This window comes from Ovis canadensis, chromosome 1, assembly GCF_042477335.2.
Source record: "Ovis canadensis isolate MfBH-ARS-UI-01 breed Bighorn chromosome 1, ARS-UI_OviCan_v2, whole genome shotgun sequence".
Lineage (NCBI taxonomy): Eukaryota > Metazoa > Chordata > Mammalia > Artiodactyla > Bovidae > Ovis > Ovis canadensis.
The window spans coordinates 223,705,020-223,777,108 of NC_091245.1; the positions used below are offsets into that span (position 1 = coordinate 223,705,020).

A 72,089-nucleotide genomic window follows, 5' to 3' on the forward strand; every position below is an offset into this window, starting at 1 on the left:
AGGAGAAGCCAAACTGGAATCAATAGGATGCTTTAAAAGCGTGAAATTAGAACAAGAAAATTTAGTTCTATGATTCAACAACTAGAGAGCATAAAGCTAGGATAGTCATACATCACAGCTAAAATAGATTGGTGACTGGCATTTACCAAGGTCTGGTCTCTGGGCGAGGGACTCTCTAATGTAAACAATCCTTAGATGGAGAAATCTAATGTTTGACTTCTGTTCTTTGCACTTTCTGGTTTGTACCTTATTCTCCTCTCTGCCTCCCAAATACAAAGCTTAATGTTTATTCTCCACCATTGATACAGGTAGAGTACCTCCCAGAATACTGAATAATAGTGTGCCTAGATACAGTTATGGAGACTGAGAGGGCGAAATGCTGGAACACACTTATTTCTCCCAAAACAAGAGGCCCATGTTATTACACAGGGTGGAGGCAGCTTCGAATATAGTTTGGATTAGGTTGTTCACATTGACTCCCTTTTCGGTGCTCCTGTTATGTACCAATATTGTGCCAGTTAAAGAAATGGAAATACAAAGCAAGGTGAAGTAGATATGTAGGCCAAATTCAGTACAAAATGTAAGAAGAAAGAAATATAAAATATAAATAAGAGTCAGCATCATGGAGATAGCGATTAACACTGGAAAGAGTGCTTGGTCTTCCAAATGAGGTTTTATTCAGCAGAGACTTGGAAGATAGGGCTTTCGCTGATGGACTGATGGAGAGAGCTTTCCAAAAGATGTGACAGCACATCTACAGACATTATGCATCAGCATAATGTGTTCAGGAACAAGACCTAATTGAGCACTGAGCAAAATTCCATGAACTCGTTTCAAAGATATTGTTTCCAAAGATCAACATCATGAAAGACACATTGTGTTTATGTCTGCTGCCACCCCATAAGCCCTCCAGGCTCCTCTGTCCATGGAATTTTCCAGGCAAGAATACTGGAGTGGGTTTTCATTTCCTTCTCCAGGGGATCTTCCCAATCCAGGGACTGAACCTGGGCCTCCCACAATGCAGGCAGATTCTTTATCATCTGACCACCAGAGAAGCCCATGTTATAATAAGATATATCTAATTTTACCAATAAATCAGTGATATTCTTTTAGAATAGAATGTTATTTTGAAAAATATTATGTAAATTGGTGAAGATGCCATAATATCAAAACTGGATCATCATCCAATCAAATTAAACTAAACAAAGTTCTTGACTTGAGACTATATTATTGACACTGCTGATGATTTAGAAAATTAAAATTCTTCTCTAAGTGAAAAGTAAACTAACTCTTGGGCTCAGTGTTTGGAAATATTGAGGGAATACAGTTGTAATTTTCAGTTCAGTTCAGTTTAGTCACTCAGTCGTGTCCGACTCTTTGTGACCCCATGGACTGCAGCATGCCAGACCTCCCTGTCCATCACCAACTCCTGGAGTCCACTCAAACTCATGTCCATTGAGTCAGTGATGCCATCCACCCATCTCATCCTGGGTCCTCCCCTTCTCCTCCTGCCCCCAATCCCTCCCAGCATCAGAGTCTTTTCCAATGAGTCAACTCTTCGCATGAGGTGGCCAAAGTACTGGAGTTTCAGCTTTAGCATCATTCCTTCAAAAGAAATCCCAGGGCTGATCTCCTTCAGAATGCACTGGTTGGATCTCCTTGCAGTCCAAGGGACTCTCAAGAGTCTTCTCCAACACCACGGTTCAAAAACATCAATTCTTCGGTGCTCAGCTTTCTTCACAGTCTAACTCTCACATGCATACATGACCACTGGAAAAACCATAGCCTTGACTAGATGGACCTTTGTTGGCAAAGTAATGTCTCTGCTTTTTAAAATATGAGTTATAAAACTGGGCTTTTTAAACAATCAAAGAAAACCAATATTTTTTTCTCATCTTACTGGCTTCATAAGTTGTTTGCTCTTGTGCTGATAATAAGTCTTCTTTTATGATCTGTAGATGTTTTGAAACATAATCTAGTCTACTGAATGCCATCCATGTCTACACGACACACGTAACATTATGGTGGGAACCATACTCTGCAAAATCTTTCAAATTAAGTAGAAGACTGCAAATAAGAAGGAACTTTCTTTAAGGCCTATGTCGGCTGTGACCTCTTCTTTTAACTATTTCTGAAGAAAAGTAGTATTGGACTTTCCTATTTAGTCATCCCATATAAAACTAATATGTAACTATTTTCAAGGAAAAGTAGTATTGGACTGTTTCATTCAGTATATATATACACACACATATATATATGTGTGTGTATATATATATAATATGTATGCACATATTTTTACCTATTATATGTACATATTTTTGTACAAAATATGTTTATGTTTTTATTTATGCATAATTTTTCATAACCTAGAGGTACTTAGAGACAGCGAAGAGACTCAACCACTTCTAATATCCCAGCATCTATTGACAGTGCATGCCATGTATGAAAATACTTGGTGATATTTTCATCAAATGTCTAATAGTTTAAATTGAATTGAATTGTATAGGGAAGAGAGAATTTATCTGAAATTCATGAAGTGATGAGAAAAAATTGCAAAGCATATTTTTGGAGTACCTTAACTCATATATAACACTATTGTTTCAATAAACTACTTAAATTAAAGGTCAGTTTTTCATTAGCTTTTTTTTTTTTTTTTTGCAGGTCTAGCTGTATTTATTGATTAGCATTATATAAAACATTTTCACATTCATTGATCCTTCTACACCCAAACAAAGCTTGTAAGTTCTTGAGTCAAGAAAAAATAACAACAAAGTTTGTCTGTAAATATCCAGCTCAGGAAATGTTTTCCAATCATTAGCTTTTCATAATCTACAGTTTATTGCATGTTAGCTATAGAATGGCCAGTCAGACTTTACAAAGATGAAATATAGCAAATAGATGTGGCATAAATTTGAAAAGACAGGAATTAAAACTCAAAATTAATGGAAAAGTACCACTCCACCCCCTCCAAAATTGCCATAGTCCAAAATACCAGTTACCTTGAAATAACAACTATTTTAAACAATGAAAATATTAATGAAAATTAAAATAGCCTAGCTTTTCTTTCCCTTTTTTTTTTTTGCTATCTTAAATGTGAATTAGAATTTGATCACAGGGAAAGAAAAAGCTGAAAAGAAAATGCAGGTGTTAGCTTCAAAGCAGAGTTTATAAAGCAAGAAGTCTTTATAATTTGGTAATGATAAGATAGCATTAGGTTATTATAATGAATTGTTCCATAGAGATAAACACAATAGTCATCATCAGAGAGGGTAATGTAGTAATGTGAGATATTTCAGATGACATAATGGGATGAAATCTGAAGGCTACAGCTAAATTACTTAGAAACTCAATAAGACTAACTTTACTATCTGAGATAAGGGGGTTTAGAAAGCATATAATTTATTATACTAAAGAATGATAAATGCTTGTCCTTTTGTCTTGGAAATTTTAATGTTTAAAATTTTAAGACCCTCATGCATATTATATTTTTGTGTTATAATTTAATTAATAAAATATCAGGCTTTTATTGATGAGCAACTGTAACAGTACAGTATGGGATAAATAGATAGGATCAAGTCCATTTTTTTTTTTTTTACTTTACATTTCTACTAAAAAGACAAACCAAAATCATTGCAAATAGTAATTGTAGCCATAAAATTAAAAGATGCTTGTTCCTTGGGGGAAAAAAAAGCTGTGAAAAACCTAGAGAATATATTAAAAAAAACAGAGACATCACTTTGCAGACAAAGGTTCATATAGTCAAAGCTATCGTTTTTCCAGTAGTCATGTACAGTTGTGAGAGTTGGACCATAAAGAAGGCTTAGCACTGAAGAATTTATGTTTTTGAATTGTGGTGCTGGTGAAGATTTTTGAGTCTTGAGGGTCCCTTGGACTGCAAGGAGATCAAACTAGTCAATCCTGAAGAAAATCAACCCTGAATATTCATTGAATTTACCAATGAATATTGATTGGAATGATGCAGAAGTTCCAATATTTGGCCACCTGATATGAAGAGCGAACTCACTGGAAAAGACCCTGATGCTTAGAAAGATTGAAGGCAGAAAAAGAAGAGAGTGGCAGAGGAGAAGATGGTTAGATAGCATCCCTGACTCAATGGACATTAACTTGAGCAAACTCCGGGAGATAGAGAAGGACAGGGAAGCCTGGTATGCTGCATTCCATGGGGTTTCAAAGACTCACACATGACTTAGTGACTGAACAACAAAAAACAACAAAAAGACAAAACAGGGGTTGTGGGAAGGGATGTAGACAGAGCACAGAGAATTTTAAATGAAATATATAATAGTGAAAATATATGATACCATAATGACAGCTATATACCATTATGCATTTGTCCAAACCCACAAATGTACAAAGCCAAGAGTGAATCATAGTGTAAACTGTGAACTTTGGGTAATTATGAACTGTCAGTGTAGATTCATCAATGTACATTTGTAGTTGTAACAAATGTACAACTGTGGTGGGGAATGTTGATAACTGGAGGTGCTATGCATATACGGAGGCAATGGATACCAGAGGAATCTCTATACTTTCTTCTCAATTCTGCTGTGAACTTTAAACTGTTCTAAAAAAAGTAATAAAGGTGTAACAAAAAGGCATGATGACTTCTGGAAACATTACTATATTTGATAGATTAGGTGTTAAATAAAAATGTGTGGCTTGCATAAGAAAAGCAAGAATTTTGAAGTATATTGTTATACTTCAAAGATACATTAAAAATAAAAACAAAGTTTTACATGCTTATTTTGTTTATAATAACCCCAATCTGGGCTTTGGGATGAAAAGATATTTTCACCTGATACCTCATTTTTTTTTTTTTCCTGATCATGTTGATATCTACTGGGTAGTAGATAGGGAAATACCCATTTAAAAAATAGGAAGAAAAACGGAAAGGAAAGGACAGGATAGAAGAATTAGGCATGTGTGAGTTTTTCCAGCTTGTCATGGTGTTCTTCTTCAGGTTTAATTACTCTATGTGTTGCAAGTTTTTCTTTTCATCAAAAGGAGCCTCCCAGTTTACTAACAGAAAGCAGCATTTCTTAGATTTTTTTTTTAATAGAACATGAGTTTTATGAGATTTTACTTAGAAAACAAAATATTCTAGGGTTAAATAACTTTGAGAAAGGCTGTGTTAAACATAGTTAGGCAAAATTCCCAAAAATATTTCTGTTTAGAGAATTTATGATGCTAATGTGCATTGTAACACTCCACAGGGAGATATTATGTATGTGATGTTTTCACATTTATTTGATGACTAATAGATTTGTCTGAATACCTAAGCACTTTAAACCAAGGATTTGGCTAAGCAAGGGCTCCTGAGATGTGAGACTCAGCTTTGTGAAAACTCATCAGAGAACAACTTAAAGTGTGTTGATCTTTGCTTACAATATAATGATTACAAGAGCATGCCTGGAGAAGGAAATGTCAACCCACTCCAGTATGCTTGCCTGGAGAATTCCATGGACGGAGGAGCCTGGCAGGCTATAGTCCATGGGGTTGCAAAGAGTCCAACATGAGTGAGCGACTATCACTCACTCACAAGGGTATGGGAAAGGGATTCTAGTTTCAGCTGGTATATCATTCAGAGCACAGCAAGCAGTGGGTTGTTAAGAGCAATATTTAACTCCAAGTTTGCCCAAGAAGAACTAAGTACAAACACTACCTCATTCTCAACACCCTATCACCAAAATCTTCTAGTTATTACATCGGAAAAAGGTAGAGTAAGAAGAAATAGCTGCTCACCTTCACAAAGAGGGAATCACAATACCTGAAGGGATGATGTCCCTTAAATGTAAGGCAAATGGGCTAACTTCTATATACAGCCTTTGATGACCTTTCACTAAGCTTATCCTTCCTCAGGCTCCTCAAAATGGAACTGGTGAGGAAAGAAGAATTCAGTATCTTCCCTTAATGTGCCATTGACATGATGAGGCTGGATACTAAAAGAAAACCTTTTGAGTATTGAAGGAAGCTCAGACTCATAATGAGAATAAGGACATTGCTCAACTGGGGCTGCTGCTGCTACTAAGTCGCTTCAGTCATGTCTGACTCTGTGCGACCCCATAGACGGCAGCCCACCAGGCTCCGCAGTCCCTGGGATTCTCCAGGCAAGAACACTGGAGTGGGCTGCCGTTTCCTTCTCCAATACATTAAAGTGAAAAGTGAAAAGTGAAAGTGAAGTCGTTCAGTCGTGCCCGACTCTTAGCGACCCCATGGAACTGCAGCCTACCGGGTTTCTCCGTCAATGGGATTTTTCCAGGCAAGAGTACTGGAGAGGGTGAAGCAATTCCTAAGATACAACTGAGACAAAACTTAACAATCATCCCTTCTCATTAGGTTGGTTAATTAAGAAAAGGGGCATTTCTAACAGACATTGCCCAGATAAAAATCCCACAGAATCTATTCAAAAGCTTAGGCTTGCAATTTGGATTCTGGAAAGGTTTGGAGAGTAGAGAAACCCTAATGCTACAACTAATTAGACACCTCTACCCTCTTGCCCTTGCAAAACGTTTAGTGGGACAAAGGAAGACAGAGAGATAAGTCTGAAAAAGTAGCAAAGTAATGATTGCCGTCAATAAGCAGAGATGTGTAAGTTCACGATGCCACTATTTTAATCTGTTGCCTAACAGGGGAGTGTTGCTAAACACTAATCTAACATTATGGGTTCATTATAGAGACAGAACGAAAGTAAGAAAATAGATACTTGAAACATAATCAAAGGGTCTGATGCCAGTGTATAAGTCCACCTGTGAGCCTAATAGAAAAGTGACCAGAAGACATAGCAAGGACTCCAGGGTCCACTGTACAACAGAAGAAGCAAAAGTAATGTTGATAATACCCATGGGCCAAATACACTTTTTTCTTTTCCTGAGCAAGTCTTAGGATTCTTAGTATTCTTGTCAATCTCAAGTTGAGGAGATCTATATTTTAAGGCAAAAGGGAATATATTTACTTATAAGAAACTGGAGGCCAGCCACTCCTACTAATGTTTTGAAAATGAAGAAAAAAATGATAGTAAAGATTAAAAAGACCTGAGAATTTTTTTTGATCATATTATTTACTCCTTTTAACACATTTTTACCTGGGAATATGTATATCTTAAAGATTTTATTGCTTATGCTGAAATGAAAGAGCGTATGAATAATATTATACTGTTACCTCTAACAAAATAAGCATGAAAGATTTTTTAATCTCTAAACTTCTGAATAGGGCTTTGTGAACTTTAGCTGCCACAAATCGTGGATATTGGAGCTTAAGCACTTCAGTCTCTACAATGATCTTTCTTCTTTTAAATTAAGGTAAAATTTTAAGCTATTATAAGCATGCATTGCCACACTTTCCAAAAAAGCAGCTGCCATTTTTATGTATCAATTATAAATATTTAAATAATAATATTGAAGTTCTTCACAATTGAAACATACAAAATGAATTCAAATCTGTGATCATAGTTTAACAACTTTTGCACAGCTTTGATAGAGTCTATTTTCTTATCTTTTAAATATTAGAAAGGTATCACAGATGTCGACTTGTTCTGAAATGAGAGGGTGATCATGTTGCAACATGTCAACCAACTAATTACCAAATATTGAAAGTGTCTGACTCCCTAGGCAGCTGTCCTCCTCCTCCTGCCTCACAGCTCTCAGTGTGCCTTTCCTGAGTTATAAGAGAGCTATATTTATTTTGACTAAATTTTATAATTAAGTCTATGTCTTCTTTTCTAATTTTATTTCACTTTAACAAACATTGGTTCATGTTTATGATGTGCAAGCATTGCATGGCATATTGAGGGAAAACTACCTGACTTTATGGTTTAGTAGAGGAGAGTCATAAATAATTAAAGTACTATATACATTTAAACAAAAAATACAAATAAATTAAAACACCAATGTGTCTTATAGACTGCTTAAAATTATTTGGTGAAGGCTGAGAAACTCCTTGAATGTCCTCTAGAGGCCAGTTATACTATAAGAGCTAGAGAACTGAAAAGGAAGAGTAAATGTTGCAAGCAGTGGTACAGTGGTAAAACCATGAGAAAAAGGAGTGGAGGTAGGAAAAAAAAAATAGATGGATTGGATAGGGAATGGGTATTTCTAAAATTTTACACATGAACCTGGCAAAATGGGATACAGAAGATATTACATTTGATGTCTCACTAAAGAGTTTTATTTGAGACATTCTAAAGCCTTCTGAGAAAGTTGAAGAGCTCAGTCTTAAACATGATAGACTTGTTGACCCAAACAAATAGACTGCTGATTATTTCTCCAAAAAAAGATGGTTTTATTTGAGATTAGCAGAGAATTGCAATTTGGGGTCTGCAACCATGAAGAGTCATGTGCAAGTCCCCACACAGTAAAGGAAGAAAACATTTATGCAGTGGGGAAAGGAAGTTGGCACATGTACGACTGATTCATGTGAATGTATGGGAAAAACCAGTAAAATATTATAAAGTAATTAGCCTCCAATTAAAATAAATAATTTACAGAAAGAAAAAAAAGAAAGAAAAAAGAAAGACTCCGTGGCTTTTCGAGTTCTTGCTCAGAAAAAAAAAAAAAAAAGACTCCTGTCTTTTTTTGTGTTGTTGGGCTCTGCTAGCCTCAAATGGAGAAGGAAACGGCAACCCACTCCAGTGTTCTTGCCTGGAGAATCCCAGGGACAGGGGAGCCTGGTGGGCTGCCGTCTGTGGGGTCGCACAGAGTCGAACAGGACTGAAGCGACTTAGTAGCAGCAACGGCAACCTCAAAAGGCATCCGAGCGCCCCCTTCTGGTCACCTCAGTCTATTTAAAAATTCCGTTCATTAGTTTTTTTAATCTGGAGAAGTGGAAAACCACCTTAGAACTAAAAGATGGCAAGAATTGATGAAGTCTCTATTCAGGAAGGGGAAGTATTTAAAATTACTGACGATTTCTATTTAGGGAAATTAAAAGGATGACGAGACCTTTAAACTGAAAGCGAATCCAAAGAGAAGACCAGTTTTTGATAGCCAATAAATTTTGATTTTGAATATATTGAGTATGCACTGTCTTCAAGATATCCATGATACATGTCCAATCCAGCCTGAAATAAAGGTTTGAAATACAGTTAGTCAGAGCCAGTCTTCAGAAGTGATTCAGAAACATGCTATCTATAATTGTGGGAATAGATTAACACAATAAGAGAGCATGAGGAGAAAACTGAAAAAGACCTACTGTATAATGTTAAATAATAAAGTTCTTAAAGTCGGCTAGATAATGAAAAGTTTGGGTATGGATTTAGAAGGCATAGTTAGAACTTTAGAATATCAAGAGAGAAAAAATAAAGTTAGGGAAGCCAAAGGAGAGTTTTTCAAATGAAGAACTGAAATGGTAAGTGAGCATGGAATATAGATGAGGTGATAAGTGAAATACAAATTTCAAAGGATAAGAAATCAGAAGGTGATAAGGAAATGTGAATATTTTAACAATTAAAGGAATAGCAATAACAGGACAACTCACATTTTAACATTTTAACAAAGGAATAGCAACAACAGGACAACTCATGAAATCACAAACTAGAAAAAACCGTGAATGAATGAATGGATGAAAAACTATGAATGAATGAGAAAGCCATGAACATACCTCAAAATCAAAATGAAGAAGTTTTTTTGAGAGAAAAAGACAGTAAAATTGTCCTAATTGTCTGAGATCCACTCAGCCAATTTACACATGTAAATCTATCCTCATAATGATCTGTAATGTGGATAATGTTATCCCTGTGGTAAAGCACAGGCAATGGAGGCTCAGAAAGCTTGTGTAGCTTGTTGAAGACCCTATATGATGAGTGACAAAACCAGGAATCACCTCAGTCTCTCTGAATCCAGAAGCAATTTTCCTGATCTCTGATTCACCAAGATTGATATACAGTCAACAAGGAAAAGACATACTCTATGGTCTTACTTATTTGTGAAATATAATTTTTTTTTTAAATAAAGCAAACAAAACTCATAGAGAACAGATTAGTGGTTGCCAGAGGCAGGGTATTATAGGTGGGGAAAATGAGCAAAGGTGATCAAATGGCTTTGTTTTTGTTGTTGTTCAGTTGCTAAATCATGTCTGATGCTTTGTGACCCCATGGACTGTAGCCTGCCAGGCTCCTCTGTCCATGGAATGTCCCAGGGAAGAATACTGAAGTGGGTAGCCATTTTCTTCTCTAAGGGATCTTATGGACCTAGGGATTGAACCCTGTGCCTCCTGCTTGGCAGGAGGATTCTTTAACACTGAGTCACTAGGGGAGCCCTTGGTCAAATAGTACAAACGTCCAATTAAAAGGTGATAAACTTAATCTTAAGAAATTTCCAATTTTAAGTTCTGGGGTTATAATGTATATTATATTACATAATGTAAATATGTAAATAAAGTTAATGATATATTTGAAACTTGCCAATAGACTAGATCTTTAAAGTTCTCATCACAAGAAAATAATTGTGCAACTATGTGAGGAGATGGTTGTTAATGAAACATTGTGGTAGTCATTTTGCAGTATATACTCATATCAAATCATGCTGTATACTTAATATAGTGTTATACTTCAATTATATCTCAATAAAACCGATGTTATAAGGCAATGAGCAAAGTAAATTTGAAAGGACTAGTTCCTCAGGTAAGGTAAACCCTGTTCTTTCTTTCAGTAACTACTTGAAATCATTTCCTCACCATAATTCTTCCATATTTTTGAGTCCTGTTCTTTAGCTGCAATGGAATGCCCTTCTTCTGCCAGTCCAAATATAATTATCAGCCAATTTAGCTCGCATTGTATAATCAGGAGGTAAGGGTCTTTCTAAAACATTGCTTCAGTAGCAGATACTACATCTGAGGAAGCTCTTGTAAAGAAATCCTATCCTCTTGAAGTCCTATAGATGCAGAAGGCACTCTTTTTCTTCTCCACTTATCACATTGGCACCATCTCCCAAAACACAATGAAATTTTCAATATGTAATATGATAAAATTTGATATGTCGAGCACTTGATATAGCAGTTCTATTAAGTATTTTCTTGTTTGGTATTTATAGACCATATTCAGTTCAGTTCGGTTCACTTGCTCAGTCGCGTCTGACTCATTGCAACCCCATGAAATGCAGCACATCAGGCCTCCCTGTCCATCACCAACTCCCAGAGCTTACACAGACTCATGTCCATTGAGTCGGTGATGTTATCCAACCACCTCCTCCTCCATCGTCTCCTTCTCCTCCTGCCCTCAATCTTTCCCAACATCAGGGTCTTTTCAAATGAGTCAGCCCTTTGCTTCAGGTGGAAAAAGTATTGGGGTTTCAGCTTCAACATCAGTCCTTCCAATGAACACCCAGGACTAATTTTCTTTAGGATGGACTGGTTGGATCTCCTTGCAGTCCAAGGCACTCCCATGAGTCTTCTCCAACATGACAGTTCAAAAGCATTAATTATTCAATGCTCAGCTTTCTTTATACTCCAACTCTCACATCCATACATGACTGCTGGAAAAATCATAGCCTTGACTAGATGGACCTTTGTTGACAATGTAATGTCTCTGCTTTTTAACATGCTATCTAGGTCGGTCATAACTTTCCTTCCAAGGAGTAAGCATCTTTTAATTTCATGGCTGCAATCACCATCTGCAGTGATTTTGGAGGCCAAAAAAATAAAGTCAGCCACTGTTTCCAGTATTTCCCCATCTATTTGCCATGAAGTGATGGGACTGGATGCCATGATCTTCAGAGAAGATGATGGCACCCCACTCCAGTACTCTTGCCTGGAAAATCCCATGAATGGAGGAGCCTGGTAGGCTGCAGTCCATGGGGTCACCAAGAATCGGACACGACTGAGCGACTTCACTTTAACTTTTCACTTTCATGCACTGGAGAAGGAAATGGCAACCCACTCCAGTATTCTTGCCTGGAGAATCCCAGGGATGGGGGAGCCTGTTGGGCTGCCACCTATGGGGTCTCACAGAGTCGGACACAACTGAAGCGACTTAGCAGCAGCAGTAGCAGCAGCAGCAGCCACGATCTTAGTTTTCTGAATATTGAGCTTTAAGCCAACTTTTTCAGTCTCTCCTCTTTCACTTTAATCAAGAGTCTCTTCAGTTCTTCTTCACTTTCTGCCATAAGGGTGATGTCATCTGCATATCTGAGGTTATTGATATTTCTCCTGGCAATCTTGATTCCAGCTTGTGCTTCATCCAGTCCAGCATTTATCATGATGCACTCTGCATATAAGTTAAATAAGCAGGGTGACAATATATAGCCTTGACACACTCCTTTTCCTATTTGGAATCAGTCTGTTGATCCATGTCCAGTTCTAACTGTTACTTCCTGACCTGCATATAGGTTTCTCAAGAGGCAGGTCAGGTGGTCTGGTATTCCCATCTCTTTCAGAAGTTTCCAGTTTATTGTGATCCACACAGTCAAAGGCTTTGGCATAGTCAATAAAGTAGAAATGTATGTTTTTCTGGAACTCTCTTGCTTTTTCAATGATCCAGTGGATGTTGGCAATTTGATTCCTGGTTCCTCTGCCTTTTTTTGAACCAGCTTGAACATCTGAAAGTTCATGGTTCACATACTGCTGAAGCCTGGCTTGGGGAATTTTGAGCATTACTTTACTAGCGTGTGAGATGAATGCAATTGTGCGGTAGTTTGAGCATTCTTTGGCATTGCCTTTCCTAGGGATTGGAATGAAGACTGATGTTTTCCAGTCCTGTGGCCAATGCTGCATTTTCCAAATTTGCTGGCATGTTGAATGAAGCATTTTCACAGCATCATCTTTCAGGATTTGAAATAGCTCAACTGGAATTCCATCACCTCCACTAGCTTTGTTCATAGTGATGCTTCCTAAGGCCTACTTAGCTTCACATTCCAAGATGTCTGGCTCTAGGTGAGTGATAGATCATATTATATTTTACTTATCACATTTTGTACCAATCATATATGAGATTTATACTAAAGAGTTAGTAATATAGCAATAACTTGCTTTTTAACATATAATGGAGTGGGTAGCCATTCCCTATTCCAGGGTATCTTCTTAATCCAAGTCTCCTGCTTTGCTACATGGCGGGTGAGGAAGATCTGAAAAAGGGAGAGAGCCTAGTGAAAAAGACAAACACATAATTTGGCAAGCGGGGAGTCAGGAAGACAAAGTGACTCCTTTCAGCCCACACTTTTATTGGCAGAAGACACATGAGATCATTAGGGATAGCGATACTGGGGAGTTTGATTAGCACAGGCTCTGCTGTTTATAAGGAATATCTTATTTTGTTTCCATGTAGACGGATGCAGGGGTAGGCAGTGAAGTGGAGCAGAGAGCTTGCCCCGCCCCCAAAATGTCCCTTCGGCACGCTTACTAGGACAATCCGGAAGGTGCAGTTTGCCGCACCCTCCTGTCATGGGGCAGGTTCTGGTCTCTGTTCCGCCAGGCTGCAACACCACATTGCAAGCAGTTTCTTTACTATCTGAGCCACGGGAGAAGCCCATAGAAATATAAACTTGTTATTAAACGTTAAAATGGATCTGTAAAGTGAGTCCTGCAATGAAATGATAGCTAATAAAGTACCTATCCATCACCAAAACTGTTCCTTCAAAGAAGAATAGGAGGAGGATTAAAATTCTGTGGATAGGATATTTATTCAGAGTCATTATTCAACAACTGACATTTTGTGACCTCATAAAAATGCTAACACCCATTTTCTCATTCACATGTAACCCCGGGAAAAATTAAACTGGCCCCAATCGCAAGTTATATGGTCACACAATACCCTACTTATACCTTAACACTATTTTATCAAAGGATTCTCATATTTGTCACTAAATGACATACTGAAATTCAAAACAATCACATACTGAAGTTTTTTTTCTTGGTTTTAATATTACAGTTTTGATATAGCTGATCCACAAAATACAAATAGCAAAGATAAGGAGGATTCCCTAGGTAATAAGATATGCTGATTTTTGTCACAAATAATGTGTTACCTAGAGTTTGCTTATAAAATAGCCTAAGTTAAATTTGAACCAAATTTTTAATATTTTTTAAAAAGTCAAATAACATAGACCTAATATTCTGATCAGATGTCTTTTCTGTGAGAAAGGGTTAGTATCTTACAATGTCTATCAAATAATAACATAATTCAAATTTTGATATAGTGGGTGGAATAATGCCATGCCCTGTCCCCACCAAGAGGTGGACTAGAATCTCTAAAATCCACAAATATGCTGCCATCCATGGCAAAATTGTCTTTGTTGATGTGATCAAGAATCTTAAAATGAAGATATTTTCCTAGATTATCTGATAAGGTGCAATGAAATCATGAAAGTGAAAGTCGCTCAGTCATATCTGACTCTTTGCTGCCCTATGGACTACACACATTCCATGGAATTCTCCAGGCTGCAATACTGGAGTGAGTAGCCAGTTTGCTTCTCCAGGGGATCTTCCCAACCCAGGGATCGAACCCAGATCACCCACATTGCTAGAAGTTCCTTTACCAGTTGAACCATCAGGGGAAGTCCAGTAAGGGTCCTTAGATGTGGAGGAGCAAAGCAAGAGAGTTAGATTTGGAGGAGATGTGGCAACCCAAACAGAGTTCAGAATGTTGCCATTGCTGGAAGGGGGCCAGGTACCAAGGAATGCAGGGAACCTCTAGAAGATGGAAATGGCAAGGAAACATTTTCTGCACACAAGATACAATTATTTTATATTAATATTCTTCTCTTACCTATTATACATCCTGGTGCGACTCTTGGGAATTAGTGGTGCTGACCATCTCCACCATCATGCAGTCAAAAATCTGCATATGACTTCTGACAAACTCAAAACTACTAATAACCTACTCTTGACCAGAAGTTGTACTGATAATATCAATAGCCAATTAACAGACATTTTGCATGTTATATGTATTACATACTGTATTCTTACAACAAAATCAGTTACATAAAAAGAAATTTATTAAGAAAATCATAATGCAAATACATTTACAATACATATATTTATTTATTGGGGAAAAACAATATAAGTGGATCTATGTCATTCAAATCCATTTCATTCAAGGGTCAGCTGTATATGCTTCAGTATGTGGATTTGTGTAATAAAGAATGAATGTTGATACAACTCATCTTTGTTTATCCAAATAGAACTCCTGGGGTGGGAGAGTTCTGTGAAACTGCAAGAGTAATGCCATGGGGGCTTTGGTTTTTGTATATCAACTCATGCAAGTGGCATTAGATGAATAAAGCTATAGTGCTGAGTAAAGTGTGGTGCTGATAGCCTGCATTTTGTGCTCTGTTGAACAATCTTCACTGAGAATGAAGCATTCTGCTTAATTTTGTTGTTGTTCAACTCTTTATGACCCCACTGACTGCACAATGCCAGGCTTCCTGTCTTTAACTATCATATTTGCGCAAATTCATGTTCATTGAGTTGGTGATACTATCTAACCGTCTCATCCTCTGCTGTCCTCTGCTTCATATGGACACATAAACTTGTGTGTTTCTTGAATACAAGTGTGTTCTCTTGATCATTTTTGACCAAATTGTGTTCCTTCACTAGGACAGAGACAGTTTCAAACTTCTAGGAGATACATGCAGCTCATTTGTTACTTTATTCAAGAAGCTAATGAAGACTCTTGTAGCAAGAGCTATTTGGACATTCTTAGCCTGAAGTTTCTCAGAGGAGGCAATGGCACCCCACTCCGGTACTCTTGCCTGGAAAATCCCATGGACAGAGGAGCCTGGTAGGCTGCAGTCCATGAGGTCGCTAAGAGTCAGACACGACTGAATGACCTCACTTTCACTTTTCACTTTCATGCATTGGAGAATGAAATGGCAACCCACTCCAGTGTTCTAACCTGGAGAATCCCAGGGATGGGGGAGCCTGGTGGGCTGCTGGCTATGGGGTTGCACAGAGTTGGACACGACTGAAGCAACTTAGCAGCAGCAGCAGCAGCAGTCTGAAGTTTCTAGATAATCACATTAACTTTAAACTAGAACCAGGATTAAACTGAAGAGTGATACACATCTGTTGTTGCTTAGTCACTAAGCCATGTCCTACTCTTTCTGACCCCATAGTCTGCAGTGCTCCAGGTTCCTCTGTCCTCCACTATCACCCAGAAATTGCTCAAGCTCATATCCATGGAGTCAGTAATGCTATAAAACCATTTCATACTCTGCTGTCCTCTCCTCCTTTGCCTTCAGCTTTTCCAAGCATCAGGGTCTTTTCCAAGGAGTCTGTGCTTTGCATCAGGTGGCCAAAGTATTGGAACTTCAGCTTCAGTATCAGTCCTTCCAATGAACATTCAATGTTGATTTTCAGGATTGACTGGTTTGATCTCCTTGAAGTCCAAGGGACTCGAGAGTCTTCTCCAAAACCACAATTCAAAAGCATTAGTTCTTAGGTGTTCAGCCTACCTTATGGTCCAACTCTCGCATCCATACATGACTGCTAGAAAAATCATAGTTTTGACTAAGTTGGCAAAGTGATGTCTCTGCTTTTTAATACATTGTCTAGGTTTGTCATAGCTTTCCATCCAAGAGGCAAGTGTCTTTTAATTTCTTGGTTATAGTTACTATCCACAGTGATTTTGGAGCCCAAGAAAATTGAATCTGTCACTACTTCCATTTTTCCCATTCTATTTGCCAAGAAGATGAGACTGGATGCCATGATATTAGTTTTTGTTTTTGTTTTCCTTTCCAGTGATTAGTTTCAAGCCAGCTTTTGACTCTTCTCTTTCACCCTCATCAAGAGGCTCTTTAGTTCCTCTTCACTTTCTGCCATTACAGTGGTATTATCTGCATATCTGAGGTTGTTGATATTTCTCCCAGCAATCTTGATTCCAGCTTGTGCTTTATCCAGCCTGACATATCACATGGTGTACTCTGTATATTAGTTAAATAAATGGGGTGACAATATACAACCTTGTCATACTCCTTCTCAATTTTGAACTAGGCAGTGGTTCCGTGTCCAGTTCTAACTGTTGCTTCTTGACCTGCACACAGATTTCTCAAGACGCAGGTAATGCGGTTTGGCATTCCCATCTTTTGAAGAATTTTCCAGTTTGTTGTGATCCACACAGTCAAAGGCTTTAGCATAGTCAATGAAGCAGAATACTTTCTGGAATCCTGTTGCTTTCTCCATGATCCAACAGATGCTGGCAAGTTGAACTCTGATTCCTCTGCCTCTTCAAAATCCAGCTTGTATACTTTAACATTCCAGGTGCGTATGCAATATTTCTCTGTATAGTATTGACATTTGCTTTCACCACTACATACCTCCACAACTGAGTGTCTTTTTTGCTTTGGCCCAGCGGATTCATTCTTTCTGGAGCTATCAGTAATTGCCCTCCAGTTTTCCTCAGTAGCACACTGGCCACCTTCCCACCGGGGCAGCTCATTTCTTAGTGTCATATATTTTTACCTTTTCATACTGTTCATGGGGTTCTTGCAGCATGTATACTGGAGTGGTTTGCCATTTCCTTCTCTAGTGGACCACATTATGGCACAACTCTTCACTAGACTGTCTTTGGTGGCCCTGCCAGCCATGGCTCATAGCTTCATAGAGTTACGTAGGCCCCTTTGCCACAACAAGGCTGTGATCCATGGGAAATGCCAAATGTTCTAAGGTATCTCAGCCCTGTTTAATGCAACAAGGATTAGACTAAAGTCAAGGATTTTGATTTGACATTTGTACATTCATATTAAAGAAATGAATTCAAAAAAGCTAACTAAAAATGGTTTATCTTGTTTGCTGCTTTTGTTAACTGATCTTAGTTTCATACACGAATACCATGTCATAATGAACATGTCAAGCGGAATTTTTCATCATAAGAGATGTACTTATGCTTTTCTCACCTCTCCCTAAAGTATGGAGCTTTTCAAGCTCCATATCAAATGAATTATTAGATGTTTAAAGGTTTCCAAAATATGATTTTTTGTATTGATTTAGGTATCAGTTTAGTTCAGTACTAAGTTATTACAATCTGGAAAATAAAATAGTAAAGCTTCATAAGTATAAAAACAGAATCCATGTATATACAAATTATTTTGCTGCAAACTACAAGACATTAAAAACAAACATTAAAACAAAAAACAACATTAAAAATAAAAAACAAATACCCAGTGTTTAAAGTTGCCAGTCATAGAAAGCTACTTTTCAAATAAATATATCTGAAGCATTTGGAAATTTCAATTTTACCTCTTATGATTTACTAAGGTTTTATGTATTTATATAATTGACTTACCATAGTAGGACTAATGGCACTTATCTTAACAATATTCAGTATCTTTTAAAAATTGCATAGAATGCTACTTGTTTTTATGTGTTATTTTTTCCACAACATTGTAGACCCTGAGGTCAGGGACTGTGTCATATTTAGCTTTCTATTCTTTTGGTCACCCAATACAATGCTTTGAACACTACAAAGCATCATTTAAGGTGTTTAATTAAAATACGATCCAAAAGACTTACACAGTATATGTCAATATACAAAGCACAAAACAGAATGTTTCCAAGTCTTGAAGTGTTTTTAAAGTTTAACCTTGATTTTAGCAGAAGTCTTGAGCAAAGGAGGAGAAGACAAGGATTTGGAGCTCCTTTCATTAAGGAGCATTCTCTCTCTTAAGGAAAAATAAAATATAAATTTAATATTCTTTATCTTTTTAAAAATCCTAATATTCCTTATCTTACCTAAATCTAGTGAGAAATAGATTTAAGGGACTAGATCTGATAGATAGAGTGCCTGATGAACTATGGACGGAGGTTCATGACATTTTACAGGAGACAGGGATCAAGACCATCCCCATGGAAAAGAAATGCAAAAAACAAAATGGCTGTCTGGGGAGCCCTTACAAATAGCCGTGAAAAGGAGAGTTGCAAAAAGCAAAGGAGAAAAGGAAAGATATAAGCATCTGAATGTAGAGTTCCAAAGAATAGCAAGGAGAGATAAGAAAGTCTTCCTCAGCTATCAATGCAAAGAAATAGAGGAAAACATCAGAATGGGAAAGACTAGAGATCTCTTCAAGAAAATCAGAGATACCAAGGGAACATTTCATGCAAAGATGGGCTCAATAAAGGACAGAAATGGTATGGACTTAATAGAAGCAGAAGATATTAAGAAGAGGTGGCAAGAATACACAGAAGAACTGTACAAAAAAGAGCTTCATGACCCAGATAATCACGATGGCGTGATCACTCACCTAGAGCCAGACATCCTGGATTGTGAAGTCAAGTGGGCCTTAGAAAGCATCACTAGGAACAAAGCTAGTGGAGGTGATGCCATTCCAGTTGAGCTATTTCAAATCCTGAAAGATGATGCCATGAAAGTGCTGCACTCAACATGCCAGCAAATTTGGAAAACTCAGCAGTGGCCACAAGGACTGGAAAAGGTCAGTTTTCACTCCGATCCCAAAGAAATGCAAATGCAAAAGAATGCTCAAACTACCGCACAATTGTACTAATCTCACTTGCTAGTAAAGTAATGCTCAAAATTCTCCAAACCAGGCTTCAGCAATATGTGAACTGGGAACTTCCAAATGTTTAAGCTGGTTTTAGAAAAGGCAGAGGAACCAGAGATCAAATTGCCAGCATCCACTGGATTATGGAAAAAGCAAGAGAGTTCCAGAAAAACATCTATTTCTGCCTTATTGACTATGCCAAAGCCTTTGACTGTGTGGATCCCAATAAACTGTGGAAAATTCTGAAAGAGATGGGAATGCCAGACCACCTGACATGCCTCTTGAGAAATCTGTATGCAGGTCAGGAAGCAACAGTTAGAACTGGACATGGAACAACAGACTGGTTCCAAATAGGAAAAGGAGTACATCAAGGCTGTATATTGTCACCCTGCTTATTTAACTTCTATGCAGAGTACATCATGAGAAATGCTGGACTGGAAGAAGCACATGCTGGAATCAAGATTGCCAGGAGAAATATCAATGACCTCAGATATGCTGATGACAACACCCTTATGGCAGAAAGTGAAGAGAAACTAAAAAGCCTCTTGATGAAAGTGAAAGAGGAGAGACTGAAAAAGTTGGCTTAAAGCTCAACATTCAGAAAACGAAGATCATGGCATCTGGTCCCATCACTTCATGGCAGATAGATGGGGTAACAGTGGAAACAGTGTCACACTTTGCTTTTTTTGGCTCCAAAATCACTGCAGATGATGATTTCAGCCATGAAATTAAAAGACACTTACTCCTTGGAAGGAAAGTTATGACCAACCTAGATAGTATATTCAAAAGCAGAGACATTACTTTGCCGACTAAGGTCCGTCTAGTCAAGGCTATGGTTTTCTCTGTGGTCATGTATGGATGTGAGAGTTGGACTGTGAAGAAAGCTGAGCACCGAAGAATTGATGCTTTTGACCTGTGGTGTTGGAGAAGACTCTTGAGAGTCCCTTGAACTGCAAGGAGATCCAACCAGTGCATTCTAAAGGATATCAGCCCTGGGATTTCTTTGGAAGGAATGATGCTAAAGCTGAAACTCCAGTACTGTGGGCACCTCATGTGAAGAGTTGACTCATTGGAAAAGACTCTGATGCTGGGAGGTATTGGGGGCAGGAGGAGAAGGGGATGACAGAAGATGAGATGGCTGGATGGCATCACCGACTCAATGGACATGATTTTGAGTGAACTCCGGGAGATGGTGGTGGATGGGGAGGCCTGGCGTGCTGCGATTCAGGGGGTCACAAAGAGTCAGACATGACTGAGTGACTGAACTGACTGACTGACCTTTTCCTTATTTTCCTTTATGGTCTTTCATTTCTATTTGTTGTTTACCAGTGAACTGCTAATTCAACAAGTCTGATTTTTTATTGTTTCTCAACACCAGGGTGAAATTCTGTCCAATTCTTTAACCACCTGAGGTGGAACTCACCCAAATTCAAAGAAATCTATCAGTACCTACTGCACAAACATATAAACTGACAATTAGGAAAATTGATTATAGCTATTCACAATATTTTCATAGCAAAGTACAACAGTAAATACTTCTCTCCATGGTTAAAACAGCTAAATAGCATTTTAATATAATCTTCAATTATATCAACAATCAATTTCTTCTGAATATGTGAATTTTCAATTTACATATGATTAAAACTGTGGAAATTTGATCCATAGTTGGTTGAATCCATGCATGCAGAACCTACAGATTTATTAATGGGGGATGCCTGTGCCTTATTTCTACCTGTACATTCTTTGCATTATACTGATTATTAATCAGTGCCTATAGAATACACTCAAAAATAGGTCAGTAAATTTTATGAATGTGATTAAAAAAAACATTTAAAATAGCTCTTTTACTACATCTTAATTTATGGGTTGTTATAGTCCAAGACAGACAAAGTTTAACCTATAAAATGCACACAATTAATGACATATACTAATTGTTAATAAATTTATACCTCTTTAATCAACTTAAAAATGGTTCTTTGGAGGCTACTATAGGCACAGAGAAAGAAACTTTTAGAACCATTATCTGTGGATGAAAACATATACAAGGGCCTGTTGACTCTGAATAAGGTGCTCTGTAGCTTTAGTTCTATCTGTAACTGCAATTTCCTTTTACAGTGAAACCTAGCATATTCAGGTTCTGTTGGTTAGAATGTGGCTGTCTTTGAGGGATCATGATTATGCCTACCACAAGTATTTTTTGAATATTTTTTGACTCTTTACAAAAATAGACAATACACTGCACTGTCAGTTACCTATTTCAGTATTTATTACTATCGATCTAAAGACTGTTATAATTGTCTAACTCTGTGTCTTCTTTCATTAAATAATAATTCATCTTATTTGGCTCATTTTGAATATGTAGATGTGAATATCAGCAGTTCTTGTGGAAATTCCAGTCCAATAAGCTTAAAATTGGCCGTCAAATCAGCTATTAGAGGAATAATACTATTAGGTAATGAATAAATATGTTAAAATGCTGTGATATAGAGTATTATTTCCATTTTTATATCCTCCATTAATTCAGTTAGGAATACTGAAGAAAAGAAAAAAGCACACACTTATGATTTCAAATTGGTATAGTTATTATAGTTGGAAAATGTTTATCAATTTATCATATTTTCCAACTAATATTTTCTTTATTTTTTATAATGACAGTAACTATGTAAAAATATATGTTTTTAAAAGATAGAATGTAATATATCGACAGATGTTGAGTTTTTATCACTCAATATATTCACTGGGATGATCACTTGGCAAAAACAATGTATAGAAGATATAAACACTGTGTTATATCTGTACTGAATGGCTTTAAAAATGGTTTACAATAGAGATATATCATAAACATAATTTTTAAATGCTAATAAGATATGCCTATATTTCAGAAATCTAAAATTCTGCCAATTTTTTTCTATTTTCCTATTGTAGTTTCTTCTCTTATGGAAATAGAAATTGCTATGTTACATGTTTCAAAAGATTATGCTGTTATACAATATGTTGCATCATATTTTCTTGAAGCAACTAATGTCTACGTTTAAAATTTCCATCAACATAATTCTCAGCAATAGTGTGTCTTTATCTCTGAAGAGTTTCTCCATGAAATATCATGAAAAGATAAATGCTGACAGTGGTGAGAAACTTTTATATGCCCCTTGCTGAAATGAAAAAAGTATGACATGTGGCTGTTTCTTCCAATTCTGTCTCTAAATAGTTTCACAGTTTTATTATAATTCACAAAATAAATCTGCAGGGAAATTTATGTGCTGCATTGAACTATAAAATACATGGTCACTTAACTTCTGTAGAGTTGCTTTATTAAGAAATTTCTTTCATACTTCAAGATTCAAATGATATTATGTATTTAAGTAGGTCAGAATATTTTAAAAACATTTTCAAAATGCTAAAATATAATTTCTTTCAAAGAGCATCTAAAAGAAATTCAACACTGAAATATTGATTAAATAAATTCAGCTTTTTTATTGGTATAACGTAGTAATCTAAAAAGAATTTTACTGATTATGTTGATAGGCAAACACAAAACTCCATAAAATGTATTTGGTTTTTAAAAACTGACTGCAATTTTGAAAATAAAAACAGTGTACTTGAAAAAAAATTAATCACAAGGATTCTTTTTCTTGCTTTTATTCACACAGTTTTTGAATTATTAGTATTTAAAACATTAGCAGTATGATACATATTTGTACACTGACATGTATAGGAGACAGGGAGCAAGACCAACCCCAAGAAAAAAGAATGCAAAAAAGCAAAATAGCTATCTGAGGAGGCCTTACAAATAGCTGTGAAAAGAAGATAAGTAAAAAGCAAAGGAGACAAGCAAAGATTTACCCATTTGATGCAGAGTTCCAAAGAATAGCAAGGAGAGATAAGAAAGCCTTCCTCAGGGATCAATGCAAAGAAATAGAGGAAAACAACGTAATGGGGAAGACTAGAGATCTCTTCAAGAAAATTAGAGATACCAAGGGAATATTTCATGCAAAGATGGGTTCAATAAAGGACAAAAAAGATACGGACCTAAGAGAAGCAGAAAATGTTAAGAAGAGGTGGCAAGAATACACAGAAGAACTGCACAGAAAAGATCTTCATGATCCAGATAATCATGATGGTGCGATCACTCACCTAGAGTCAGATATCCCGGAAGGTGAAGTCAAGTGGGCCTTAGGAAGCATCACTATGAACAAAGCTAGTGGAGGTGATGGAATTCCAGTTGAGCTATTTCAAATACTAAAAGATGATGCTGTGAAAGCGCTGCATTCAACATGCCAGCAAATTTGGAAAACTCAGCAGTGGCCACGGAACTGGAAAAGGTCAGTTTTCATTCCAATCCCAAAGAAAGGCAATGCCAAAGAATGATCAAACTACTGCACGATTGCACTCATCTCACACGCTAGTAAAATAATGCTCAAAATTCTCCGAGCCAGGCTTCAGCGATACGTGAACCATGAACTTCTAGACATTCAAACTAGTTTTAGAAAAGGGAGAAGAACCAGAGATCAAATTGCCAACATCCACTGGATCATTGAAAAAGTAAGAGAATTCCAGAAAAACATCTATTTCTCCTTTATTGACTATGCCAAAGCCTTTGACTGTGTGGACTGCAATAGACTGTGGAAAATTCTGAAAGATATGGGAATACCAGACCACCTGACCTGCCTTTTGAGAAACCTGCATGCAGGTCAGGAAGCAACAGTTAGAACTGGACATGGAACAACAGACTGGTTCCAAATAGGAAAAGGACTACATAAAAGCTGTATATTGTTACCATGTTTATTTAACTTATATGCAGAGTACATCATGAAAAACGCTGGGCTGGATGAAGCACAAAGTGGAATTAAGATTGCCGATAGAAATATCAATAACTCCAGATATGGAGATGACACCACCCTTATGGTAGAAAGTGAAGAGGAACTAAAGAGCCTATTGATGAAAGTGGAAGAGGATAGTGAAAAAGTTGGCTTAAAGCTCAACATTCAGAAAACTAAGATCATGACATCTGGTCCCATCACTTCATGGCAAATATATGGGGAAACATTGGAAACAGTAGCAAGCTTTATTTGAGGGGACTCCAAAATCACTGCAGGTGGTGATTGCAGCCATGAAATTAAAAGATGCTTACTCCTTGGAAGAAATGTTATGACCAACCTAGATAGCTATTGAAAAGCAGAGATATTACTTTGCCAACAAAGGTCCGTCTAGTCAAGGCTATGGTTTTTCCAATTGTCATGTATGAATGTGAGAGTTGGAGTATAAAGAAAGCTGAGCACCAAAGAATTAGTGTTTTTGAACTGTGGTGTTGGAGCAGACTCTTGAGTGTTCCTTGGACTGCAAGGAGATCCAACCAGTCCATCCTAAAGGAAATCAGTCCTGAATGTTCATTGGAAGGACTGATGTTGAAGCTGAAACTCCAATACTTTGGCCACCTAATGCAAAGAGCTGAGTCATATGAAAGACCCTGATGCTAGGAAAGATTGAGGGCAGGAAGAGAAGGGGATGACAGAGGATGAGATGGTTGGATGGCATCATTGACTCAATGGAGATGAGTTTGAGTAGCCTCCCTTAGTTGGTGATGGATAGGGAGGCCTGGCTGCTGCAGTCCATTGTTTCACAAAGATCGGACACAACTGGGTGGCTGAACTGAACTGAACATATTTTTTTAACTAAAAGTAAACTGACTATGTTGAGCATGGGTACTGAAGCAGAATACTTTCTGTGCTTTCCTTCCCTGATGGATTGTCTTTCGGAAAAAATCAAGGCTAAATGATCAGTTCATGAAATATTTAACCACATTACTTTTTGCATTTTCTCCTCATCCCAACTTGAAATGTGCTTGTGATAAACAGTGTAGTTTGTGAATTTCTGTGGAGGTTTGAGAAGTGAGGTTAGAATCAAAAAATAAATTTCTGAATAAATACAATTTACCTAATGTAGATAAAAATAAAAATGAAATAAACTTAAAAAATAAGTTAGATTTTTTAAAGCATAGAAATAAAAGGGAATGGGATAGAAAGAATAGAAGAACATTTAAACATTCATTTAACTGGGTGTATTCATTGGGATTATCACTTGACAGAGACAATGCACAGGGATACATTTGGGATCTGACTAGAAATACATCTTTCTATTAACTCAGATTCTAACTCTAATCAATTTTATTGCATATTACCTGCCTTAATTTATACTTATGATACATTTGGAGTCAGAGCATCCATTTAACTTGTAGGAATTTAATTATATAAGATAATATATTCATTTTTCATTATTCTGCTAGTGGTTTAACAATGCAGACTCAATGGTGCTTGCAAAGGAGACAGGAGGAAAATTGCTTGATAAAAACACAATGTTCTTCTGTCTGCTTCCGTACCTGCTTCCTCCCTCTTCCTTTCCTCCCTTCTTTATCGCTCCTTCCCTTTCTTCCTTCCTTACAAATCTCAGTGATAGGTAACAATATAACAGCATTTCAAATGCCATATGTAGCACTTATTTTGTGAAAAGGTGCATTTAAAGATGAAAACAGGAAATCTCATTACAGATTAACGCTAACAGATGAACTTTTGCAGTAGATATTCATGTAGAGAATACTAACCTTAAACACTGATTAAACAAAAGTACCCCTATTCTTGTCATTAGTAGACCTGTATCACAAAGTTTTATTGTTATTACTATTATTGTTATTGCTATACAATGAATTTTGTTCCCCCGAATTCATACGTTGAAGGGCTAAGCCTCAATATGTCTTAAATAGGGCCTTTAAGGAGGTTACCATCTTTTTAAACTGATATTTATTACAATTAATGTTTTCTTGATGATATTCATTTTATCCCCCACTACAGAAAACAGCATCTTCTCCAACTATAGGCTTAAAACTATTTGTAGCAGGTGGTTAAACAGACTGTAATTTGAGGTCTTTTGGAGCTAAGGACAGTCTTTGCTGACAGCCAGTAAGGGAAAAGGACCTCAGTACTACAGCTGCAAGGTACTACTTTCTTTTAAAACCTGAGTGAATATGGGAGCAAATTCTTTCCAGCACCTCCCAGCAAGAACCCAGGCTGGCTGAAGCTTCATTTTGCTGTTTTGAAATCTGTAACAGAAAAACCTGTCGAGTGAACCCAGACTTTTCACAGAACTGTGAAATGTTAAATTTTTGTTGTTTTAAGTTTCTCAACTTATAGTCTTTATTATTGCATAGGTACAAACTATTACAAGTGGATAAAGGTAGTGTAAGCCTGACCCATCTATGATAAAATTGCCTATCAATCATCTCCTTCAGGTAGGGGCCATTATGGTTCTTGCTTACATCTACTTTTGTCATTCAGGTCAGTTGAGTTCAGTCACTCAGTCGTGTCCGACTCTTTGCGACCCCATGAATCGCAGCACACCACGCCTCCCTGTCCATCACCAACTACCGGAGTTCACTCAGATTCACGTCCATCAAGCCAGTGATGCCATCCACCCATCTCATCCTGGGTCCTCCCCTTCTCCTCCTGCCCCCAATCCCTCCCAGCATCAGAGTCTTTTCCAATGAGTCAACTCTTCGCATGAGGTGGCCAAAGTACTGGAGTTTCAGCTTTAGCATCATTCCTTCAAAAGAAATCCCAGGGCTGATCTCCTTCAGAATGCACTGGTTGGATCTCCTTGCAGTCCAAGGGACTCTCAAGAGTCTTCTCCAACACGACAGTTCAAAAGCATCAATTCTTCGGTGCTCAGCCTTCTTCACAGTCCAACTCTCACATCCATACATGAACACAGGAAAAAACCATAGCCTTGACTAGACGGACCTTAGTCGGCAAAGTAATGTCTCTGCTTTTGAATATACTATCTAGGTTGGTCATAACTTTTCTTCCAAGGACTAAGCTTCTTTTAATTTCATGGCTGCAATCATCATCTGCAGTGATTTTGGAGCCCTAAAAAATAAAGTCTGACACTGTTTCTACTGTTTCCCCATCTATTTCCCATGAAGTGATGGTACTGGATGCCATGATCTTCATTTTCTGAATGTTGAGCTTTAAGCCAACTTTTTCACTCTCTTCTTCCACTTTCATCAAGAGGCCTTTTAGTTCCTCTTCACTTTCTGCCATAAGGGCAGTGTCATCTGCATATCTGAGGTTATTGATATTTCTCCCGGCAATCTTGATTCCAGCTTGTGTTTCTTCCAGTCCAGCATTTCTCATGATGTACTCTGCATATAAGTTAAATAAGCAGGGTGACAATATAGCCTTGATGCACTCCTTTTCCTATTTGGAACCAGTCTGTTGTTCCATGTCCAGGGTTTACAAAATGGTGATTCTTCCATTTCAATCATTTCTTTTGCATTTATTGGCTAGAGTTCTTCTCTAAAAATCTTTATTTTATCAAAAATTTAGCTATCCTAAAATAAAGTTTGTACATGAAACAGAGACTAAATGCCTATGTTTTTTTTTTTCTTCTTTATTAGTTTTTCAAAATCAACTGAGATGTTGATTTCACCAATCTAAGGCAACTATGTAGATTTTTTTGTATGATTATAAAGTTAAGGATGGTTATTTATTTCAATCACATTGTTACCAGTTTCTTCATTGTATGTAAACAGTCTCATACAAGGACAATGCAAACCCCTTCAAAATGGATCCTGTGTCTTTTTGTCAAGACTCCATCATTCTATGATAATATTATTATTTTCTGGCACTCCAGATTATCCAAGGTTTATCTCGTGCATTTTATGCCTAGGGCATTGTCCATGCCCGCAAGAATCTCCTGTGTCTTTGAAGGTTTTAGAGGCCAGAGATTGGGCATTTAAGAGTGGCTTTATAACTGCTTCAAGGTCATTTCAGTAGTTGAAATCAGTGATTGTTCATGTTGTTCTTTAGAAATAAAAATAAATGATAAGTTTATAATACATTTACAATTCAAAGGTTAAGCTTGCTATGTTTAAGTACTTTGATTTTTACATTTGTTTCTTTTAATAAATTTTAACATTTCTAAAAACATTACTATAATTTATTACTGGTTTTATTTATATGATAATTTACATTATTATGATGATTGTTAAATTTGCTCTAAGATTTCTTTGCAGGTTTTCTGTTTGGTTTGTTTTTTGGTTCTTAGAATTTATCCCTCAGGAAATATAGTCAAAATGCTGTATCTTAAAATATTAAAGTATTGTATTCTTCACAAATGGTTATCTTATCAAATTCATATAAGGTTAATTCATGATTTCTGTTATTTTTAAATTTAGAGGTCATGGTTTTTATATATGTTTTAATTTTTTTTTTAAATTTACACAATTTCAAAATTAGGAAAAGGTCATTCTGAGAAAACAATAATTGTTTATAAATTAATTATAACAAGGGAGGAAAATCAATGTAAATATTCCCAAAGTGGATTCACCTCCCAAATTATTTATTTGGGACTGTAGATAGAAACTGTATGTAGATGCTAGATAATAATCAGTATCCCAAGCCAGAAATCTAGGAACCAGTTTGCTAATTCCTGCATGAAAAATTTAGCAGTCGTATCAATATTACAGTTTTAATATTAACTGCTGCTAAGTTGCTTCAGTCATGTCCGACTCTGTGCGATCCCATAGACAGCAGCTCGCCAGGCTCCCCCGTCTCTGGGATTCTCCAGGCAAGAACACTGGAGTGGGTTGCCATTTCCTTCTCCAATAGTTAATATTAACTACCCCTCTCCAATCCCAATATCATCACACTACTGCAGATCATCCTGACTTTCCCTGGATGGCTATAATCGTCACTTATCTGGGCTACCTAGTGCTATTTGACTGCATACCCATTAGTGTTAAGAGGACAGGGGAAGGAATTTTAAAAATACAAATGGACAAGCCATTCACCTGCTCCAGAGAATTCAGAGGCTTCTCCATGCTCCTAAATGAAAATGTCAGCAGTTCTTCTTTTGGTAGATGGGTTATCTTATAAATATCTTGCTTGTAATCTTGGAAAATAGACCATAAGCCTCATGAAAAGTGTGCATGATAGGGTAGAGGTGTGTGGAGAATCAAATGTGATTAAAAAGTGAACATATTTTCTACGACTAAAGTTCATAATTTCATCAAACTGTCCTTGGCTTCTTGTAGCTGATTTTGTTTACTAATATTGTCTACTTCTGTATTCAGTTCAGTCGCTCAGTCGTGTTGGACTCTTTGTGACCCCATCACCCGCAGCATGCCAGGTGTCTCTGTCCATCACCAACTCCCGGAGTCGACCCAAACCCATGTCCGTTGAGTCGGTGATGCCGTCCAATCATCTCATCCTCTGTCGTCCCCTTCTCCTCCTGCCCTCAATCTTTCCCAGCATCAGGGTCTTTTCAAATGAGTCAGCTCTTTGCATCAGGTGGCCAAAGTATTGAGGTTTCAGCTTCAACATCACTCCTTCCAATGAATATTAAGGACTTATTGCTTTCAGGATGGACTGGTTGGAGCTCCTTGCAGTCCAAGGGACTCTCAAGAGTCTTCTCCAACACCAAAGTTAAAAAGTATCAATTCTTCTGTGCTCAGCTTTCTCTATAGTCCAACTCTCACATCCATACATGACCACTGAAAAAATCATAGCCTTGACTAGACCGACCTTTGTTGACAAAGTAATGTCTCTGCTTTTTAATATATTGTCTAGGTTGGCTCATAACTTTCCTTCCAAGGAGTAAGTGTCTTTTAATTTCGTGCTGCAATCACCATCTTCAGTGATTTTGGAGCCCAGAAAAAAAAGTCAGCCACTGTTTCCCCCTCTATTTGCCATGAAGTGATGAGACCGGATGCCATGGTCTTAGTTTTCTGAATGTTGAGCTTTAAGCTACTTTTTCACTCTCCTCTTTCACCTTCATCAAGAGTATAAGACCAAATTTAATCAGCTATATAAGTAAATTACTTGTATGGACTTGTGGAGAAGGCAAAACAATTGAGTACCTTTGCTTTTACTGTACATTAAATGGAGCTTCCCAGGTGGCACTAGTGATAAAGGACCCACCTGCCAATCAAGGAGACATAAGAGATGCATTCAAACCCTGGGTTGGAAAGGTCACCTGGAGAAGGGCATAGTAACCCACTCAAGTGTTCTTGCCTGGAGAATCCCATGGACAGAGGAGCCTGGTGGACTACTGTTCATAGGTTTTTAAAGAGTCAGATATGATTAAAGCAACATAGCACATGCATGTACATTAAATTTGTTAACATTCTCACTCTTCTATCTTTATTTAGGACTTATCCCTTGGGTAAACAAGAATTTAGAGATAAAATTTTAAAATCTAAATTACTGCTTAATTTTTAAGATGTAAATATTATATATTAATATAAATAATACTTATGTAAAAATTAATATGTAATTTGTGTCACTGTTCATATTTCTAAAGAATGTGAGAGACTCAACATGCTAAACATGAACAAAGCTCTGATACTGCTAACTGTTGAACAAGATTAAATAGGAAAAATATCAGAATAAAAACTGGCCACTGTCCATATTCCAGGAACATATTTTTTTCTTGTTGTTGTATTCAAATTTATTTATTTTTAATTGAAGGATAATTCCTTTAAAATATTGCTTTGGTTTCTTCCAAACATAAATATTTTTACTTTAGGAATTTTTAAAAAATAAAAAATGAAAAAATGGGAAGGTAAGAAAGAAGGAAGGAAGGAAAGGAAGAGAAAGAATATTAAGAAAAAGATATATTTCAGTTTGAATGATTTCCACTAAGGAAGGAATGGAGACTGCACACACACACACACACACACGTATAATATATATTGTCACATATATGTGGTCTATAATAGGTAGGATTAAAAATTAGGTGGATTAAAAGTAATAAAATCATAATTTTTTGTTTCCCTGGGGTAATGTAAGCTTACTTTCATGGTCCCAACATCTTGTCTAGTTAACATTACTTTTGTCCTGAATGTGTGCATGGCATAAACAATAAATCACATGGTCACATGTCATACAATTACCTAAAAGGCAATAAAATACATGGTAAACTCACTTTCTACTTAGAACAACCACAAAATATATTGCTTGATTCCTACTAATCCATTGTAAAATTTCCTATTACACTGTTCTAAGACTATAATTTTGAAGTGAGAAAATAATATTTTTCTCAGTGAAGTTGGTGATTATAATTTTTCTATAATTATATCTAATTGAAACTCAAGTATCCTAAATATATCTTCAAATTTAAATGATTGCTTACAGTTACTTTTAAAACTTTACAAGTGTTAAAATCCATTAATTTTTTTTTATAAACTTTCTACTTTTTTGTAACCTCAAAATAAAAGTTAAGCCAAATGGGATTAAACACAAGTACTGAGAATGGAAAGAATTTCTCACTTTAGTTATTAGTCATTCTGTCTACTTTGGACTACAGCTGTTTTGAAAATGGATGGTAGAATTAATTTATGTGGAAAAACCATAAGGTGATTAAAACACATTAGTAGGCATAAATGTTATTATGGAATGTGATGAATCACAACTGACATAAAAGAACAGAGAGGGCTTTGGACACTACTCCACTCTTCAGTTCAGTTCAGTTCAGTCACTCACCAGGTCCAGCTCTTTGCTACCCCATGGACTGCAGCACACCAGGCCTCCCTGTCCATCACCAACTCCCAGAGTTTACTCATAGTCACGCCCATTGAGTCGGTGATGCCATCCAACCATCTCATCCTCTGTCGTCCCCTTCTCCTCCTGCCCTCAATCTTTCCCAGCATCAGGGTCTTTACAAATGTGTCAGTTCTTCACATCAGGTGGCCAAAGCATTGGAGTTTCAGCTACAGTATCAGTCCTTCCAATGAATATTCAAGACTGGTCTCCTTTAAGATGGACTGGTTGGATCTCCTTGCTGTCCAAGTGACTCTCAAGAGTCTTTTCCAACACCACAGTTCAAAAGCATCGGTTCTTCAACACTCACTTTTCTTTACAGTCTAACTCTCACATCCTTACCTGACTATTGGAAACATAATAGCCTTGACCAAATGGACCTTTGTTGGCAAAATAATGTCTCTGCTTTTTTTTTTTAAATTTTTTAAATAAATTTATTTATTTTGATTGGAGGTTAGTTACTTTACAATATTGTATTGGTTTTCCCATATATCACCATGCGTGCTGTCTAGGTTGGTCATATCTGGGTTTGTCTCTCCTAGGAGTTAAGAAGATTTCTGGAGTCTATCTCTATAATTCTTTAAAACCGTGGAATAATATAACACAGAAAACAGAATTTAAATTTTCTCTTTGCTTTTCCTCATTTTTTTTCCTGCTTCAAGTACTATCCAAAATATATTGTTTTTCAATTGATTTAAGATACAGACAATGGAAATAAAGAAATAAAACACAAAAATAAATTTGAAAGTTGTTTCAAAGGTAGTCTTACAAGTCATATTTCAGATAAATTTTAACATATTTTTTTATCAGTTCAGAATCTAATTCTGGTTATACAATTCTCAGCAATATATCCTAGCTGAGAATGAAATGGTATGGAGCAAAAGACCATTGCATTCATTGATTTTTAGTTGCTCAGTCATGTGTGACTCTGCAACCCCATGGAATGGCTAGCTTGCCAGGCTCTGCTGTCCACGGGATTTTCCTGGCAAGAAGACTGGTGTGGGTGGCCATTTCCTTTTGTAGGGAGTAAGCCAAAGAAAGACACTAAATTAATAAATGTCCTGAGTGTTGTATTATAGGGATATTGGTTCCTGATAATGATAATGATAATTATAGTAATTTAAGCTACTGCCACTATTAATCATTGCTTTTGTTAATAGAATAACATAGACAGCTTAATAAAGTTATATTATCTTCTGTTTTTTCACACACACACACACACACACACACAAACAGAATTAAGAGGCCAACCTGATTGTTGTATTTTTTCTTTTTTTTAGTTTGTTAAATTGTGGAACTTTATAGTTTTTCATTTATTGTTGTAAAACCATGGGCAATTTGATAACATTTTTTAAAACATGTATTTTTTAATTCAAGGATAATAACTTTACAGAATTGTGTTTGTTTCTGCCAAACATCAACATGAATCAGCCATAGATATACATATGTCTCTTCTCACTTGAACCTACCTCCTTTCTCCCTCTATCCCATCCCTCTCGGTCTTTAGTTAATATGCATTATTTTTTCTTCCTTCAAATTTAAAATGCTTTTAAATTTTTGTCATTATTATCATAGCACAAACATTTCACCAACATATGTCTATCTGTGGATATCTTGTCAATTATGTGGCCTGGAATATTGTGAACTCTTACATTAACACAGAAATTATTTTAATCAAAACTGGGAAATTTTTTTCTATCCCTATTGAAGGTTAAAAAAAATTACTTCCCAAAGATGCTCATGTCCTAATCTCCCAAATTTGTATATATGCTACCTTAACATGGCAAAATGGACTATGAAGATATAATTAAATCAAGGGTCTTAAAATGGGAAGATTATCCTGAATTATCCAGGCTGACATAATATAATTATAATTATCTTTATAAGAGAAAGGCAAAATGGTTAGAATTAAAGAAGACATGATGACAAAAGCAGATTAAAAAAAAAAAAAAAAGTAGAGCTCAGAGAAGAAAGAGGTTGAAAACTTACACTATTTGGCACTGAGGATCTAAGAAGGGCCCCTGAGCCAAGGGATATCAATGGCCTGTAGATGCTGGAATAAAGAGATGACTTCTACTCTAGAGCCTTCAGAAGAAATGTAGCCCTATCAGTTCCTTGATTTTAGCCGCATAAAACCCCATTTGGGATTTCTGAAATCCAGACCACAAGATAATAAATCTGTGTTGTTTTAAGCCACTAAGTTTCTGGTAATTGGTAGCAATAAGAAACTAGTACAAAGAAAGTCTTTGATCACTGCTTCTGGTTTTGCTTTCCTCTATTCATAGTTGCTACTCAAATTAATATTTGGTATAAGAATTTTGAATCTTTATACTTTGCTTTGGTTTTGGCAAAAGGTTTAGAAGTATGTCTCCACAATGATTAATTCATTTACTATGGTACAGATTCTGATTTTTAAAATTATGTGCCTTTCTCAAATTAGGTTCCTATCACTAATACCTTACTGCACCATGTCCTATTTCATCCTACTGCACTGTGTTGGCTTCTGCTTCATAAAGATGAAAATAATGAACCTACTGAGAATATCAACCTTCTGAATTTTTCTTTTGGTCTTTCTTCTTTCTTCTTTCTCTGAGTTTGCTCAGTGAATCAATGTTTTCTGACCTCCAATGTGTTTTCACCATTGGTCCTTAATTGGTTGCTTTTCATTACTCATTGTCACAAAGGATGCCAGAACAATCTTAGTGATTTTTAAATATCATATATATGGACTCTTTTAGTCCCATATTCTGTCTGATGATTGGGTAGCTGACTTTTGTCAATTTCTCTACAGCTGGCTTCTGTCTATGGGGTCGCACAGAGTCGGATACGACTGACGCGACTTAGCAGCAGCAGCAGCCACAGCTGAAGAGCAGTGTGACATATTTTCAGTTTGGTATGCCCCTGTTTTTATTTCTTTTGTAAACCAGAGTAGAACATGAGAATATTAACTACAAATATATATTATATGATCTCATATATAATGCCTGATTTATAAGAATACTGTTTAATTGAAACTTTATGCCATGTTTAGTCAATCAGTCATATCTGACTCTTTATGACCCTATGAACTGTAGCCCACCAGGCTCCTCTGTCCATGGGGATTCTCCAGGCAAGAACACTAGAGTGGGTTGCTATGCCCTCCTCTAGGGGATCTTCCCTACCCAGGTATCAAACTCAGGTCTCTCATATTGCAGGCCGATTCTTTACCATCTGAGTCACCACGGAAGCCCTCTATACCATTTCCTTTTGTACATGGAAACTATGTATCATTCTATAATCTGAATATCCAGACTATTATATTAGTTAGACCATCATTTGATTTAAAATATTAGAGTGGGAATGTAGAAAGCAATTTGCCATGCAATTTTGTCTGACAGCCATTAAAGATTAAACCTAGAATCTAGTAGTAGTTGTCGTTGCTCAGTTGCTAAGTTGTGTCCGACACTTTGTAAGCCCATGAACTGCAGCATGCCAAGTTTCCCTGTCCTTCACTATCTCCCAGAGCTTTCTCAAACTCATGTCCATCAAGGCGGTGATGCTATGCAACCATCTCATCCCCTATCAACCCCTTTTCTTCCTGCCTTCAGTCTTTCCCAGCATCAGGGTCTTTTCTAATGAGTCGGCTGTTCACATCAGTTCAGTTCAGTTCAGTTCAGTTGATCAGTCATGTCCGACTCTTTGCAACCCCATGAATCGCAGCACGCCAGGCCTCCCTGTTCACCATCTCCCAGAGTTCACTCAGACTGACGTCCATCGAGTCCGTGATGCCATCCAGCCATCTCATCCTCTGTCGTCCCCTTCTCCTCCTGCCCCCAATCCCTCCCAGCATCAGAGTCTTTTCCAATGAGTCAACTCTTCACATGAGGTGCCCAAAGTACTGGGGTTTCAGCTTTAGCATCATTCCTTCTAAAGAAATCCCAGGGTTGATCTCCTTCAGAATGCATTGGTTGGATCTCCTTGCAGTCTAAGGGACTCTCAAGAGTCTTCTCCAACACCACAGTTCAAAAGCATCAATTCTTCAGCACTCAGCCTTCTTCACAGTCCAACTCTCACATCCATACATGACCACAGGAAAAACCATAGCCTTGACTAGACGGACCTTAGTCGGCAAAGTAATGTCTCTGCTTTTGAATATGCTATCTAGGTTGGTCATAACTTTTCTTCCAAGGAGTAAGCATCTTTTAATTTCATGGCTGCAATCACCATCTGCAGTGATTTTGGAGCCCAAAAACATAAAGTCTGACTCTGTTTCCCCATCTATTTCCTATGAAGTGATGGGACCGGATGCCATGATCTTCGTTTTCTGAATGTTGAACTTTAAGCCAAATTTTTCGCTCTCATCTTTCACTTTCATCAAGAGGCCTTTTAGTTCCTCTTCACTTTCTGCCATAAGGGTGGTGTCATCTGCATATCTGAGGTTATTGATATTTCTCCTGGCAATCTTGATTCCAGCTTGTGTTTCTTCCAGCCCAGCATTTCTCATGATGTACTCGGCATATAAGTTAAATAAGCAGAGTGACAATATACAGCCTTGATGCACTCCTTTTCCTATTTGGAACCAGTCTGTTGTTCCATGTCCAGTTCTAACTGTTGCTTCCTGACCTGCATACAGATTTCTCAAGAGGCAGGTTAGGTGGTCTGGTATTCCCATGTCTTTCAGAATTTTCCACAGTTTATTGTGATCCACACAGTCAAAAGCTTTGGCATAGTCAATAAAGCAGAAATAGATGTTTTTCTGGAACTCTCTTGTTTCTTCCATGATCCAGCAGATGTTGGCAATTTGATCTCTGGTTCCTCTGCCTTTTCTAAAACCCGCTTGAACATCAGGGAGTTCATGGTTCATGTATTGCTGAAGCCTGGTTTGGAGAATTTTGAGCATTACTTTACTAGCAAGTGAGATGAGTGCAATTGTGAGGTAGTTTGAGCATTCTTTGGCATTGCCTTATCAGGTGGCCAAAATATTGGAGTTTCAGCTTTAGCATCAGTCCTTCCAATGAATATTCAGGATGGATTTTCTTGACAATTGACTGGTTTGATTTCCTCGCAGTCCAAGGGACTCGCAAGAGTCTTCTCCAACACCACAGTTCAAAAACATCATTCTTTAATGCTCAGCTTTCTTTATGGTCCCTCTGTCACATCCATACATGACTACTAGAAAACTTTGACAATGCTTTAAAATTCATTATTAAACAAATTACAGACTTCATAGGCTTCTGTGGAACTGATCTGTGAACTTAAAAATATTTTGCTGTAATGGTGGCTCAGACGGTAAATCGTCTGCCTACAGTGCAGGAGACCTGGGTTCGATACCTGGGTCAGGAAGATCCTCTGGAGAAGGAAATGGCAGCCCACTCCAGTACTCTTGCCTGGAAAATCCCATGGATGGAGGAGTGTAGTATGCTACAGTCCATGGGGTCGCAAAGAGTTGGACATGACTGAGCGACTTCACTTCAATGTTCTTTAGGGAAGATTCATTTTTAAATAAATTTGATTCATAAATTAATCTTTTCAATGCATAGAATTTCAAATGTGATTTCTTGATCATAAATGGTTTATGTAGATTATATGATAATTCTGATTTAATTAAGATATTTTCATCTTAATGAGAACACACACCCAGCCACACACACGAAGAGAAAAAAAAAAAAAAGAAATAAAATGGACATATTTTACCAATACCAGGCATGTGAACTTAATTCAAATATATGCATATCATTAGCTGAGAATTTAATCATTGATAAGTTGCTTATCCTATGTAATCAATAATTACACAAATCACTGAATGGCTATGGAGATACATGTCCTGCAGACATACATACATAATCTCAGACTCAAAATGAATTTTTATTTGAGACATCCAAAAGCTTTGTAGTAATAAACTATTGTAATTTAGTTTCTTTTTCTTTTTAATTATAGTAACTAGTGTCACTTTCACTAATAACACCCATCACTATGACCAATAAGATTTTTATCATTGGAATATGAGGATTAATTTCATCAATTATCATGACAGTTTAACCTGCTTTTGAAAAAATTGAATTTTTAATCATTTACAAATCTGTTGTTATAATATGTAGTTATTTGAGATTTACTTCCTCCAAATTCTATTTTATTTTAATTTTCACATCTATTATATTTTTTCATTTTTTCAAAACTGTGGTTATGTGTATAAAGGTTAAAGCTTGCAATGAATTTATTTCATATGTTTTTGCCATATATTTCTAAAAGGTGATTTCCAATTCTCTCTTTAAACTTTTTGCAAAACTTTCATTTTCATTAGTTTTATAACAATAGTAATCTATAAAACAGAATGCAGGAGACAGTTAAATCTTTAATAATAATTTAAGCACCTTGCAGGAAAAATAGCCAAGAAAGCAAGGTTTCCTTTTGCAAGATGTTTAATTCACAGAGAAAGAGATAAGTTTTACATTCCAAGGAGCTAGGATTCATGCACCTGGACCACTATGTTTATTCCTTGGTCTATAGAATGGAGACAACTATGTGATTATAGAAGTATTTTTCTACCAAAATATAAATGAACTTTAAAAAAAAACCAGAAGGCAGAAGATAATCTAAGTCACCATGACTTGGGTTTTAAACTTGATAGGTTCCTTAAAGGAATCTAGAAACATTACCTACTTTCCTGAATTTATACCCTGTGTCAGAAATTATGACAATAATCTAATACAAGTTCAGAGAAGTTGTAGGAAAACCTAAAACCAGCAACTTTTTTTTTTTTTTACTTTTATGATATGTAGAAAGGATCTTAAATTTCTTAGGAGATATCTACATTTGGTGTGTTTCCTGAAACAGAATAATGATCGCTGAGAGCTTTCTCTAGATGTTAACCTTGGGACAAAATTTCAATGACCAAAATATTACAACAGTAGTAGAAATTCTTAGGAGGTTTGAAAACCTGAAGAAGACTAAAGACATTTTGCAGAGTGAGGCAACTTCATGCATGGAGGTCATATTGGTAACTGTGGACATTATGCCATTTCATAAAACTGAGATTTGGCATAAACCCCGACAAAGAGGTGGAAACCAGGGGAAGGAGTACAGCACTTGGATGAGTGATCCTGTGTTTCTCTCCTGGGACAATACATGTTGCTGCTGCTCAGTCATTAAGTCATGTCCAACTCTTTGTAATCCCATGGATTGCATCACACCTTCATTATCTCCTGGAGTTTGCTGAAACTGATGCCCATTGAGTCAGTGATGCCATTGAACCATCTCATCCTCTGATAATATATAAATTACTGCAAATAATTAGACTGTTAAAAGATAAAGAACTGAACCCTAAATGTGGAAGAATATTTATTCAAAATTAGGTTTTTATTAAAAAGAATGAAATTGGCAAGATTAATTTTTCTACCACAAGTAGAAATAGAAACTTTCTGTTTGTTTCCAATGCAAACTGTTAAATATCATGGTAATCCAAATCTATGCCTTGACCAGTAATCCTGAAAAAGCTGAAGTTGAACGATTCTATGAAGAACTACCAGACCTTTTAGAACTAAGACCCAAAAAAGATGTCCTTTTCATTATAGGGAACTGGAATGCAAAAGTAGGAAATCAGGAAACACCTGGAGTAACAGGCAAATTTGGCCTTGGAATATGGAATGAAGCAGGGCAAAGGCTAATAGAGTTTTGCCATGAGAACTCACTGGTCATAGCAAACACCCTCTTCCAACAACACAAGGGAAAACTCTACACTTGGACATCACCAGATAGCCAAAACTGAAATCAGATTGATTATATTCTTTGCAGCCAAAGATGGAGAAACTCTATACAGTCAGCAAAAACAAGACTGGGAGCTGACTGTGGCTCAGATCATGACTCCTTATTGCCGAATTCAGACTGAAATTGAAGAAAGTAGGGGAAACCACTAGACCATTCAGGTATGGCCTAAATCAAATCCCTTATGATTATACAGTGAAAGTGAGAAATAGATTTAAGGGAGTAGGCCTGATGAACTACAGGCAGAGGTTCATGAATTCTACAGGAGACAGGGATCAAGACCATCTCCAAGAAAAAGAAATGCAAGAAACAAAAATGGCTATCTGAGGAGGCCTTACAAATATCTGTGAAAAGAAGTGAAAAGCAAAGGAGAAAAGCAAAGATACACCCATTTGAATTCAGAGTTCCAAAGAATAGCAAGGAGAGATAAGAAAGCCTTCCTCAGTGATCTGTGCAAAGAAATAGAGGAAAACAATAGAATGGGAAAGACTAGAGATCTCGAAGGAAAATTAGATATACCAAGCAAAGATTTGAGATTAGAGATTTCATACAAAGATGAGCTCCGTAAGGACAGAAATGGTATGGACCTAACAGAAGCAGAAGATATTAAGAAGAGGTAGCAAGAATACACAGAAGAAGTGTACAAAAAAGATATACATGACCCAGATAATCATGATGGTGTGATCACTCACGGCCAGACATCTTAGATTGTGAAGTCAGGTCCACCTTGGGAGGCATCACTACAAACAAAGCTAGTGGAGGTGATGCCATTCCAGTTGAGCTATTTCAGTTCCTAAAAGATGATGCTGTGAAAGTGCTGCACTCAATATGCCAGCAAATTTGGAAAACTCAGCAGTGACCACAGGACTGGAAAAGGTCAGCCCTCATTCCAATCCCAAAGAAAGGCAATGCCAAGAATGCTGAAACTACCGCACAATTGCACTCATCTCTTACACTAGTAAAGTAATGCTCAAAATTCTCCAAGCCAAGTTCAGTAATACATGAACAGTTAACTTCCTGATGTTCAAGTTGGTTTTAGAAAAGGCAGAGGAACCAGAGATCAAATTGCCAACATATGCTGGATCATCAAAAAAGCAAGAAAGTTCTAGGAAAAAAAATCTATTTCTGCTTTATTGACTATGCCAAAGCCTTGACTGTGTGAATCACAATAAACGGAGGAAAATTCTGAAAGAGATGGGAATACCAGACCACCTGATCTGCCTCTTGAGAAACTTGTATGCAGGTCAGGAAGCAGCAATTAGAACTGGACATGGATAGTCAGACTGGTTCCAAATAGGAAAAGGAGTATGTCAAGGCTGTATATAGTCATCCTGCTTATTTAACTTACATGCAGAGTACATCATGAGAAACACTGGGCTGGAAGAAGCAGAAGCTGGCATCAAGATTACTGGGAGAAATATCAAGAACTTCAGATATGCAGATGATACCACTCTTAAGGAAGAAAGTGAAGAAGAACTAAAGGGCGTCTTGATGAAAGTGAAATAGGAGAGTGAAAAAGTTGGCTTAAAGGTCAACATTCTGAAACCTAAGATCATGGCATCTGGTCCCATCACTTCATGGGAAATAGATGGGGAAACAGTGGAAACAGTGACAGACTTTATTTTGGGGGGCTCCAAAATCACTGCAGATGGTGACTGCAGCCATGAAATTAGAAAAACACTTACTCTTTAGAAAGAAAGTTATGATCAACCTAGACAGCATATTAAAAAGCAGAGACATTACTTTGCCAAAAAATGTCCGTCTAGTCAAGGCTATGGTTTTTCTAGTAGTCATGTATGGATGTGAGAGTTGGACTATAAAGAAATCTGAGCACCAAAGAATTGATACTTTTTAACTGTGCTGTTGGAGAAGACTCTTGAGAGTCCCTTTGGATTGCAAGGATATCAAACCTGTCCATCCTAAAGGAGATCAGTCCTGAGTGTTCATTGAAAGGGCTAATGTTGAAGCTGAAACTCTAATACTTTGGCCACGTGATGTGAAGAGCTGACTCATATGAAAAGACCCTGATGCTGGGAAAGATTGAAGGCAGAAGGAGCATGGGATGACAGAGGATGAGATGGTTAGATTGCATCACCAACTCAATGGAGATGAGTTTGAGTAGACTCCCTGAGTCGGTGATGGACAGGGAGGCCCGGTGTGCTGTGGTCCATGGGGTCGTGAAGAGTCAGAAAAGACTGAATGACTGAAGGCAACTGATCATTTACATGTTTTACATAAAAATATAGGTATTTGGACTTTGAATTTTGTTATTTAACATATGTGCACTTATTGTGGTTTTTGTGTTCTAACATTTCTTCCAATTGTTACTGTATGCCTGAGACTCACCATGTAGACTAATTTTATTTTTAAATTTTTGTTGGATTACTTGAATTTTCTCCATTATGTACTGCTTAAAGTTAAAAGTATGTATCCTTGTATTGACTTGAATACTGAAAGAAAATAATAAAAGAGGTTTTAGATATATATTTCTCAGAATACCAAGATAACAATAGTGCTATCCTGGATGTTGTTTGGATTTCATAAAATAAATAAAATAATAATAGACAAATTACTTGAAATAAAGCTAAAGTTTTTGTATTTCAAAAATTAGAAACATGATAAATATCAAATAAATAATAATTTAAATAACAGTTCTGAACATATGTGATTATTTTAATATACTTAGTAGGAAATTAAAGTAATCCAAAATTATACAAAAGATCTTTAAAAATTTATTTATTTTTAATTGGTGGATAATTGTTTTACAATGTTGTTTGGGTTTCTGGCCATACATTAACATAAATCAGTGGTAGGTGTACTTATGTTCCCTCCCTTTTAAACCTCCCTCCCACTGCCACCCATCCCATCCTCTACGTTGTCATAGAGCACCAGGTTGAGCTTCCTGTGTTATTCAGAAACTTCCCACTAGCTATCTATTTTACATATGGTAATGTATATGTTTCAATGCTTCTCTTTCAATTTGTCCCATCCTCTCCTTCCCCTACTGTGCTATGAGTCTGTTCTCTATGTCTGTGTCACTATTCCTATCCTGTAAGTAGATTCATCAGTACTATTTTTCTAGATTCCATATATACGTGTTAATATACAATATTTAATTTTTTCTTTCTGACTTACTTCACTCTATATAAAAGGCTCTAGGGAAAAAAAATCGTAGAGAGATGGAAATGATATAACAGTATTTTTATATTTAAAAATGTTAATAATATAGGAAGAGAGATTCCCAGATAATATTACAAAAACAGACACAAAATCATATATATATATACACATATATATGTATATTTTATAGCAATTACATAAATAGAATCTCTCAAATGGACTAACCCTCTAATAAGCAAAAACTGGTAAAAATGACACTAAAATAGTAATTGAGATTGTTATGTGCTGTAGGATTATGTGCATATTTATTTGTATTTTTTACTCATTTAAAAAGATATTCTCTGTCTTTTAAATATCTGAGATTAAAGCCTATAGCTATAGAATGAGGCAAAAACAGGGTCAAGACAAAGAGGGCATGGTGCATCCTCTTTGATTTTGAAGGTCCAACAACAGAACAGGGCTTATGAGGACTTTATTCCATTCTAGGGAACATGGCATTATACTATCTCTGCACACACAGGGAAACTCCTTGCTGCCAGGGTGCCTTGTCTTCCACTGCCTCACCTCTCAGCTATCTGCAAGGCAAGCTGAGGAAAGGTACTATTCCAAATCCTGCTGGAAGGGCTCTTCAAAAATACCTCTACTTCTTCAGCCTCATTTTCTGAATATACTCCACTTCCCGGACCTTCTGGGAGTGTTCTGCATCCAGTTCAGCTTTGAAGTTTTCAAATTCACTCCTCTTTTTTTTTCTTGTGATTTTCCAATTATTGAGACTGTTTTTGTTTTATTTTTCTATTGCCCACATACATCTTCTAGGTTTATCAGGTGGTTTTCTATCTCTTAAAAACTAGTCTCTACATAGGGGAAGTTATTTATCTCACACTCATCTCACATGCTAGCAAAGTAATGCTCAAAATTCTCCATTAAGACTTCAAAAGTACATGAACTGAGAACTTTCGCATGTTCAAGATGGATTTAGAAAAGGCAGAGGAACCAGAGATAAAATTGCCAACATCTGCTGGATCTTAGAAAAAGCAAGAGAGTTCCAGAAAAACATCCATCTTATTGACTATGCCAAAGCCTTTGACTGTGTGGATCACAAAAAAACTGGGAAATTCTTAAAGATGTAGGAATACCAGATTGTCTCACCTTCCTCGTGAGAAACCTGTATGCAGGTCAAGAAGCAACAGTTAGAACCGGACATGGAGCAATGGACTGGTTCCAAATTGGGAAAGGAGTATTTCAAGGCTGTATATCATCACCTTGCTTATTTAACTTACATACAGAGTACATCATGCGAAATTCTAGGATGGATGAAACACAAGCTGGAATGAAGATTGCCAGGAGAAATATCACTAACCTGATATGCAGATAACATCACCCTTAGGGCAGGAAGCAAAGAGGAACTAAAGAGCCCTTTGATAACAGTGAAAGAGGAGAGTGTAAACACTGGCTTAAAACTCAACATTCAGAAAACTAAGATCGTGGCATGCGGTCCCATCTCATAAAGGCAAGTGGATGCGGAAACAATGGGAACAGTGACAGACTTTATTTTCTTGGGCTCCAAAATTACTGCAGATGGTGACTGCAGCCATGAAATTAAGAGATGCTTGCCCCTTGGAAGAAAAGCTATGACCAACCTAGATAGCATATTGAAAAGCAGAGACATTACATTACCGATAAAGGTCTGTCTAGTCAGAGCTATGATTTTTCCAGTAGTCATGTAAGGATGTGAGAGTTGGACTATAAAGAAAGCTGAGTGCCGAAGAATTGATGCTTTTGAACTGTGGTGTTGGAGAAGATGCTTGAGAGTCCGTTGGGCTGCATGGAGATCCAACCAGTCAATCCTAAAGGAAATAAGTCCTGAATATTCATTGGAAAGACTGATGCTAAAGCTGAAGCTACAATACTTTGGCCGCCTGATGTGAAGAAATGACTCTTTGGAAAAGACCCTGATGCCAGGAAAGATGGAGGCCAGGAGGAGAAGGGGATGACAGAGGATGAGATGGTTGGATGGCATCACCGACTCAATGGACATGAGTTTAAACAAGCTCCGTGAGTTAGTGATGGACAGGGAAGCCTTGTGTGTTGTAGTCTATGAGGTTACAGAATCAGACATGACTGAGCGACTGAACTGAACTCAAATAGAGGAGATCTGCTGTCATAAATTCTAAACCTGGTATTCAATCTGGAAGTTGCTGAAGCTACAGCTCTAACTCTCTTGAGCCTGTCTTTTACTCCCAGAGTGCTGAAAGTATAACCACCTTGCTATCCACTAGCTCTTTAGCACCAGCACATTCTTTGGTTTTGCTGTGAAGTGCAGCTATTGTATCTTCATGTGTATGCTCAGTTCATCAGTCATGTCAGACTCTGCAACCTCACAGAATGTAGCCTGCCAGGCTCCTCCTGTTCATGACATTCTCTGTGCAAGAACACTGAAAAGAATTGTCATTTCCTCCTCCAAGGGATCTTTGACTGAGGGATCAAACCTGTGTTTCCTCCGGCTCCTGCACTGGCAGAAGGATTTTTTACCACTGACCCACCTGGTGGCTCAGACAGTAAAGCATCTGCTTGCAATGCAGACCTGGGTTCGATCCCGGGTTGGGAAGATCCCCTGGAGAAGGAAATAGCAACCCACTCCAGTACTCTTGCTTGGAAAATTCTATGAACAGAGTACCTGGTAGGCTACAGTCCATGGGGTTGCAAAGAGTCGGACACAACTGAGCGACCTCACTTTCACCCAAGAAGACCACATATATCTTCATACCTGCTACTTTGGCAAATGTAGAATATTTTGGGGCTGTTGTTGTTGTTTTGCAGTTGTTGGAAAGCTTTCTGAATTATACTAGTTAAGAAGAATTATAGAAAGATTGTTATAGGCTAATTCAAGACTTTATCCAATTTTTAAAATCCTAATATACTACTATTCTCAATGACATTTTAATATTTTAAACAAATTAGGCAGTTTAACTCATGCAAGTTCTGATATTTGATAAAATAAAGTATTCCCAGTGTTCCTTTATCTTCTTTACTTTCATCATGCTTAGATTCCAGTGCAGTATTGCTTATACCTCTTAGAACACTCTCATTTTGATATTCTGCCTATTCAAAGTTCTCTAAATGAGATAAAGAAATATTCTAACAATAAACACTTTGCTTTATAAAATGCAATTATCTTCCTTTTCTGGAGGACTTCATGATTTGGAATTCTTTCTAAAATCTGGCACCTTTGTTTCATTCATAATATTATTATAGAATTTCCAAGTACCTTAAAGATAATGGAAGCTTTTTGAATTTAAATTTCTGCACACTATCCAAAGGAAAAATTGAAGATAAATAACATTAGATAAGAAAATCTTGCATAGTTAATATTAACAGAAGAGCGGCCACAGAGACTACTATATGCCTTAAATTTACTTAAATGGTACAGAACCACCCAAGCCCACAGAGTGTGTTTAATGCCTGTACTTAAGTGGAGCCCAAACCTGAATGGAGGGTCACAGGCAGTTGTGATCATCATAGGAGAGTACTATAGGGTTTAGTAGAGATGGCCACAGATAATATCTGTGTGATAACATCTGTGCGCATGCACACACACTCAGTCATGACAACTCTTTGTGACTCTACGGACTGCAGCCCACAAGTCTCCTCTGTAACATCTAATAATATTCACATTCAGAAACAGAGGGTCCTAACCATGGTAAGAAAACACAGAACATTTAATAGGGAATTAAACAGAATGGACTTTCAATTATGTGATAACAAAGATGGCACTGTCACACAAGCCATAACTCTGAAGGGAATGAAGGATCTTTGGGAAGGGACTCTTTGGAGGCTTAATGGTGAAGAGATATAAAGAGATGGCTGAAAATCAAACTTCACTGGAATTAGAAAATAGTAAAGTGTCAAAAGTAAAGTATCATGTGTTAGAACAGAAGAGATTCCATCAGTTTCCATTTGTTGAAAAATCACTATAGAAACAGGAAAGGTTGATGTTCCTTCATTAAGAAATGAAAATGAAAATGAAGTTGCTCAGTCAGTCGTGTCTGACTCTGTGACCCCATGGACTGTAGCCTACCTCACTCTTCCATCCATGGGATTTTCCAGGCAAGAGTACTGGTGTGGGTTGCCATTTCTGGGAGCCACCAAATGTCAACTTTACAGAAGTTTTCTTTTGTTAGTTCCAGAAAAATTCAAACAATGATAAAAAATCAATAAACTATGAATGCGGAATCCATCAAATTTACCATAAGAATAAAAGAAAACATAAACATAATATTTTTAAGTAAAAAATTTCTCTAAACTAAGCTAGCAAAAGTGTAAGATAGCATTCTGACATGAATTAAATGTAACTCAACAGCATTTGAAGAATTGAAGTAACACCAAAAATCAGAAATATAAAGAATCTGATCCAAATGGACAAATAAAAGGAGAATATAAAATAAGAACTGAATGAATTAATCAAAGAAATGAGAATAAACAACTATAATCTATGAAATGAAGACTATATGACAAAGATTGCCAAAAGAGAATATATCCAATCTAAAACATAATATTTAGAAAATAAAACTGAAATAAAGCCCCAAAATGTCTAAAAAGGTAAAAGTGATAAGAAAGAACTGTGTGTGTGTGTATTCAAGAAATACAGAAAATTAGATGAATTTTTATAAGAATATTCTATCTATAAATTTAAAAGAATTATAGAATTAAAACATCATTATTTTTCTATACCGAGTACTAATTGATCAACAATGGTTATTATTATGACAAAAGAAAAGACAGTTATGCTTTATGAATTTCTTTGTGGAAGAACCCTGCTGCCTTTTGCTGTAATAGTCCAAAAGGGAAAAGTCTTCTAGAAATAAGTAGAATTTACAAGATCTAAAGAAGGCAGAGAGGTATGTTAAATCATACGATGGGGATGAAATCAGCATTATGCAGACAGCAGGAAACTCTCATGACAGGTATCTGTGTCCTCAACAAATAAATTGTAAGAGGAGGGTGAGGTGAGAGACAGAAGTAGAAGTTACAGATAAAAGAGACTTTAAGAGACAAAGCACCTAATATGAAGATCCTATTTGGATTATGATTCAAAGACAACATCATCCAACTGAAAAGTTGAATACTGAAGGGATATTTGGTGGTAGTAAGTAAGTATTATTAATTTTAAGTATGATCACATTGCTAACTTGATGTTACTTTCTGAAATCTTTTTTTTTTTTTTTATAGAGATTGGACTGCCTACCTATGCTATTCTTTTTCAGTTCATGAAGTTAAAATGGAACCGTAAGGTCTGCCAAAGGTGAAAACAAAAGGCTTCCTGCTAGAATCTTTAGTTAAAGTCTCTCAAGTTCTGTTTTTCTCAAAGTTGTCACACAGTTCTCAGGCCTTTGGAGCCCTTAGGTCTCATCCTTGTGATCCTTCCTCCTTCGTGTTTCATTCCACATTATTCTCTTATGGGCTATCACCAAAGGAAAATTTACAGTCTCAAAATTCACTCCATGTAGAGCCCCAGCACAGCTTAATTATCAAAATCAAATTACAAGTTAGCTAGGGATTTTATGGTTTCCTTTGTGAATTTTAACACTAAACATTTTATCTCTACCTCTATGAGCTTGAAGAGCTTATGGGAAAGATATTATAAAATTAAGGAAAAATGAAAGTTGCATAAGAATAAAAACTTAAACATATATTTCTACAAGTATAGGTTTTATATTGATATTCAAAATATAAAATGAACATTTTAGAAAATATTAGAATACATAATAAGAGAAAAGAAAAAATCAGCAAAGTTCATTATCTTATCATGTATATTATATGATAGTAGCCACTTGGTTAGAACATATTTTAAAATTTCTGCTTCTGTATGCTTTTGTTTTTCTCAAAAAAGCTTGTATTGTACTTTTATAATAAGAACATGGAAACTTGTCAAGACCTTTAATTAAAAAATTTAAAAATCTATGATGCCATATTTGTTAATGTTAATGCTATATTTGTTATAAAATATGAAGTGCAACTCAAAGTAGCAATATATATCTCCTCATAATTAATCTTATAATAAGATATGCCTTGAAGTTTTCATCAATGTTAAAAGTGAACTCAGTTCAGTTCAGTTCAGTTGCTCAGTCATGCCTGACTCTCTGCGACCCGGACTGAAGCAGGCCAGGCCTCCCTGTCCATCACCGACTCACAGAGTTTACCCAAACTCATGTTCATTGAGTCAGTAATGCCATCCAACCATCTTATCCTCTGTCGTCTGCTGCTCCTCTTGCCTTCAATCTTTCCCAGCATCAGGGTCTTTTCAAATGAGTCAGCTCTTCACATCAGGTATCCAAAGTATTGGAGTTTCAGCTTCAACATCAGTCCTTCCAATGAACATTCAGTACTGATCTCCTTTTGGATGGACTGGTTGGATCTCCTTGCATCCAAGGGGCTCTCAAGAGTCTTCTCCAACACCGCAATTCAAAAGCACATTTTCTTCGATGCTCAGCTTTCTTTATAGTCCAACTCTCACATCCATACATGACTACTGGAAAAACCATAGCCTTGACTAGATGGATCTTTGTTGGCAAAGTAATGTCTCTGATTTTTAATATGCTTGTCTAGGTTGGTCATAACTTTCCTTCCAAGGAGTAAGCGTCTTTTAATTTCATGGCTGCAGTCACCGTCTACAATGATTTTGAAGCACCCCAAAATAAAATCTGCCACTGTTTCCACTATTTCCCCATCTATTTGCCATGAAGTGATGGGACCAAATGCCATGACCTTAACTTTCTGAGTGTTGAGCTTTAAGCCAACTTTTTCACTCTCCTCTTTCACTTTCATAAAGAGGCTCTTTAGTTCTTCTTCACTCTCTGCCATAAGGGTGCTGTCATCTGCATATCTAAAGTTATTGCTATTTCTCCTGGGAATCTTGATTCTAGCTTTTGCTTCATCCAGCCCAGCATCTCTCATGATGTACTCTGCATATAAGTTAAATAAGCAGGGTGACAATATACAGCCTTGATGTACTCCTTTTCCTATTTGGAACCAGTCTGTTGTTCCATGCCCAGTTCTAAGTGTTGCTTCCTGACCTTCATACAGATTTCTCAAGAGGCAAGTCAAGTGAATTAGTGGCTTAATAATTCAAAAGATATTATTACCTTCTGCTGCAAGCTAGAACCATCAGTGCAAAAATGACTAGAGAGACAATCCTTAAGGTCTGTTGAATTTTTCTTTTCAGTTGCCCAGTCTATTAATATGTTCAAGAAAAATGGATTCTCCTTATCTTGAGAATGCAAATAGTTACATTATAGAATATGAAGAATTTGGAAAATGCTATACTTCATATAATTTGGAATTACTGTTTTGGTTATTTTATTTGTATGTCCTCTCCAGAAATGCAGAGCTCCTCAATATTATTTCATTATTTACATCTACTGGCTTTTTAAAATGTTGATATAAAGTAGAATATGTGCAAACAGCAAATTTTCATTACATAATTAAGACACACAAAAGGCACACAATTATATATCCCAAAATATTTGTCAATTTTAACATTTCTTTTCTTCAAGAAATAAAATACTAACATTTTTGCTACATGGAAATAGGAAACAACAAGAAAAAAGAAGCTCATATGAATGTTATTTAACCTTTTTGTTTATTTCATATTGTGTCTGCCTAAAAAAAATGTTTAAAAAGCAAGCATTTCCATCTGCTTAGTCAAGCAATAATAAAACAGTCATTTTTTTTCTAAAAAATATCAGAGATAACCCTATTATAATCTTCCATAAATTACAAATAATCTATAGAATAATAAACAGCATGAACACTGGAAGTGAAAATTTCCTGGGTTCAAATATCAGCTTTGTCAGTAAATAGAGCTATGCTTTGGGGCAAGTCAAGCCCAATACTTTTTTTATATCTAAAATAGGATAATAACATAGGGCTATGGTGAAGATAGAAATGACTAATGTTAGACACAAAAAAGCACTATATAAAATCTAGTCATCATTCATGGTTATTGCTATTTGTGTCTAACAGTCATTTCTCTGATGCTGGGAGGGATTGGGGGCAGGAGGAGAAGTGGACGACAGAGGATGAGATGGCTGGATGGCATCTCTGATTTGATGGACGTGAGTCTGAGTGAACTCCGGGAGTTGGTGATGGACTGGGAGGCCTGGCGTGCTGCGATTCATGGGGTCGCAAAGAGTCGGACATGACTGAATGACTGAACTGAACTGAACTGAACTAACTATTATTTTGCTGATAATACTATATTTACTACTAGTAATAATGTTAGAAACACTGAAGGTACTATTTTTTGAATTTTATTTGCAACAAAAACTCAGTAACATCTTCTGACATTCAATGGTAGAATGTTAATTCTAATTTTCTGATCATGAAATCATTTCTACTGTAGAACTGACATCTCTTAATGATTTTAGAAGAGAAGAAAGGTGCTAGGGTGTAGAGGCATTTATTATCTGCAGACTATTATGTGAAAATTTCTAGGCATGTTATTGAATTTTGCAACATTTGAGAGATAATTATTTTTTATTCATATTGATAGATGCTGAAGCCAAACTATACTCTCTACATTATTTGGCAGTGAACACTGCTTTTATGTAGAAAAAGGAAAATTCAATCTTTGACCCACTATATCGTAATTAAACCATTCTTTAGACACATCACAAAGTCGCTCTACATGTTTATGTTTCTGATGTTGAAGTGATGCTAATTGTCAATTATCTATTTGGAGAAAATGTAGGAATACGGATTGAGTGACATAGTTTGCCTTATTCACAGGATTTTTCATGAGGGTCCAAGGAAGTTTTTGGAAATGTGTTTTGAACTGTGAGAGTATAAGCCACTGGAGCACTGCACAGCTTTGAGAATGTTGTGGTCATTATGTTTCTGTGTGTGCCTTTTGTTTGTTATTCTTGTTGTTGTTGTTTTACAAATTGGAGTGGAATTTTTAAAAATTCAAGCTGGGAGTCACATGTACCCAAGAAGATATTTTTTTTCTTTTATCTTTACAATATAATCTATAAAGGATTTTTTATAATGCTGTGTTAAACATTGTTTTGTCCTACATTCCTTTTTATGTTTTAATATACTATAAGCATTCAATAATGGTCCTTGGGAAAAATTTTTTTTAAATCAAACATGTTACTAACTACTTCAATAATATTTATTTTAAAAGAAATGTATGCTCATTTTGATTTTGCGTAATTTTTCAAAGATACTTCTTTTGGGCATCATGAATTTACTATAAATAATGACACTGTCATCAACACAGAATTGGTAGCCACAGTTGCTAACAGTTTCTCAAACTTTATTTCAGTCATCTAGGCACTTGCATTATGCCATTTCACTTTCATGAAAATCTCTTAAGATGACTTGTATTATCTCTGTTTTACAATTATCAAATTGAGATTCAAGAGGTTAGTTAATTTGAACAATATATAAAATTTAAAAATACAAACAAAGGTCTTGAACATGAGCCAAAGTTCAAACATAAATGTTTGACTTCAAGACCCATGCACCACTATGAGAGGTAAAGTCTTGCTGAATTATGATTACCATACAAAATATCCAATAAGTTCAATTTAGCAGGAGTTCTCTTTATTTCTGTTCTATGAGTATCTTTTTCAAAATATACATCAGTGTTCAGTATTCCAAGAATTAAATCTTCAGTTCATGCTCATTTTTCTCCCATTGAAATAAATGACTGTGAATTCTTAACCACTGTATCCTAGTTTCTGGCACATTATCAGTATCATAAACTATCTGAATAATGCTTACTGTATCCTTCTGCTGCTGCTAAGTCTCTTCAGTAGTGTCCGACTCTGTGCAACCCCATAGACGGAAGCCACCAGACTCCCCGGTCCCTGGGAATCTCCAGGCAAGAACACTGGAGTGGGTTTCCATTTCCTTCTTCAATGCGTGAAAGTGAAAAGCGAAAGTGAAGTCGCTCAGTCGTGTCTGACTGTTAGAGACCCCATGCACTGCAGCCCACCAGGCTCCTCCGCCCATGGGATTTTCTAGGCAAGAGTACTGGAGTTGGGTGCCATTGCCTTCTCCATACTGTATCCTAGGCACTGTTAAAAAATTGTATATCTCCTTTTCCCTGAAAATTACACTCACTTTCATTTTATAGGATAAACTGCATTCACCATTACTTGGCCCAATTTCATAGAATTTGATTTTTAGCTCTAAAAATGCACATCAAGACACAGGTACTAACTTTGATTTAACATATTTATTCATAAATTACATTCAAATCGTATATTAGGTGACTATATATTTTACATGTGAGCTGAAACACTTTTGAGTGAAATGGGTACTAATAATATATGCAACAAAAGAAGAAGAATGTGGACTCTCCCAGCAAACAAGTCAACCCATGACTGAGGAATCGAGTTCTCACTAGTAGCAAATGTTAGCTGAACTTCTCTTTTTATTTTGTTGTTATATGAGTATCTTTAAATATATTTGCTAATTTTCAGCATTTCAGAAGTTAAATCATTAATTGGTACCCACTGTTACCTTTTAAGAAAATCACCAAGATCATATTTTCAGCTGTAGGCTTATACATAAAGGAATTACTAGAGCATTAAGTATCAGCCTGTAATAAACTGAAGAAAACATGATATTCAGCAAGTTCATTTTACAGATGAGGAGATCTCAACACAAAGCTGGATGAGATAGACTCTGGAACTTTGCATTACATCCCATATTCTCCTAGGGATTCTGTCAAAACAAAGCACCTAAAAGTAGCTCGACATGCTCACATTTTGATTTAGCAAATCATTCAAGGAAGCTTAAATTTATTAGTAGGTTTTATGAGTTAAATTTCAGAAATATCATAGGTTTTTATTAATAGAATGTTTGCATTATAATGTTAAACTTCTTAAGCCTTTTTATTTCTCTAGGTTTCCTTCTGAAAAAAAAAAAAAAAAAAGATTGTGAATTCCTCACCACTGTACGTGGTGTCTGGCATGTTCCCAACACCATCATCATCACCACCACCACCACCACCATTTGAATAATTCTTAGTATATTTCTTTGGGCATTGGATAGATTATTACATTTTATTTCCACAATCAGGTCAGAACTATTATTATCATACTTATATTAGACACAAAAAATCTGAGGTAGAAAGAGGCTAAGTTCCTTGATGAGCATACACAGGTGAAAAGTAGCAAAATCAGTATTTAAACACAGAATTTAGTTCTTCAGCCTGCATTCTTTACCATTATACCATATTGCTTTCAATATATGTTCCATTAATAATGAATTCATTATCTCATCTGATTTTTAATATCCAAGAGAGGTGTTCAAAACAGATACTCTTCTCAAAATTATAGAAAAGAATAATCAAACTCAAAGCATTCAAGTGCTTTTTCCAAGCTTATTAAAGGTGGCATCCAGAAAGGGGTAAACCTAAAGTTAATTCTAGTCCTTTTTCAATATCATCTTAAATTAACAGGTTGGGATACATTGGAAGAAAAAATGGGCTATACTGAAGACCGATTCTAAATTTAAATTCATATTTTTCTAAGATTAAATAGATATCAAGATATCTTTAATATCAGGTCATAACTTGGAAGACACAAGAAGAAACAGAGACACAAAAGCAAGGCAAATAATAATTTTGCAAATGTCTTGAATAAACTAATTGCACAGAGTATTTCAAAGGCTTAGCAAGAGCTATTCTATTAGGTGAGCATGATTCATGTCCACCCACATATATAACTCCTCCATAGTACTTCTTACAGCATATGTTTTGTGTTTCCTGCTTTAAATGTCCATTTTTAAAGAATCATTAAATTAAAAGGAGCATGTGCTGGGAAATTCATGATAAGATGAATACTTAATATAGTTTTTGCTTTACATTCTTTTTTCTCTTAAACTTGAATAAATTGGGAGTCTATGTGAGTAATGTCTGTAGCCTTATTGTTCTTATATAATCTTTAAGCATTGTGTTGCAGAATAAAAATCTTAATCACCTCCCTGGGGCCCCTGAGATTTCAATTACTTCACCTAAAACTAATTCCCCCCAAAGGGGTATTCTGGTTACCTAATTGCCATTAGGATCAAAAGACATAGTACAAAATAGAGCTTTATAAAATGTAAAAAAAAAAATTGAAATATAAAGCAAATTGTTGCAAATCATATAATACATGATTATCAAATGTAAAAGGCTCTCTATATAGTTATCTTCCTCATTTTATGATGTATATATGGTGTCTGGAATTGTAATATAATTTTGAAAAGGAAAGAAAGGCTAGGATAGTATAATGAGTTAAAGTATGTACACCTATTTTCTGAGACTTGTTTTTAACCTACCTACTCATTTCCAATTCAGTTCTTATTTTAATATCATTCTCAGACATTAAGTCACATCCAACTCTTTTGTTACTCCATGGACTGTAGCTTGCCAGGCTACTCTGTCCCTGCATTTTTCCAGGCAAGAATACTGGATTGGGTTGCCATTTCCTACTCCAGTGGATTTCCTGATCCAGGAATCGAACTTGCATCTTTCTCTTCTCCTGCATTGGCAGGTAGATCCTTTACTACCTCACCACCTGGGAAACTTTCTGATCTCACAGTGTCTTGGACATTATTATCTAGAATCACAGTGTATAGTGTTATGTAAAGTCACATGGCCAGGAATGCCCCATCAAATATCTCTTCCCAACTGCAAACTGGGTACTGTAAAATACAAATTGAATTATTTTATTTCCATGCTTAAAATCATTCAGTGGTCTCTGTTAAGTACAAAAATAGATCTTATATTAGAAATGGAATAAAATATTGCTTATGATTAACTTCTTCTTACCTTTGAAATCTTTACCCCATTGTTTTCTTTCTCATTTCTTAAAATAGAATAGTATTTGGCTCCATCCACTTCCAGAACATACTGCACTGTATAATGCCTTCAGGTTTATAATCTTGTTTTCATCTGTCTGGAATGTACCCTTCCTCAGTATATGCTATACCTCTGTCAGGATTCAGTTAATGACAACAACAAAATGTTCACAGTATAACTAACCCAGAATAACCTTGTACACCCTTTTTGGGGGGAGTCACTCAAATTGTATTTTTTTGTTGTTGTTTTTGCATCAGTACACAGTCAATCACTTAGATGTTCTTATTTGTGTGATTATTCTTTGCTGCTAATTTCACTGAAGTATCACCTTGCTTACCAGTTAGACCTAACTCCACTTTTTCATTCTATTTACACTCATTTGATTCTAGACATTTCTTTCATTCTCCTTTCTCTTGAATAAGCTGGCATTTTTTCAGGGTCTACACTCATCTATTGCCAGGGTACATGATACCTTGAATAACCAGCCTAGGCTCTGAGCTACTTTGAGGAGAAATATTAGAGATCCCCACCTGTGAGTCATGTTTAATTTATGTACAATATACTGTCCATTATCAAATTGTACAATTTTGTGTTTAAAAAATGTATTTATAACATATTGACATTATCATTTTATTCAAAGTCCTAAACAATTCTCTCAAACCCTGCTGCTGCTGCTGCCAAGTAGCATCAGTTGTGTCCAACTCTGTGCGACCCCATAGACAGCAGCACACCGGACTGTTCCTGGGATTCTCCAGACAAGAACACTGGAGTGGGTTGCCATTTCCTTCTCCAATGCATGAAAGTGAAAAGTGAAAGTTGTCAGTTGTGTCCGACTCTTTGCCACCCTATGGACTATACATTCTATGGAATTCTCCAGGCCAGAACTGGCATGGGTAACCTTTCCTTTCTCCTGGGGATCTTCCCAACTAAGGGGTCAAACCCAGGCCTCCCACGTTGCAGGCAGATTCTTTAACATTTGAGCTACTCAAGAAGCCCAATTATAAGTAAAATTTCTGTATATGCGTACCTCACTCTGTTGAATATGTGCTTTCAGTTCTTCATGATAGTGAATTGACAAACATATTTCCAAATTGGTTTACAATGTGTCTTGGTCTATGTTACAGTACAAGATAGTACTATTAAATAGCCAGGACCCAAATGTTGGCTATTCATGTGGTACTTCTATAGCAAAGAGCAAAGCATCTTTTATAGCAAAAAGCAAAGCATCTGTATCCTACTTCTATCATCTTTGAAATGTGGATTAAAAACATAGACCTATTCAAAGGTTGCTATGAGCAAAAATAATAATAAGCACAATGTGTAAAATATAGTTTTTGAAAACGCTAAGTCTTCCAAATTGCATTATCATTATAACAATCAATTTCATGATCTAATAGATTATGGAAAAGAAATCTTTAATTTGCCTTCAAATGACAACATACAACATAGTACAGATAAAGCCACTGTGAACTGATATATACAAATAAGGCAAAATTATCTATAAATGAAAATGTTGGTTTGTCTCATTTATCTTGGTCTCTATAAAGTAATGTGTAATTTGTAAATTCTGTTATTTGGGGTCATATGGATGAGACTGACTGCAACAATAAATTGAAATAATTTCCACTCAATTTGCTGTAGGTTTCTATGTATTTGTGTGATAATTTCCTGTTTTATGGTAAAAATATTTCCTTGAATTTTAATAAGATAATTTAAAAAAATTATTATAGTAATTCTTACCTTGTGTTTTTTTCTGTGCCATCTTATGGAATAACTTGAATGAAAGTTTTAGATAAGTCAATACATAAGTAACAGTGAATGTGATAAGAAGAACTGTACAAAACTGAACTAAACAGACATTTCTCCAAAGAAGACATAGAGATGGTTAACAAACACATGAAAAGATGCTCAATATCACTCATTATCAGAGAAACGCAAATCAAAACCACAATGAGGTACGATCTCATGCCAATCAGAATGGCTGCTATCCAAAAATCTACAAACAGTAAATGCACAGAAAGGTGTGGAGAAAAGGGAAACCTCTTACACTGTTGGTGGGAATGCAAACTAGTACAGCCACTATGGAGAACAATGTGGAAATTCCTTAAAAACAGTAAATAGAACTGCCATATGACCCAGCAATCCCACCGCTGGGCATACACACTGAGGAAACCAGAATTGAAAGAGACATGTATACCACATTGTTCATCACTGCACTGTTTATAATAGCCAGGACATGGAAGCAACATAGATGTCCATCAGCAGATGAATGGAAAAGAAAGCTGTGGTACATGTACACAATGGAATATTACTCAGCCATTAAAAAGAATACATTTGAGTCAGTTCTAATGAGGTGGATGAAACTGGAGCCTATTATACAGCGTGAAGTAGGCCAGAAAGAAAAACACCAATACAGTATACTAACGCACATATATGGAATTTAGGAAGATGTTAACAATAACCCTGTATGCGAGATGGCAAGAGAGACACAGATGTATAGAACAATCTGTTGGACTCTGGGAGAAGGCGAGGGTAGGATGATCAGAGAGAATAGCATTGAAACATGTATACTATCATATGTGAAACAGAACACCAGTCCAGGTTTGATACATGAGACAGGGTGCTCAGGGCTGGTTCACTGGGAGGACCCAGAGAGATGGGATGGGGAGGGAGAGGGGTCCAGGATGGGGAACACATGTACACCCATGACTGATTCATGTTAATGTATGGCAAAAACCACTACAATATTGTAAAATAATTAGCCTACAATTAGAATAAATAAATAAATAAATAAAAAAGATCTTCATGATCCAGGTAATCACAATGGTGTGATCACTCACCTAAAACCAGGTATCCTGGAATGTGAAGTCAAGTGGGCCTTAGGAAGCATCACTAAGAACAAAGCTAGTGGAGGTAATGGAATTCCAGTTGAGTTATTTCAAATCCTAAAAGATGATGCTGTGAAAGTATTGCACTCCATATGTTGGCAAATTTGGAAAACTCAGCAGTGGCCACAGAACTGGAAAAGGTCAGTTTTCATTCCAGTCCCAAAGAAAGCCAATGCCAAAGAATGCTCAAACTACCGCACAATTTCACTCATCTCACACACTAGTAAAGGAATGCTTAAAATTCTCCAAGCCAGGCTTCAGCAATACGTGAACCATGAACCTTCAGATGTTCAAGCTGGTTTTATTTTACTTTATTTTATTTATTTATTTATTTTTTACTGTTTTTATTTTATTTTATTTTTTTTAAAGTTTTTTATTTTTTAAATTTTAAAATCTTTAATTCTTACATGCGTTCCCAACCATGAACCCCCCTCCTACCTCCCTCCCCATAACATCTCTCTGGGTCATCCCCATGCACCAGCCCCAAGCATGCTGTATCCTGCGTCAGACATAGACTGGCGATTCAATTCTTACATGATAGTATACATGTTAGAATGCCATTCTCCCAAATCATCCCACCCTCTCCCTCTCCCTCTGAGTCCAAAAGTCCGTTATACACATCTGTGTCTTTTTTCCTGTCTTGCATACAGGGTCGTCATTGCCATCTTTCTAAATTCCATATATATGTGTTAGTATACTGTATTGGTGTTTTTCTTTCTGGCTTACTTCACTCTGTATAATTGACTCCAGTTTCATCCATCTCATCAGAACTGATTCAAATGAATTCTTTTTAACGGCTGAGTAATACTCCATTGTGTATATGTACCACAGCTTTCTTATCCATTCATCTGCTGATGGACATCTAGGTTGTTTCCATGTCCTGGCTATTATAAACAGTGCTGCAATGAACATTGGGGTACATGTGTCTCTTTCAATTCTGGTTTCCTCGGTGTGTATGCCCAGAAGTGGGATTGCTGGGTCATAAGGTAGTTCTATTTGCAATTTTTTAAGGAATCTCCACACTGTTCTCCATAATGGCTGTACTAGTTTGCAGTGTAGGAGGGTTCCCTTTTCTCCACACCCTCTCCAGCATTTATTGCTTGCAGATTTTTGGATCGCAGCCATTCTGACTGGTGTGAAGTGGTACCTCATTGTGGTCTTGATTTGCATTTCTCTAATAATGAGTGATGTTGAGCATCTTTTCATGTGTTTGTTAGCCATCCATATGTCTTCTTTGGAGAAATGTCTATTGAGTTCTTTGGCCCATTTTTTGATTGGGTCGTTTATTTTTCTGGAATTGAGCTGCATAAGTTGCTTGTATATTTTTGAGATTAGTTGTTTGTCAGTTGCTTCATTTGCTATTATTTTCTCCCATTCAGAAGGCTGTCTTTTCACCTTGCTTATATTTTCCTTTGTTGTGCAGAAGCTTTTAATTTTAATTAGATCCCATTTGTTTATTTTTTGCTTTTATTTCCAGAATTCTGGGAGATGGATCATAGAGGATCCTGCTGTGATTTATGTCTGAGAGTGTTTTGCCTATGTTCTCCTCTAGGAGTTTTATAGTTTCTGATCTTATATTTAGATCTTTAATCCATTTTGAGTTTATTTTTGTGTGCGGTGTTAGAAAGTGATCTAGTTTCATTCTTTTACAAGTGGTTGACCAGTTTTCCCAGCACCACTTGTTAAAGAGATTGTCTTTACTCCATTGTATATTCTTGCCTCCTTTGTCAAAGATAAGGTGTCCATAGGTGTGTGGATTTATCTCTGGGCTTTCTATTTTGTTCCATTGATCTATATGTCTGTCTTTGTGCCAGTACCATCCTGTCTTGATGACTGTGGCTTTGTAGTAGAGCCTGAAGTCAGGCAAGTTGATTCCTCCAGTTCCATTCTTCTTTCTCAAGATTGCTTTGGCTATTCGAGGTTTTTTGTATTTCCATACAAATCTTGAAATTATTTGTTCTAGTTCTGTGAAAAATGTGGCTGGTAGCTTGATAGGGATTGCATTGAATTTGTAAATTGCTTTGGGTAGTATACTCATTTTCACTATATTGATTCTTCTGATCCATGAACATGGTATATTTCTCCATCTATTAGTGTCCTCTTTGATTTCTTTCATCAGTGTTTTATAGTTTTCTATATATAGGTCTTTAGTTTCTTTAGGTAGATATATTCCTAAGCATTTTATTCTTTTCGTTGCAATGATGAATGGAATTGTTTCCTTAATTTCTTTTTCTACTTTCTCATTATTCGTGTATAGGAATGCAAGGGATTTCTGTGTGTTGATTTTATATCCTGCAACTTTACTATATTCATTGATGAGCTCTAGTAATTTTCTGGTGGAGTCTTTAGGGTTTTCCATGTAGAGGATCATGTCATCTGCAAACAGTGAGAGTTTTACTTCTTCTTTTCCAATTTGGATTCCTTTTATTTCTTTTTCTGCTCTGATTGCTGTGGCCAAAACTTCCAGAACTATGTTGAATAGTAGCGGTGAAAGTGGACACCCTTGTCTTGTTCCTGACTTTAGGGGAAATGCTTTCAATTTTTCACCATTGAGGATAATGTTTGCTGTGGGTTTGTCATATATAGCTTTTATTATGTTGAGGTATGTTCCTTCTATTCCCGCTTTCTGGAGAGTTTTTATCATAAATAGATGTTGAATTTTGTCAAAGGCCTTCTCTGCATCTATTGAGATAATCATATGGTTTTTATTTTTCAATTTGTTAATGTGGTGAATTACATTGATTGATTTGTGGATATTGAAGAATCCTTGCATCCCTGGGATAAAGCCCACTTGGTCATGGTGTATGATCTTTTTAATGTGTTGTTGGATTCTGATTGCCAGAATTTTGTTGAGGATTTTTGCATCTATGTTCATCAGTGATATTGGCCTGTAGTTTTCTTTTTTTGTGACATCTTTGTCAGGTTTTGGTATTAGGGTGATGGTGGCCTCATAGAATGAGTTTGGAAGTTTACCTTCCTCTGCAATTTTCTGGAAGAGTTTGAGGAGGATAGGTGTTAGCTCTTCTCGAAATTTTTGGTAGAATTCAGCTGTGAAGCCGTCTGGGCTTTTGTTTGCTGGAAGATTTCTGATTACAGTTTCAATTTCCGTGCTTGTGATGGGTCTGTTAAGATTTTCTATTTCTTCCTGGTTCAGTTTTGGAAAGTTGTCCTTTTCCAAGAATTTGTCCATTTCTTCCACGTTGTCCATTTTATTGGCATACAACTGCTGATAGTAGTCTCTTATGATCCTTTGTATTTCTGTGTTGTCTGTTGTGATCTCTCCATTTTCATTTCTAATTTTATTGATTTGATTTTTCTCTCTTTGCTTCTTGATGAGTCTGGCTAATGGTTTGTCAACTTTATTTATCCTTTCAAAGAACCAGCTTTTGGCTTTGTTGATTTTTGCTATGGTCTCTTTTGTTTCTTTTGCATTTATTTCTGCCCTAATTTTTAAGATTTCCTTCCTTCTACTAACTCTGGGGTTCTCCAATTCTTCCTTTTCTAGTTGCTTTAGGTGTAGAGTTAGGTTATTTATTTGACTTTTTTCTTGTTTCTTGAGGTATGCCTGTATTGCTTTGAACTTTCCTCTTAGCACTGCTTTTATAGTGTCCCACAGGTTTTGGGTTGTTGTGTTTTCATTTTCATTAGTTTCTATGCATATTTTGATTTCTTTTTTGATTTCTTCTGTGATTTGTTGGTTATTCAGAAGTGTGTTGTTCAGCCTCCATATGTTGGAATTTTTAATAGTTTTTCTCCTGTAATTGAGATCTAATCTTAATGCATTATGGTCAGAAAAGATGCTTGGAATGATTTCGATTTTTTTGCATTTATCAAGTTTAGATTTATGGCCCAGGATGTGATCTATCCTGGAGAAGGTTCCATGAGCACTTGAAAAAAAGGTGAAATTCATTGTTTTGGGGTGAAATGTCCTATAGATATCAATTAGGTCTAACTGATCTAATGTATCATTTAAAGTTTGCATTTCTTTGTTAATTTTCTGTTTAGTTGATCTGTCCATAGGTGTGAGTGGGGTATTAAAATCTCCCACTATTATTGTGTTATTGTTGATTTCCCCTTTCATACTTGTTAGCATTTGTCTTACATATTGCGGTGCTCCTATATTGGGTGCATATATATTTATAATTGTTATATCTTCTTCTTGGATTGTTCCTTTGATCATTATGTAGTGGCCTTCTTTGTCTCTTTTCACAGTCTTTGTTTTAAAGTCTATTTTATCAGATATGAGTATTGCCACTCCGGCTTTCTTTTGGTCTGTATTTGCGTGGAATATCTTTTTCCAGCCCTTCACTTTCAGTCTGTATGTGTCCCTTGTTTTGAGGTGGGTCTCTTGTAAGCAGCATATAGAGGGGTCTTGTTTTTGCATCCATTCGGCCAGTCTTTGTCTTTTGGTTGGGGCGTTCAACCCATTTACGTTTAAGGTAATTATTGATATGTATGATCCCGTTACCATTTCCTTTATTGTTTTGGGTTTGGGTTTATACACCCTTTTCGTGTTTCCTGTCTAGAGAATATCCCTTAGAATTTGTTGGAGAGCTGGTTTGGTGGTGCTGAATTCTCTCAGCTTTTGCTTGTCTGTAAAGCTTTTTATTTCTCCTTCATATTTGAATGAGATCCTTGCTGGGTACAGTAATCTGGGCTGTAGGTTATTGTCTTTCATCACTTTAAGTATGTCTTGCCATTCCCTCCTGGCCTGAAGAGTTTCTATTGAAAGATCAGCTGTTATCCTTATGGGAATCCCCTTGTGTGTTATTTGTTGTTTTTCCCTTGCTGCTTTTAATATTTGTTCTTTGTGTTTGATCTTTGTTAATTTGATTAATATGTGTCTTGGGGTGTTTTGCCTTGGGTTTATCCTATTTGGAACTCTCTGTGTTTCTTGGACTTGGGTGATTATTTCCTTCCCCATTTTAGGGAAGTTTTCAACTATTATCTCCTCAAGGATTTTCTCATGATCTTTCTTTCTGTCTTCTTCTTCTGGGACTCCTATAATTCAAATGTTGGAGTGTTTCATATTGTCCTGGAGGTCTCTGAGATTGTCCTCATTTCTTTTAATTCGTTTTTCTTGTTTCCTTTCTGATTCATTTATTTCTACCATTCTATCTTCTATTTCACTAATCCTATCTTCTGCCTCCATTATTCTACTATTTGTTGCCTCCAGAGTGTTTCTGATCTCATTTATTGCATTATTCATTATATTTTGACTCTTTTTTATTTCTTCTAGGTCCTTGTTAAACCTTTCTTGCATCTTCTCAATCCTTGTCTCTAGGCTATTTATCTGTGATTCCATTTTGATTTCAAGATTTTGGATCATTTTCACTATCAATATTCGGAATTCCTTCTCTGGTAGATTCCCTACTTCTTCCTCTTTTGTTTGGTTTGGTGGGCAACTCTCCTGTTCCTTTACCTGTTGTGTATTCCTCTGTCTCTTCATCTTGGTTATATTGCTGCGTTTGGGGTGGCCTTTTTATATTCTGGTAATTTGTGGAGTTCTCTTTATTATGGAGCTTCCTCACTGTGGGTGGGGTTGTATCAGTGGCTTGTCAAGGTTTCCTGGTTAGGGAGGCTTGTGTTGGAGTTTTGGTGGGTGGAGCTGGGTTTCTTCTCTCTGGAGTGCAGTGGAGTGACCCGTAATGGGTTATGAGACATCAAAGGTTTTGGGGTAATTTTGAGCTGCCTGTATATTGAAGCTCAGGGGAGTGTTCCTGTGTTGCTGGAGAATTTGCGTGGTATGTCTTGTTTTGGAACTTGTTGGCCCTTCAGTGGAGCTTGGTTTCAGTGTAGGTATGAAGGCATTTGATGAGCTCCTATTGCTTAATGTTCCCTGAATTCAAGAGTTCTCTAATGTTTTCAGGCTTTGGATTTAAGCCTCCTGCTTCTGATTTTCAGTTTTATTTTTATAGTAGCCTCTAGACTTCTCCATCTATACAGCACCGATGATAAAACATCTACGTTAAAGATGAAAAGTTTCTCCACATTGAGGGATACACAGAGAGGTTCACTGAGTTACAAGGAGAAGAGAAGATGGAGGGGGTAGTTAGAGGTAACTGGAATGAGATGCGGTGAGATCAAAAGAGGAGAGAGCAAGCTAGCCAGTAGTCACTTCCTTATGTGCTCTCTATACTCTGGACCGCTCAGAGGTATTTACAGAGTTATACGGGGCAGAGGAGAGGGAGGAAGTAGACAGAGGTGACCAGGAGGATAAGAGAGAAGAATGAGTAGGAGAGAGACAAATCCTGCCAGTAACCAGTTCCTTAGGTGTTCTCTACTGTCTGGAACACACAGAGATTCACAGAGTTGGATAGAGAAGAGATGGGGGAGAAAAGAGACAGAGGCCACCTGGTGGAGAAAAAGGAGAGTCCAGAGGAGGAGAGAGTGATCAAGCCAGTAATCTTGCTCTCAGGTAAACTTGGGTAGTGAAGTTCGGGTTTTTAAATGTACAAAATTGACAACAAAAACCTAAGAGCAAAGATTAAAAATCTAGAGTAGAGGTTGGATTTTCAAAGATACAATATTAAAGAAAAGCAGAAGGAAAAAGGGAGAAAGAAAAAAAAAGAATTATTAAAAAACAAACAAACAAACAAAACAAAACAACAACAACAAAAAAAACCGCCAACAACCATCCAAAGACTATATATGGTGTTTGCCTTAAAAAAAAAAAAGCCTTTTTTTTAAAATAGTAATAATAGGTTATAGAAATAAAAATTAGAGAAATAGAAGACTTAACAATTAAAAAAAAGTTTGAAAAAAAAAGAAAAAAGAAAAACAAAAAAGCAAAAAAAAAAAAAAAAGGAAACGATTTTAAAAATAGTCAAAATTATATCTGGCCCTTCTCTGATGTTATGGGCCGTGTGGGATCACTTCCACGGTGGTTCCCTCTGTTTAACTTCTCCTGTTTGCTGGTTTTTAGGTCACTAGTTCCGTCGCGCTGTGGGGAGGGGGGATGCTGCAAACAAATAGCACCGTCGTGTGCACCCAGTATCTCAGCCCCGCTTGACCTGTCCTTTCTCACGGCGCACAACGCTCCGGCTGAGTACGATGCTCAGCCGGGAACCGTCTGGGGCCAGCCCTAGGCTGCGTGCCCTTCCCCGGTCCAAGCCGCTCAGGTTCGGTGCTCAGGCAGCCCTCAGAGGCACAAATGCGGCTGGGACTGCGCTTTGTGCCCTTCCCAGGTCTGAGTAGCTCAGGAGTTTGGTGAGCACGATCGCCGTGGCTTGTCACCTTTTCTGCCGCTGCTGCTCAGCTTTCTGGGTGGACCGCTGGCGCACCCCGTGAGGCAGATTGTGACTGTCCAGCACCCCCAGAAGTCTTAGCAAAGGAGCCTGCTTGCAGTTAGGTAGGTAAAGTCTCTCTGGGTCTGCAATTGCCCCTTTTCAGTCCTTACGGCTCTGGCTGCCTGTCCCTGGCGGGGGATGGTCTGCAGCCGGCTTCTTCCGTTCCGTCCTGTGTTCTGTGCCCGGTCCTGGCGGTGTCTTATGTTCGAGCTTTTCGCGTGGTAGCTATCCCACAGTCTGGTTTGCTAGACCAAGTTAGATCGTTCTGGTTGCGCGTGGGGCGTTCCTGCCCGATTCTTACAAAGCACTGCAGCCCGCGCCTCCCGCGCGTCCCTGCCCTGCCCCCACTTCCCAATGGCGGATGCAGGCGTCTGTGCTGCTTTTCCGCTGGGGGAGTTACTGTTGGGCTTGTAATCTGTTGGTTTTAATTATTTATCTATTTTTCTTTCCTGTTATGTTGCCCTCTGTGTTTCCAAGGCTCACCACAGACTCGGCAGGGAGAGTGTTTCCTGGTGTTTGGAAACCTCTCTTCTTAAAATTCCCTTCCCGGGACGGGCTTCCCTTCCCAGAACGGAGCTCCCTCCCCACCTCCTTTGTCTCCTTTCTCGTCTTTTATATTTTTTTCCTACCTGTTTTTGAAGACAATGGTCTGCTTTTCTGGTTGCCTGATGTCCTCTGCCAGCCTACAGAAGTTGTTTTGTGGAGTTTGCTCGGCGTTGAAATGTTCTTTTGAGGAATTTGTGAGGAAGAAAGTGGTCTTCCCGTCCTATTCTTCCGCCATCTTTCGATGCTTTTTTCGATCTTCCAAGCTGGTTTTAGAACAGGCAGAAAAACTAGAAATCAAGTTGCCAACATATGCTGGATCATCGAAAAAGCAAGAAAGTTCCAGAAAAAAACATGTTTCTGCTTTATTGACTATGCCACAGCCTTTGCTGTGTGGATCCCAATAAACTGTGGAAAATTCTGAAAGAGATGGGAATACCAGACCACCTGACCTGCCTCTTGGGAAACCTATATGCAGGTCAGGAATCAACAGTTAGAACTAGGCATGGAACAACAGACTGGTTCCATGCGGGGGACGACCCGTGAAGGGTTAAGTCTTGGGAGCTGCTCAGCAGGTATGCAGAGCCTTAGGCATGTTCCTAAGCTCCCTGTCCCACCACCCTCAAGAATTTTTATAGCCCTTAAGGCTCCAAGATGTTTGGTTTCGGCAACATTTCATAGAAGATAGATTATCTTATTATGTATACTTCATAGAAGATAGGTTATCTGATTGTGTTCTGTATACAATGGTAAGGGTCTGGTGATTGTATCTTGAGATTAAAAACAACCTTGTGAATGTCATAAGTCACGTACTTTACCCTATATATACTGCAGCACAATAAAGAAAGGCATCAGCCATTTAGGTCTGATCCTCTCAACCCCATCTTTTGTCTCTCTCTTATTTTCTTAGCGGGGACGCTCCGTTCTCTCCCTGTGCAGGTGCGACTCTTGCTTGTGCTGGCCTCGGCAGTTCCAAATAAGAAAAGGAGTATGTCAAGGCTGTATATTGTCACTGCTTATTTAACTTATATGCAGAGTACATCATGAGAAACCCTGGGCTGGATGAAGCACAAGCTGGAATCCAAAATGCCATGAGAAATATCAATAACCTTAGGTATGCAGATGACATAACCCTTATGGCAGAAAGTGAAGAAGAACTAAACAGCCTCTTGATGAAAGTGAAAGAGGAGAGTGAAAAAGTTGGCTTAAAACTCAACCTTCAGTAAACAAAGATCATGGATCCAGTCCCATCACTTCATGGCAAATAGATGGAGAAACAGTGGAAACAGTAGCAGACTTTATTTTGGGGGGGCTCCAAAATCACTGCAGATGATGCTGCAGCCATGAAATTAAAAGAGGTTTACTCCTTGGAGGAAAAGTTATGGCCAATATAGAAAGTATATTAAAAAGCAGAGACATTACTTTGCCAACAAAGGTCCATCTGGTCAAAGCTGTGGTTTTTTCCAGTAGTCATGTTTGGATGTGAGAGTTGGACTATAAAGAAAGCTGAGCACGGAAGATTTGATGCTTTTGAATTGTGGTGTTGGAGAAGACTCTTGAGAGTGCCTTGGACTACAAGGAGATTGAACCAGTCACTTGCTAAATTAGCCCTATGATGTTATTGGCTTAGGAATGAGAGAATGACTATTATACTTTTCTCTTGAATTATATCAGTAACTCTTTTTAAACAATTGTATACCTATCACCATTTGCAAATCAAAAAAATGTTCTATATTAAACAAGCTATTTTCTCTATCAATTCTCCAAAAGAAGAACCTCTATTGGCATAAAAAATCACTTGTATTTTCAATATCAAGTATTATTGGCCAATTGTATCACTGCAATATACAGATATCAGACATTAAGAGCAATACCATGCTCAAGTCTGGTCATGTAATAACAAATATGTTTAATATGACAACTAACCTAACTGGAATCAGTAACTTACATGGTTTCAAACCTTGTTTAGAGGTACAGTGTTGAATTTGCATTTTTCAATGAGCATCCATTCATTAAGAGTTGACTGAGCAAATATCAGGCATTGTAATAGACCATAAGGACTTAAAAATGAAGCAGACACTCTTTTTTCTTGACATTATTGGAGTTCAGTGGGAGAATTATGCAAGTAGAAATTTTAAAACAAAAATATTAGTGTTAGAAAGTTGGTGAATTATGATGTGGAAACAGAAAATTATTGAATGTTTTAACTTCTGAGAATTGCAAAGTCTAAACAATATTGATTTCATACTGAAAGTAAAATAAAGCACTGTAAGTTTTAAAGGCTACAGTTTCAAAATCAAAATTATTTTTTTTATTCATTTCTATGCATTCAACAGATACGTTTGTTTATTATGTATAGATTGTCTACTATATTTATTATGAATCAGACATTCTCTTATGTGCTAAGATATAAGTGAATTGGTTCTGTTCTTATACAACTTAAAATCATATAAGAAAATTAATATAGGGACATAGCAGAATGCAGAAAAAGTTGATGAGGAAGACATGGGAAAACAGGAGGGTATTACAATCAGTCACCTAAGGAAATTGAAGATCTGAACCAAGTCAAGACAATGGGCATGTTAAGGATGAGCTGTATCTGAAATACTCTTTTGAGGTACTTCCCTAGTAACTCAAATGGTAAAGAATCTGCCTACAATGCAAGAGACTCCGGTTCAGTCCCTGGTTTGGGGAGATCCCCTGGAAAAGAAAATGGCAACCCATTCCAGTATTCTTGCCTGAAAAATTCCATGGACTGAAAAGACTGGCAGGCCACAGCCCTTGGGGTTGCAAAGGGTCAGACAAGACTGAACAACTAACACTTCTGAGGTATAATCAATAGGAATTTTTGGTCAGTTGGTCATGGAGAGGAAGAGAGTTGAGATAATTCAGAGTTACTGAGGTTTCTATCTTTGAACAATTTCATATACACAGTCTAACAGCTTTCTGATTAATGTTTTAAGTTAATTTCAAACAGTTGGTAACATAGCTAGTGGAGGTGATGGAATTCCAGTTGAGTAATTTCAAATCCTGAAAGATAATGCTGTGAAAATGCTACACACAATATGCCAGCAAATTTGGAAAACTCAGCAGTGGCCACAGGACTGGAAAAGGTCAGTTTTTATTCCAATCCCAAAGAAAGCCAATGCAAAGAATGCTCAAACTACCACACAATTGCACTCATCTCACATGCTAGTAAAGTAATGCTTAAAATTCTCCAAGCCAGGCTTCAGCAATACATGAACAGGGAACTGCTTGATGTTCAGGCTGGTTTTAGAAAAGGCAGAGGAACCAGAGATCAAATTGCCAACATCTGCTGCATCATGGAAAAAGCAAGAGAGTTCCAGAAAAACATCTATTTCTGCCTTATTGACTATGCCAAAGCCTTTGACTGTGTGGATCCCAATAAACTGTGGAAAATTCTGAAAGAGATGGGAATACCAGACCACCTGACATGCCTCTTGAGAAACCTGTATGCAGGTCAGGAAGCAACAGAAATGGACATGGAACAGACTGGTTCCAAATAGGAAAAGGAGAAGTACATCAAGGTTGTATATTGTCACCCTGCTTATTTAACTTATATGCAGAATACATCATGAAAAAGGCTGGGCTGGAAGAAGCACAAGCTGGAATCAAGATTGCCAGGAGAAACACCAATAACCTCAGATATGCAGATGACACCACCCTTATGACAGAAAGTGAAGAGGAACTAAAAAGCCTCTTGATGAAAGTGGAAGAGAAGAGTGAAAAAGTTGGCTTAAAGCTCAACATTCAGAAAATTTCATGGGAAATAGATGGGGAAACAGTGGAAACAGTGGCTGACTTTGTTTTTTAGGGCTCCAAAATCACTGCAGATTGTGACTGCAGCCATGAAATTAATTAATTCTTCTTTCCTTGGAAGAAAAGTTATGACCAACCTAGATAGCATATTCAAAAGCAGAGACATTACTTTGCCAGTAAACATCTGTCTAATCAAGGCTATGGTTTTTCCTGTGGTCATGTATGGATGTGAGAGTTGGACTGTGAAGAAATCTGAGTGCCAAAGAATTGATGCTTTTGAATTGTGGTGTTGGAGAAGACTCTTGAGAGTCCCTTGGACTGCAAGGAGATCCAACCAGTCCATTCTGAAGGAGATCAGTCCTGGGTGTTCTTTGGAAGGAATGATGCTAAAGCTGAAACTCCAGTACTTTGGCCACCTCATGCGAAGAGTTGACTCATTGGAAAAGACTCTGATGCTGGGAGGGATTGGGGGCAGGAGGAAAAGGGGACGACAGAGGATGGCTGGATGGCATCACCGACTCGATGGACGTGATTTTAAGTGAACTCCGGGAGCTGGTGATGGACAGGGAGGCCTGGCGTGCTGTATTTCATGGGGTCGCAAAGAGCTGGACACGACTGAATGACTGAACTGAACTGAACTGAAGGTATTCTTGGTGCATAGACTTTAAAAACAACAGCTCTTACACACATTGGTCAAAATTTAAATGGCACCTGCAATTTTAAAACTGCAAAAATCAAAGTCAATTTAATTACTTCTTCAAGAATTCAAATTTTCCTGGTACAAGTGGCCAGATATATATTTGAGTGCTGACTAGCAGAAATAATTTAGCAGTATGCAAAACCAAATCTTTAATTTGTTACTGTAGAATGATTCCTCAGTAGGATTTATAATATTTCCAAATGATTTTCAGGTGATATAGTAAAGATAATTTTTCTCAAAATGTTTTTAAAATAGAAGGGACACAGGAAAAGCAATTAAAATGTTCAATATTTTTAAGAAAAATAAATGAGATGTAACTTGATATTCTGAATATATATGAAATGCAAATTTATCCTCTAATTATAAAAGATGGTAAATTATTCAGCCCTCAATATCTCTAAATTTATAGAGCATGCTTTGATATGCCCATCCTGCATTTCTTATGATTTATTTTGGCAGAAACTTTTTTTTCCAAATATTGGACTGAAGGCACTTCAAAATTTAGAATTTAAAAATCATTAAAGATTATTTGGTTCAGTCCTTTAATTTTACAGAAATAAAAACAGGACGTCAGAGGAACTAACTTCTTCAACTGAATGGAATGATTTTACAAAGACAGATAGCCCCTTATCTGAGACTAGAACCTAAATCTTCTTATTCCCAAGTCCTGAGCTCTAAATCTCAGTAAAGTCATATCTTAGTTCAGTTCAGTTCAATTCAGTCACTCAGTTGTGTCCAACTCTTTGCAACCCTGTGAACTGCAGCACATCAGGCCTCCCTGTGCATCACCAACTCATGGAGTCTACCCAAAACCATGTCCATTGAGGTGGTGATACCATCCAACCATCTCATCCTCTGTCATCCCCTTATCTCCCACCCTCAATCTTTTCCAGAATCAGGGTCTTTTCTAATGAGTCAACTCTTCACATCAGGTGGCCAAAGGATTGGAGTTTCAGCTTCAGCATCTGTCCTTCCAATGAACAGTCAGGACTGATCTCCTTTAGGATGGACTGGTTGGATCTCCTTGCAGTCCAAGGGACTCTAGTCTTCTCCAACACCACAGTTCAAAAGCATCAATTCTTTGGCACTCAGCTTTCTTCACAGTCCAACTCTCACATGCATACATGACTACTGGAAAAAC

At 36.9% G+C, this 72,089-nt stretch overlaps 1 pseudogene; it reads right to left on the reverse strand.

Moving 5' to 3' along the window:
• Positions 1-43,459: 43,459 nt before the first annotated feature.
• LOC138443362 (dysbindin-like) lies at positions 43,460-57,510 on the reverse strand (annotated as a pseudogene).
• Positions 57,511-72,089: the final 14,579 nt, after the last annotated feature.